General features: G+C 37.8%; 1 pseudogene; it reads right to left on the bottom strand.

Annotated features, from left to right (window-relative positions):
• Positions 1 to 46,856: 46,856 nt before the first annotated feature.
• LOC137236049 (inactive selenide, water dikinase-like protein) lies at positions 46,857 to 47,551 on the bottom strand (annotated as a pseudogene).
• Positions 47,552 to 72,089: the final 24,538 nt, after the last annotated feature.

Raw genomic sequence — 72,089 nt, 5'->3', positions numbered from 1 at the left:
TTCCTGTAAAAATCACTTTGATCGGAGCTATATATAGTATATATCCCATACAACCGATCGTTCAGATAGGGGGGTTTTTTGCCATTATTATACCTTTCATGAAAATGAAATGGTATATTAATTTCGTCATGAAACCCAAAATTGTAAGTCCTTAAAGGAAAATAGATAGACCCACCATCAATTATACCGAAATAATCAGATTGAGGAGCTGAGTTGATTTAGCCTTGTCCGTCTGTCCATCTGTCTGTTTGTATGCAAACTAGTCCTTCAATTTTTGAGATATCTTGATAAAATTTGGTGAGGGGTGTAGTTGGGTGTCCGATTAGACATTTGTCGGAACCGGCCGGATCGGACCACTATAGCATATATCCTCCATACAACGGATTTTTCAGAAAAAGAGGATTTTTGTAATATCTTACTCAATTTAACAATTGAAGCTTCAAACTTCACCATATATTTTCGTATGTTGCACATATTGTTGCCTGAAAAAATTGATGAGATCGGTCGTATATATAGTATATATCCCACAAAACCGATTGTTCAGATAAGAAACTTTTCGTAATTACTGCCCTATTTTAAGAGTTAGAGGCTTCAAATTTCAACGAATGCTTACGTATATGGCATATATTGTTGTCTGAAAAAATTATAGAGATCGGTTGTATATATAGTATATATCTCATACAACCGATTGTTGAGATAAGAAACTTTTCGCAATTTCTACCCCATTTTAACAGCTATAAGCTGATTACTTACGTATATAGTATATATTGTGGTGTCAAAAAATCATACAGATCGGTGAAATATATAATATATATATGATGGTATATATACTATATATATATACTATGTAGAATAGGTCGGCCTTGGTCTACGCAATCATTAAATCACCTACTTTCGAGATTATTGATATGGCGGAAAAACAAAAACTAATTAATTGGCTATGGCAAGGTTATGACAAAGGCGCTATGCTATCCATAAAGTTGGTTGGATCAGCTGTTTTATACCGTTATTGATCGGTAAAGTTTACCTTACTTATTCCGTAATTTTCTTTTTCTTTTTTTTTCAAGTTCTATTAATTAACGAGTGAACTTTAAAGCTATGATTAAAGTTTGATCTCACAACCTAAGGCATTTGCATGCGTCACATTTTAATTGAATAAAATCAAATTTTTTTTAAATCGTAATTATAAACATTTATTTGTAAATAACAATTCCACTCTGCACACCCTGCAATTTATTTCATTTCATTGAATTTATAAAATCTTGAACTTTTTCATTACTTATATTTGTATATACAGCCGGAAAAAAGGTGTCAGAAGGGGTTATCCCAATTGATAGCACAGCACAAAGTTGTTCATTTACAACGCCCGGGGCACCAGAATCACCCGAACACGTAGCAGCTATTCGACTTCTAGCACAAACCATTGATTCTGTTAAAACTTTCCCTGCCTGCCAATAACGTTTCGCACATTTGAGCTTGTCAAATATATGCATGTAAGCAGATTTGAGTACAGGCGAATAGCCCTCATTGTAAAGATCTGTCGAACCCCATCCACTAACTTTGATTGATGCGTTTTTTTCTAATGTGGTACGGCAAAGTGGTATTGCTTTTATTGTATCACGCTCGATAAATGGCTCACACAATTTAATCACTGCGATATCCATCTCAAAATTTTCGAAATTAAACTCATGTGGAACATGTATACTCTGTGCATTCTGAATTTGTCCTCTTGCTGGCAAATCACGTAAGTCGGATACACCAGCTCCAACGGTGTAGTAACGCTCACTTAAATCCTTAAAGCAATGCGCAGCTGAAACCACCGACTGCAAAGTGATTAAAGAGCCAAAGCAAGTATATATGCCGGTATAATTTATGGATACCAAATAGGGGCTATTCAGTATATCACAATCACTGCCATGATACACGCGATATTCCGAATTCGTATTAGCCAAAAAACAGCTATGGGCGAAAAATAGGATCGCGAAAAAACTGCATGAATTCATTTTATTTTAAAACTTTCAGTCGGTTGTTCAGTTTAAGGTGAAGCAAGTTAAATTTTGTGGGCGCTATTTATACAAAATTTTGTTGTGTAAAAAAAGAAAACAACAAAAGCTTTTTCCTCTGAATCTGAGAAATAACAATACTTTTTAATTAAGGTTAAATGAATTGAAGTAAATGCTAATTAGTTTATTCACTCGGCCCATTATAGCTTGAGGAAGTTTTCGGGCATTTAAATTTTTAAATATTGAACAAACAGCTTTTGTTCTATCAACCTAATTAGTGGAAATATCCTTGTAGTTGTTTACTTTTATATACGGAAGCGTCTGCACAATTGATTTGATATACTTGTTTGTTCACGATTATTTGATATGTATACAATAACTGTTTTTTTAATGAATAAATAGAGAAAAGTACAAAGGCACACTTAATTAGTCCTATCTGTTTTCAAACTGCTAATATGTTTTTTTTCTGCCGCCACAAAAGCATAGTTAGGGGCAGTGCACTAAATTTTGAGCAACAACACTGCTCGAAGCTAGGTGGATTGACATAATCAAAAGATCTTGTATTAAGTGTTGATGGCACGTTAATTTATTTCGATTTAAAAATCTGTTAATTTTTAACATATTCGTTAAATTGATTAAGACGACATTGGAATATAGAAATTGAGTTTACATCGCCACAAACAAAAAAAGGCATGCGTGTACTTATTAGAGATATACGCCGCCGCCGCCGACGACTTTAGTCGCTTTTCGCACGCCGCCGCCGAATGTCAAAAATATCGGCGGCGGTAGCGGCGTCCGGCGCGTTACTATATTTTCTACTCGTTTAAGACTGTTTAGGCCATTTATTGTTCATGTCGAAAATTGGTCGGATATGATCGAAATTGATATCAACGGATGCGCATCACTGTCAGTTATAAGAAACTAATTGCGAAATTTAACTATTTCTAACTGTTCAGAATTTTTTTAAAAAAACAGGCGTTTTCGATGTCAGCTTAACACTGATTTTGCATCACCCAATTCACCAAGTTAGAAAAACAAAACACTAAAAGAAAAGTTACATATATACAGCCCAATTCTAAATAAAAATTCTTTGTGAGTTTTTTTTACTTCTCCCTTTCCTCCTATTCTGAACAATGTTCGAAAAAGCGGAAACCGGTTATGGGAGAAAAGTAGATATTATGAATGTGAGAGAGAGGGAGATTTCTCTGCAATTTCATATGGTTTTTTCACTTGTTAAATTAAAGGGAATGCATCAAAATAGTTAAAGGAAATTGGTTCTTTTAAGAAAAATCACTTACTTGTACAAATTTGTGCTAAAATATGTATTTACATTCTACCACAATATTCTCACTGTTAATACAACAACAACAACAACCACAATAGTCTTTATTTTAAGTAGAAAAGTATATCATAAGCAACAGAAGAGCTCTTGGTATATTTGATGCAGCCATCCAGAAATTGCGCAAGAATTTTTAAGAAGGCTTAAATAGATTTTGGCATATGGCGAAAGGCGAACTCAAGTCGACTTGGCCGCCAGAAAATTGCTTTGCTGAATGAAAGCAGGCAACTTCAGCGAATTTGTGTTATCACGCCGTCTTCTTCTTCTTATGCTCCTCTGTTGATGTTGCTGTGGCACCAATTCATTACCCATTTCAGTGAATACCACATGAAATGCAATACTGTGCATTGTTTATATTTTATTTCTTAATTTCAAACAAACTTGCAAATAATTAAACTTTTAAATTTTTTAAACAAAATAAGAAATGCGCAACGAAATTTCAATTCACAAATTCGAAATTCCTATTCCCCAATTAGTCTTCTCCCTAGGAGAAAAGAATTGGAGGAATTTTTCCACGGGAATAAAAAAATCCGCGAGAACAAAATGCCGCGAGAATATTTAGAATTGTTCTGATATGCTCACTTTGCATATTTTTTTGAAAAATCTAATAATTAACAAGTGAGTTCAAATAAAATGACCCAAGGCGAACATGTTTTCAAATTGTCCTCAAGTTGTTAAAAAAAAGCAAATTACCCAAAAAAGGTGCCGATTCAGCGAAATCAGTGATGCAAAATGCTTTAGCAGGTTCTAGGGACATAAAAACTCTTTTGAAATGATTCTTACCTCATACTTAAGTTGAGGATATATGTACTTATGAGAAGGGTTTGGAAAATCACTTGGTCTTACATTAAACATCTGTTGTTTATTTGCGAAACTATACAGCAGCGTCTGAAATGTTAATTTTGATTTTCACACTTCATCCTTCAATACCCAAGTCTCCCGGTTTGACATTTCCTAAAGTTGGCGGCCGTATCCAAATCTAGTCCCTTGGAGTGAATCACATTGTTTATAGCCTACCAAGTTTAAATATAACCTACGTGTTACGGCTCCTTTTACAAATATGAATACGTAGGCACATATATTTACCAGGTCAGGCTTTGTCCTTCGCAAGAACACTCACAGTGGTGAAGCAAAAGCTTTCCCAAGACAGTCGAACTAATGACTGTTTGTGCTACTAACCTAACGTTGTGGACAGTCGAACTACTGAAGCTATGCGGTCATCCATAATGAGCTCTTATATTATAAGGCCGGAAAACAGCAGCTAACATATTTCAACTTAAAATCGGTCGACTTTCATTCTAAAATATCGTTTTGATTTAACGAAGACTATTGAAATCTATGTTGCGAACACAAACGTCTGCAAACTTTGGTCTACATTTCAAAAATTTTATACAGGGTCCTTGTACAATTTTAATTATGTAGATGTGTCGAAGATTATACGATTTTCACCCATGAGTTACGCAATGACATCCACTTAGACTGCTTATGATTTCGAGGGCGGCATCCTTGGCCGAATAGTCGCTCCCTAACGTTTCAAGGTATTTCTCTGCTGCAGCTCGGCATCATAGCGCGTAAAAACATCCGTTAGGAAGTCTTCGGAGCCTACACCTAGAGCTCCTAGAAAAGTGACTTCAACGAAGGTATGAGTTCGAAGTAGCAGTCCTATAGCTTCTGTGCTGGTATATGGTGTGAGGGCCAGGAGAGGTAGTAGCGACCGGTGGTCAGGATTGCTACTGTTCGCATATCGGGAATTGTAGCTCTTAAAAACAGCTGAAAAAACTGGTGGTGCCCTGTGCCACGAGAGTAATGAGTATTAATAGACCATTAATAGCAACCGTGTGTCGCCTTTGTGCGTGACCGCCAAGGAGCCACAAATGATTTAAAGAAATTGTGTTCGCGACGCTTATTAGGAGTCACCAAGTGAAACTACGATTTGCATGAGATATACAGACAAAAGTGTGACCATTTTATGTACTCTGTTTCTTTTCAGTAGATGGAGCAGTACCAATTGCAAAGACCTTGGTTAGGTACGAAGCCTCTTTGGAGTAAGCGAACGAGGGACAATCCCTCAGCAAGGAGCTACTCCTGAAAATTTTTGAACGGTCTGCGAAATCTTGAGGCGAAATCCCCGGATCTTTCCGAAATGGCCAACACGTTGATTTCCTTAAATACATACAAACAAAACTTTTCCTAAATATTATTTTTTTAAATGGAAAAATTAAGCATTTTAAAGTAAGAACACCGGAGTACGCCGGCGCGCCGCCTACGCCGCCGCCGATAGAGTTATCGGCGTAAACCTCTAGTACTTATGTACGCACGTGAGATGTTATGCTTCTTTGTCATCATTAAAACATAGCTTTTAATTGCATGCAAATGATACATGATAAATAAAACTCCAATATAATCCATGACTTTCGTAATATGTTTGAGGTAAATGGTTTTTTATTAGCAAAATAAGAACGCCGATAAAACTATTTTCAATAAGGAAATCTACTATTTGGCATTTTCAAAGAACCCAAGAAAGATGTAAACTCTACATTCTACACTATCTGTGAACCTCTTTTCCAAGTTTTTGGTATGTGTTTTACGCCGACTCCAAACCATATCTGGAAGAAAAATTTATATAAGGAATATTTTCATGACACTTTCTGGGCTGACCGAACCACTGCCGATGAGTGAGCCCCGGTTAAATAAAGTTTTGAAATAGGTTATTATGAATATATAAAGGCATTTAAAGTCAGATGGTGTATTATTATAAGTCCAAACAATTTAATATGTGCAATAAACCTTATAACAATGTTATACAGTGGTACACCAATGATTATAAAACCTCGTTACTATAACAGCTTATGTAAGCCTGTTTTTGGGTGGCCTATATACGAGCCTTATATAAAACATCATAATACAACTAGTAGTTTCTTTTAATAAGGCCTTATGTAAGTAAGCCTTATTATTGGTTGCCCATAATAATAAAGTTGTTATATTCTACCTTATGGCTTATAATAATTCCTTACGTAAGCTTTACTTTATATGAGCTAGAAGCCTTACACACAACGGTATCTTTCAAATAAATTGTATGCTTGTTGACATATGTAAGCACAGAAAAACAAGGAGTTATCCCATCCGTGTCGAAACGATTTGCAACGAGTCGAGCTCGTCGTTTTACGTAGCATATGTGTATCATTGCATAGCTATTTTGTGTACATGTGGACTTAGAACCCCAGTTAAATATTTCTGACATCAAAATTTCAATTTCGCTCGGAAGCGGTTTCGAAGCAGATGAAACAGTCATAGAATCGAGTGCAAACACACGGATATTATTTTCAAGTTGTCTCAGTAAAGTTACTACGCTTCGATTTCTGCCAACATTAGCTGTTCCTTAGCCTCTAAAATTTTTTAAATCTAGCCCAAATTCATTCAATGTTCTTAAAATTTAGTAGACATAAAGCTAAAAAAGCTAAGAGCTAAAAAATTTAAAACAAAAACTGAAAAAAGGCTTAAAGCTAAATCGCAACTTTTCAAACTAAATGGAGGAAAAAAGGTAAAATGCCAACACAAATAATAGTTGATTAACAAAGGAATAAATATAATAAGTTGGCATCTCTACTTTGCTTTGAACATAAGCCTATTTTCGTACTGGCGTCCATTACTCTTTTTTTTGTGATGTGTCAATATCTTTGTTCTCAGTTTGGGAACGGAATAAAAAAGGATATTTGAGAAACAATAACCGAAATTAGAATCGAAACCTGTCTGAGTGTTATAGAGGTGTTAACGGTTTGTTATCGAAAATATCATCGATGAAATACTGGTTTGTTGTCGACGAGTTATGGGCATGTTTTAAATTGCTTTTCGACGAGTGAACGGTTGTTATTGGCATGTTATCGACAAGGTTACAATTTTTTTATCGATTATAAGTGGTATCGATGAGTTTTTTAATCGATGGACTATCGATTTTGTAGCGAGGAGTCAACGGTTTGCTATATAAAAGTTAAAAATTTGTTATCCAAAAGCTATCGATGCGCCTTTAGAAGGTTAATTGTCTGTTATCGATGACAACCATTATGGGTCAGTTATATTTGTTTTTGTCGACGAGCTATGGACGTGTTTTCATTTCTTTTCAGCAAGTTGTTGAATTAAATAAAAATAAATGTAAGGCGCGATAACCTCCGAAGAGAGCTAAGGCCGAGATTCTATTCCAATTTGCGTCGTGCTCCTCTTGATGTTCCCTACAAATAGGCCGGACAGGACCTACATATTTTATGCCGACTCTGAACGGCATCTGCAAGGCAGAGGAGTTTTCACTGGAAACTTTTCATGGCAGAAATACACCCGGAGCGATTCCCAACACTGCCGAGGGGCAACCCCGCTTAGAAAAATTTTCTTCTAATTGAAAAACCTTATTTCTAAAATTTTGATGTTGCTTTGCTCGGGGTGTGAACCCAGGTCATACGGTGTGGTAGGCGGAGTACGCTACCATCAAACCACGGTGGCCATCAAGTTGTTGAATTGGGGTCCTATATTTTTTCTTATCGATTTAATATAGGTGTATTATCGACGAGGTGTAGATGAGCTATCGATTTCTTAACGAGGTGTAATAAATTTGTCATCGATATCAAACGTTCTTAGTGAGTTATCGGGTTTTTATGGACAGGCTATGGATTTTATTGTGACGAATTATCGGTTTCATACATAAAATTGATGGATTTTTTATCGAAAAGCCATCTATGTGTTATAGCCGGCGTTATATACCATTTTTTGTAAAACTATCTATTTGTTATTAATTTTGTATCGTAAACTATAGATTTGCTATAGAAAACAAAAGTTATACATTTGTTTATCGTTATACATTTATTATCGAAATGTAGCAACTAGCTATAGACAAGTCATCGACGGGTTTTTGATTTGGTTCCAACAAGTTATTGCTTTTTTGTTCGAAGTGTTGTCTTGTTATTATCGATAGCAGCTTTTTCGATGACTTATCGATTTTTTATCAAACAGTTATAGATAAAGCTTCAATTAATAGATAACCCCGTTGTAGACCCGAAATAATATTTCTTTGAAAATATATCACAACCTTGGAAAATCTTTTTAACGACAACACCTAAGCAGAGAAAGCTGAATGTAGGGTGCGTGCATGTCAGAGATGCGATAAGCGATAAGAGCGTTGATAAGAGCGAAGCGTAGAAAATTAATGCATGTATTTTAATAGAAGTGTGGATGTCGGAGCAGCGCGCTAACCCATTCTTCGCACGCTATCATCGATAAGAGCGTAGAAATTGTAGGTCAGTAATTTCTTCGCTATTATCGATGATGGACACAGTAGATTTTATAAGTACAGTATTTCTAAAACCTGCAATTTGGGATCAAAAAGATGCAATTCACCACCACAGGTTGATTTTGGATAAATTTGGGCAACAGATATCCAAACAATTAAATACAACAAGTAAGTGCAATAATATGTTTTCATGTTTTTTATTGTAAAATTCTTGTTTAAAATATCAATTTAATAGATTTAATTAATAATTGAATTTGTTAATTTTTCTCCAAAAAAATTATTCGTATGTACCTTATTGTAAGCATCAATCGCTCCTCTTGCAAAATTGGCCTGTTGTGCCAGTTTTGCAAATTATGCTGCAGTCGATCCGAAATTTGAGACAGAATGTTACGGAATGTATCGCTTGTCATTCTCATATATTCGAAAAACTTTTTTGGATCCTGTCTCAAACTACTATAGAGATGGTGAAATTCTCCTAGTTCTAGTCTTGCTTGGTTTATAGGATGCGACGAAAACTGAACGTTTTTCCCTTACAGTATTATGTAGATGATAATATGCAGCAGTATGCATCAGCAACAACATATTTTCTTCCTCTTAATCACTCATTATTATAAATATTATAGCTGTTCACTTTTCAAAACTTAAATTGCAAATGCAACTAACGCTCTTATCGCAGCTCTGTTATATACATCACACAAAACTAAAGCTCGAAGCTATGCCCTTGTCGCTGCTCTGATCGACGCTCTTATCGCTTATCGCATCTCTGACATGCACGAACCCTAATGCAATTCCAGTATAAACAAGTAAAGGTGTCTAAGTTCGGGTGTAACCGAACATAATATACTCAGCGTGAACTTAAGTTGTACATTTCATTTCAAATAAATAACTTTTCTACATAACACGTGGCACCGCCCGTTAAAAAAAACTTGATAAGTGAAATATCATTGATTCAAAACTATTTTTTGCTAAGTTATAACTTATTATTCTAGTCTTCGACCCTTTTAAATTTGTTTTATATCTAAGTTGCCGTAGTCATTAACCGATCTCTCCCATTTTTCTAGAAATATTTCCTGCTTTAGGGAAAATTTGTGTACCTAATTTTATTACGATCCATTAATTTTTCTTCGAGTTATGGCTCCCGAAGCACAGAAAATTGCTTAGTCATAAAAAGGGCGGTGCCACACCCATTTTCAAAAATTTTAGTGTTTTAATGATACAAAGCTCTTTTTAGCTAAGATATAGCTTATTATATCGTATACGACCTTTTTAAAAATCTTTTGTATAAAAGTGGGCGTGGTCCTTAACCGAATTCGTTAATTTTTCTTCTAAGCATTCGTTATAGTAAAGGCAACCTCTCTGCCGAATTTTGTTACGATAGGTTTAACGATTTTTGATTTATGATTAATAATATTTGTAAAATTGATTTTACCACAAGTGGACTGTGCCACGCCCATTTTAAAATTTTTATCAAGAGTCTCAATATCAGTCCACACATAAAATTTCAACATTCTAGGTGAATTATTTACTAATACTAAATAAATACTGTGTTTTCCAAAATATTATATATATAAAAAGTGGGCGATGTTATCATCCGATTTCGCTCATTTTCAATACCAATCTATTCTGGGTCCAGATAAGCTCGTGTACCAATATTTCAATATTTACTCAAGTTATCGTGTTAACGGACAGACGAGCAGATGGACGGACGGACGGACGGACATGACTCAATCAAATTTTTTTTTCGATACTGATGATTTTGATATATGGTAGTCTATATCTATCTCGATTCTTTTATAACTGTACAACCAACCGTTATCCACTCAAAGTCAATATACTCTGTTTGCAAAGGATGCTGAGTATAAAAAGATCATCCGAATTGCTATAATCATTTTTCTCGACAGTTGTCTACATACAAAGTAATGAATGAGTATAAGACAACATATTATTACGGTTAGGGGCAACGCCACTTGAAAATATTTTTTCAAAAGGACAATGCGCTATAGTTTCGTCCTTTCTATCCTTCTAATAATTTTCTAAAGTGACAATATCAAATAGAAGAGATCAGTAAATCAGCAGGAGGCTCTATACAAGAATAGGAATATAATACCCGATTTATGTTTTTGTGTTGGGTGGTACCACTCATGGTTGAATTATATGGTTGGCTCATCTTTACAGGAACAACATATCTATGTTCAGATTGTTCAAATGGAAAGGAATGAAAGCATAAAACTTTGTAGTTCTTATGTATGTAAGAAAACATTTTCAATGTGTTGGTTGCATTATGCGTTTGTCATCTCCTTTTGACAATTCCTACTCCAGTGAAATAAAAAAAATAAAATCAGTTGGTGAGATGAGCCAACCATATAGTTGATCCATGGTACCGCTAAAAAATTTTGTTTCCGAAAACGATGTCAACAAGTTTTTTATTGTTTTGAGGAAGCCGATTCAACCTACGCAATTCCATTTTTTTACTTAACTGGCAGCTTTCTGAAATATTCTGCTTGGTATCATTGAGATAGTCAATCTCTGCATTAGAAGTAGGCAATAGCTTCGATGAAAATGTAATAAGAAAGTCATTAGATATTACGCAAATTAAGCATAATTTAGCGCAATAAACAAAGTTTAAAGTTCATATGGAGCAGACTGCTGTCATGCAATTTTATTTGGCCTCCAAATATTTAATCCTAATATATGGCCGCCAACATGTCATGCACACATTCGTACAAACATTCCATGCCACAAAATATAATTTACGTATTCTTTGCGAACAACACCCTCAAAATGCTTTGAATGTTGCTCAGAATTTCTACTTATGCACATTGAGTCTCTTTGCGATGCATAATTTTGTAATAAGTGGAGCAGAGTAGTAAATCATACGATTTCCGGTCTCCTTCATCGAGCAACAAACTCCTTAGTGGGAATAAAATGGAAATTATAAAAACTATGTTGAGTATGTTTACAGGCGTGCCTGGCTATAAATTTTAGGAAATTTCACCTCAGCATAAAATCATTGGAATAAGCAAGCATATGAAGTTTTAAGTTGGCAAACTGTTATTATGGCATCTAAAATAAACCACAGCGCGTTGGGCGATTATAATATTTCCGCAGCAAGATACGCCTGTCGTAAAAATGGATCCATTTGACCGCCAGGTAAGGATTCTATGAAAATAAAAATATGAAATAGTGCCTCGAAAGCTACTAACGCATATGAGAATAGGAGGGGATATGCCCCTTTGTATACTTTCCACAATAAACAGAAGGGATTATTGGAAAATAAAAAGAATATTTTCGAGACTCTCAGACATGACTAAAGTCGTAAGGGGAAAGTTTGATCGATTGGCACTTATGCAGAGTCGGAAATCGACTTTGCGTTGGCAGAGGGAATGCATTTGAATACAGAAGATATGTTCCAAATGGGCTCAGCTCAGAGAAGACTGCCCCTATCGACGCATTTTGTTTAATGTAAAAGAGCTGTGGGATCCAAATCAGATATTGGATAGTGTAAAAATGCTTAAGACCTGCCTATAAGAAGCAACAAACGCAGTTGTTCCTGCTTCGAATAGAGGAACAGCTGCTATTGCGATGAAGCCAAATTCTCATTTTGAACTTGATAGCTGGAATGGAATGTGGAGACAATATAAAGTCGACCTCTTGTGCCAATTAAGGTAACCCTGCGCCAAGATTTATAAAAATCAACCCAACATAGACATGATTCGAAAAAAAGAGCCCCTTGTATATGGCTTAATCCAAATTAAACCGACCTACAAACAGTTGGGCTACCAAAATTCCTGAAATGCAAAGATTGTCTTCGCGCCAAGACTAATAGTAATTGACCCAACACAGCCATGATCCCAAAGAAGACGGCTGCGGAATGAGTCCTTAGTGTATCCGAATCAAGTCGCCCTACAGAGAGGCTACTTAAGTTCTTACACTGCAAAAGTCATCTATTCCGAAACGTAATCAATTCTGACCCATTCAGTGCTAGTAGATAACTGGCACCAAGATTTCCCACAGACCAATCTTCCATGGTTCGGTAAAAGACGGATTCCTACCCAGCGAATAAATCGATTGAGGTTTAATCGGAATTTTATATTCACTTTACGTTATGAAAACTTCAACCTGGCAAAGTGGTGAAGGCGCTGCTCAGCGTATGAAAATGGACCAGTCCTCCGTTGATACAATCGCAGCAATATTCGGAAACCGGTCTCTTATTGGGAAGGTTGTTCTTGTTTTTAGACTGCGTGAAAGTTCCTTGCCCTCGTAGGTGGGAGATTTTCCTTGTTGTTTAGCTAGGTGAGGGGAGGGGAGGGGGAGGCTACATTTATTCATTAACTGAGTGAGAATTTTCCGTCCTTGCCCAAACAGCTTATATGGAAATAATTGGCCTTAATATTGTGTAACGATGGGTGTAGTCGAGTAAAGGCTTGGCCACAATCAAATCAGAAGGTATATATGTAAATCTCAAAGAACTTGCTTGGCTGTAGCGTTTGAAACTGCTCATGTACAACACTGCCACTGTATTTTTAAAGGAAACGATTACCCCTGAAAAGGCAATCTATAATACATATATTGGCTCAGTAATTGAAAGCAGAAAAAAAACGTAAGAAGTCGTATCACATTTTTCTCATTCTCTCACGCTACTTCTTCCCTCTTCCTTTCTGCTTTTGAGTTTAGTCTTCCATACGACCGACGGTATCAAGTATTAGGTAACAATTAACTGACTTAAGTGAAAGTATTGTAAGCAATTTCCTCATTAGATTGCGGAAACCATCAACTAAATTTGATTGTAACCAAACGGAACTAACATGAAGTATGTCAGAAGGAAGTTTCCCTTGAAAAATGCTTTTTGCTCAAATCCGCCCATACAATTTAGCTTCACACACAGCTACTTTTCTCATTGTAATTGGTATTTCCGCTACGATCATTTTGTACGCGGCTTTGTGTATTATTTGTTCGTTTTGTTGACACACATTTTAAGGATTATATGGTGCGTGATTGGTTTACGAGGAGGGGCAACTAAGTTTCTGGCATTGGTGTATTAGTAAAAAAAAATTCTAATTTGAAAACCAGTCGGTAGATCTTAATGGTGGTGACGGTAGTGCCACATAAGCTTAACAGTAAGAGCGTTGCTGGCCAGATTGGAAAGCCCTTTCAGAGTAGCGGCTTAAAATTAACTATGGGTCGCTTTCATCTTGAAAAATTAGAAAGGGCAGTAAAGCAATATTGTAGTTACTTTTTGCGATAGATGCTTTTTGATGTTCATAACTCATAACTTATTATAGGTACCTGCTATGTTACAAACAGCTTAGTGAAATTTAACTACTACAACTCGTATGAGAAAATATCTAACAACGTCTTTCGTTTTTGACTCGTGGCTTGTGACTTTTGCATAGTAATTAGATTTAAAATATTTTTTTATACTCAGTTGAGCAGAGCTCACATAGTATATTAACTTTGATTGGATAACGGTTGGTTGTACAGGTATAAAGGAATCGAGACTTCCATATATCAAAATCATCAGTATCGAAAAAAATTTGATTGAGCCATATCCGTCTGGCCGTCCGTCTGTCCGTTAACACGATAACTTGAGTAAATTTTGAGGTATCTTTATGAAATTTGGTATGTAAATTCCTGGGCACTCATCTCAGATCGCTGTTTAAAATGAATGGAATCGGACTATAATCATGCCCACTTTTTCGATATCGAAAATGTCGAAAAACCGAAAAAGTGCAATAATTCATTACCAAAGACGGTTAAAGCGATGAAACTTGGACGGTGAGTCGAACATATGACGCAGAATAGAAAATTAGTAAAATTTTGGACAACGGGTGTGGCACCGCCCACTTTTAAAAGAAGGTAATTTAAAAGTTCTGCAAGCAGTAATTTGGCAGTCGTTGAAGATATCATGATGAAATTTGGCAGGAACGTTACTTCTGTTACTATATGTATGCTTAATAAAAATTAGCGAATTCGGAGAACGACCACGACCACTTTTAAAAGAAAAAAATTTTTTAAATCAAATTTTAAAAGAAAAGTTAATATCTTTACAGTATATAAGTAAATTATGTCAACATTCAACTCCAGTAATGATATGGTGCAACAAAATACAAAAATAAAAGAAAATTTCAAAATGGGCGTGGCTCCGCCCTTTTTCATTTAATTTGTCTAGGATACTTTTAATGCCATAAGTCGAACAAAAGTTTACCAATCCTTTGGTAGAGGCTTAGATTCTAGGACGATAACTGATTTCTGTGAAAAAGGGCGAAATCTGTTGAAGCCACGCCCAGTTTTTATACACAGTCGACCGTCTGTCCTTCCGCTCGGCCGTTAACACGATAACTGGAACAAAAATCGATATATCTTTACTGAACTCAGTTCACGTACTTATCTGAACTCACTTTGTATTGGTGTAAAAAATAGCCGAAATCCGATTATGACCATTTTTCGATATCGAAAATTACCAAAAATGAAAAAAATGCCATAATTCTATATCAAATATGAAAAAAGGGATGAAACATGGTAATTGGATTAGTTTATTGACGCAAAATATATCTTTAGAAAAAACTTTGTAAAATGGGTGTGACACCTACCATATTAAGTAGAAGAAAATGAAAAAGTTCTGCAGGGCGAAATCAAAAGCCCTTGGAATCTTGGCAGGAATACTGTTCGTGGTATTAAATATATAAATAAATTATGGATTCCCGATAGATGATGTTCTCGGTCACCCTGGTCCACATTTTGGTCAATATCTCGAAAACGCCTTCACATATATAACTACCACCACTCCCTTTTAAAATCCTCATTGATACCTTTAATTTGATGCCGATAACGTACAAGCACATTCTTGAGTCACCCCTGGTCTACTTTTATGGCGATATCCCAAAACGGCGTCCACCTATAGAGCTATGGCCCACTCCCTTTTAAAATACTCTTTAATACCTTCCATTTGATACACATGTCATACAAACACATTCCATGGTTACCCTAGGTTCATTTTCCTAAATGGTGATTTTCCCTTATTTTGTCTCCAAAGTTCTCAGCTGAGTATGTAATGTTCGGTTACACCCGATCCGCTATAAGCAATGACTACTTCTTATGGAAGAAGGCGCTCTATCACATAACGTATTTCTTTGGGCATCCGTGGAAGAGGAACGAGTAGTACTCCACTGTGCTGGACGAAGGTTCCCTTAGTGATCTAAATCAGCGTCTGTTTTCACGAAGCGGGTATGACTGTTATGGCTTGCTACTTAATGGCATAAATAAGCATTTGAGCGCCAAGGCAGCTTGCATCCAGTTGCGGTTAACTTCGAGATACTTAATGGTATCTTCCTTTTTGGATTGAAAATATTTGCCACCAAAACAAAATTAGAGAAATTCTTCCAATGTTAGGTTAGGTTAGGTTAGGTGTTAGCTGCCCTGATAGGGTAAGCTCACTTGGACAACATAAAGATCCGACGTGATGTCACATACAATAAAATAACGATGACGTAGCTATAGCTATTTGGCGAGTAGTTGCGTAGCAACAATAAAGTTCCGAATGATACCGACATAAGCCTTGGATAAATCTTCGGGAAATCCAATCAATCATAAAGTGGTTTGATGATTCCACCTCATTATCCTCCATACAGCTACAGCAGGATGAATTTTCCAGTATATTGAGATGTACCGCATGGATATCCATGGGGCAGTGTCCAATCAAAAACACAGTGATTTCAGGCCTTATAGGGTTTGGTGGCGACGTGTACCGCAGAAGATTTAATGATGAGCTATATAAGCTATAGGGCCAGATTATGTATGACGCCGTGATACTTTGCTTCGCAGTCACTCACATTCACAGTCATATTATATAATACCAAAAATTTCATTCGCTGAAATGAATGAATGCACGTGGATGATAGGGATTTTGGTTCACACCAGAAAAAGTTATTCTTTGCATAATTTGCTAAAGCATATTATGCGAATGAAAGATGATGTTGCGACCAAGAAGATTTTCATATTGGAACCCGCCTACGGAAACCAAAAAGATGACCCCCTCTACGCCTTAAGAACCATGAATTAAATTTGCTTGATGTTACCAGTTGGCGCCAGTTAGCTAAACGAAGAAGCGACTGGTGCGACTTTCCGGACGGCCAAAACCACGTAAGCGGTTAAGCGTCTATTAAGTAACTAAGGTATATTCGGATTCTGTATACAATGTCATAACTGATAGACACTATGGACACATTAACTCTATATCAGGTCTTTATTGACGAGGCAGTTCTTGCATAATAGAGTATGTTTACTGATTGTGGTCGCTCTCTACTCTTACTCAGAGTCCCTCTCCCACTTCTACACCTGCCCGAACTCGCACTTCCACTTACGACAATCGATACTTAGGTTATTTTTCTATTAATGTTATCGATTCACCTTCGCCTTCGTTCAGGACGGACCATACATCTGTGATTGGTTCCCGGTCATAAAGGGAAATAAGGTAACGAAAAGACCGATAAGTTGGCAAGGAGAATGCTGCGCTCGACGTCTTAATACGTTTGGGAAAAAGCAAGACGCAGAAGTTGCAAATAATTATCAATCCAGAAAGACGTGGATAGAAGCTTGAGACTGCGAAATTTCTAAGGACATATGCAAATCCTACATTATCAGACTTTCAAAGCTGCTCATATCTCTAAAAGGAAAAAAGAGAGAAAACGTAAGGCTCACGATGGGCATACTAAATGGGCATTGGAATAAGGCGTCACATATGTAGTTATTAATTACGCCTCGTCAGTAACAAAATGTGTGAGAAGTGCAAAAAGAACGTGCTGTGTTCATGTACTGCGCTCGCGAAGTCTAGGCTGCAGTTACTAAGGGCGCCAGAGTTACAATATCTGGAGGCAGTAGTTAAGCTGAATCCTAGAAATCTTTTTGTATTTGCCAAGAAGAAGAAGATTTTTTAAACGGTTTTACTTATCTTGACTCTGTGTAACGGCCGGCTCGTCGGCCGACACGAATTTTGTAATTAAAATTTAAGTAACTTCCCGATAAGCTACAAGCTTCAAATTTGGAATATAGTTCAGAACCCGATCTCAATGCAATAATAAGAAAAAAAACTCCGATAAGTGGCGCATGGATCGAAATATTTCAAAAAATCGTATTTGTAGATTCATTTGGCTAGTATTTGGAACAAATATTACATACATAAATAGAAAGCGACACATTGAAAACATCGCCGCCAGATGGCGCAAGGATCGGTATATTAAAAAAATCGTATTTGTGGTCCGATTTTGCTCACATTTGGAACACATATTACAGACATGAATAGAAAGCGACATAGGAAAAAAATCGCTGCCAGGTGGCGCAATGATCGAAATATTCAAAAAAATCTTATTTGGGGTCCGATTTTGCTCATATTTAGAAAACATATATGACATACAAAATAGAAACCACTTTAGTAAAAAATTCACGCTAGGTGCTGCAAGAATTGAGATATTCAAATTAAATAAATAAAATAAAATTTTAAGTTAAACGGTTTTATTGAAAGCAATACTTACATTAAGTAATAGTAATATTAAAAGATAGAAAATAATTATGTAGTTCCTAGATACTAGTCATCACACTCCTCGTGAATCTAGGGCGTTGATTAGACAATTAAATAAAAGCATTGGGCGCGTGAAATTTCTATTGGTAGGGTTATGCTATGCCTCACATTTTTATGTCCGTGATGATGACTTCAGATTGAAGTCGAAATATCGACCAAAATTTAAATTTATGAATATAAAACCAATTAAAGTTTTATTCATTAACCGCGGTCTTTAAGCTGAACTAATCCAATTAATTATTACTTAATGTAAGTATTGTTTTCAATAAAACCGTTTAACTTAAAAAAAATTTTTAATTATTTTATTATAACATAAGTTCTGGTGGTTTCTCGTTTGGCTCTCAAACAAATTGCGGTAGTACTGTGGACACATGCGGTCTATAAGACGTCTCTGTTGACTGGCAAATTCAGGACTAAAGCTTGTATAGAGAATTTTGTCAACGTAGGTTTTACCTTAATAATCCTAGAAAGTACATGCATATAATGGTTTAATTTATCGTTCGTACGTCATTAACAATTTTTATTTGCTTCAAATTATGATTAATAAAAAAACTGTGGTTGTGAAATTATTAAAGTCCACCTGTTTGGTTTATGTCTGGCACTGTGGGTGTTATTTTCACTTTAACACTTCATTTCCTTGCTCCAAGCACACTTGAATAAACAATGGAAAATCAAAAAGGTTTCAAGCATTCTACTCGTACATGGTACATTACGCAAACAAACAGCAATTAGTTAGAATCATTGAATACTTAAACGCCGAAAAAGTCCTAGACAACGCGCCATCGCAATTAAGCCGTCAATATTCTACTTAGCGATCGATGATAAAAAGCAGCATAACAGCGAAGAAAAAACACCGCAAGTATAGAGCAAAGCAACAAGCAGCAAATTAGTGACCAAAAAGTTGTTTTATCTAATGATTCATTAATAGCGAAGCATATTTTAAGGCGGTTTGCCTTTCTTTTACTAATATAAACAAAAAGGAAATGCGCATACGCCAGGTTGATTTCATTCAATCAATGTCATGCCGTTGGCTTTTCAATTAAGGAGGGTGAAGCTAAAAAACACCGTATCACCAAGGTGTATATGAGACGCTGTAATTCAACTTTAATTGTGTTAACCCTCTATGCGCCTATGCATGTTTGTGTATTTAGTTTCAAAGTGGTTGGGAGAATTAATTATTGTACAATAAAATGATTTGGTTGAAATTGAATACTGAATAAATTATTGAAACTAAGTGATGTTAAGCTGGAGGCGTGTAAAAGGCTTTGATTGAGTTCAAACAACGTAAATTCATTAGTAACCACTTGGCTAATTGAGCATTAATAGCAATGGAAATTGATAGCGTTTATATTACAAAGTTTGATTAAGTTAGATTTGCTTGTATGTATATATCTACTTGTATGTAAGCAAATTGTTCTAAACCAACAAATGGGTACGATTTGAGATAACGGCCCTGTTTCGGTTACTTCGCGTCACGTACCCAAACCGAATTTTGGCTTCAAAGTAAAACAAATTTATTTTATATCTAAGAGCAACACCAAATAATAAACAAATACTTTTCTTGGCTTAATGCATTAAAGGATTTTAAAGCAAGCCTTGTCAATCTCTTCGAAAACGTCCTATGTCAGAATTCACATTGTTATAAAATCAATATCTTGCTATTAGCAACCTAATAAAAGCCCGGACAGCGGCCGCTCTTCTAACAATTTCCCCCTTCATATATATGATCTTGAAATTAAAGACAGAGTTGGGCTTGCACGAAGGGTAATGCTGATTGCAACTAGACGCAGCCGTTGTATGGTTTCGAGCCTTTTAAAATTGAATGCGCTATCTTAAGCATTTCACTAGACCGGCACTCCATAACATTGCCCAAATGAGCATGTAATACAGCTATTGTACCCCCCCCCCCCCCCCCTGCACAAAGTCCTAACGTGCACTATTAAACCCCGGCAGCAATACAATGCGACAGGGGCTTTACTGGCGCATTTTTTTTAAAGCTTCCACGACAGCTTGCTATCAAGTATAATGCGAAAGTATTTAACGCTATCAAATAGTGACAGTCACAGTCCGCTAATGAAGGGCGTACTGAGTAATAAAGGATTGCACCTTCTTGTCAATAAAACTAGCTAAAATTTATTTGGGTTTATAGCTATGCCGCAGGATTCAGACTAAAAAGTCACCGTATCGAGAAATTTCTGTAGAATTTTCTACAGGGTATCTGAGAGCTCCATCTGAAATGGCCAGCAATGTACAGCTGCCCCCAGGAGGAGGGAGAGACAGAGTACCCTCCGCGGCGTACCCCTTTTCACTGTTGTTGTTGTTGTAGCGGTAAGGACACTCCCCGAAGGTCTTTGGTAGTGTTATCGATGTTGATGGTCCTTTGCCGGATGCAGATTCGGTACGTTCCCGTAACAAGCACCATAAAGTCACCAGCCCGACCATCTCGGGAACGATTTGGTATGACCACATGAAACATTCCAAGTCGACCCGCACTGCGAGGCCCCCCCCCCCCCCCCCCTCCTCCCAAATCCATGAGGAACTTGGGGTCGCCAGAGCATAGGCTGTTAAAGAAACAGGAATCGCCACGGGTGGGCGAGGTTGACAACTGGGTTGGAGAGCTATACATTGCGCTGGCAACTCCTTGAAAGGGTTGCGCTACACAACCCATTGAATCAATTCAGTTTTTTTTGTCGCCTCTTAATACTACCTGCCGCGGGTATATTCTAAGCCTCCTAACCCGCTGGAGGACCCCTTTTCACTCTGCCACTGAACCTCCACGTTCTGTTATGACAGTCCTGCCAATCAGAAGAGTGTCGATAAATAGGAATAAAACCTATTCTATTAACAGCTTTTTCGATGTTAAGACACACAACCGGCACAAATTTTTTTCGCTCGAATGACATTTTTATTAATCTGGCGACATAATAAAAGGCTGTCTCAGTGGGCGTGCCTTATAATAGGCATTTTGCGATGCTTGTGCAACCCATGTAATGCTTAAGAAAGTTGATAGCTGATGCTAACTCGTTTCCTTACAGAGGGATGGCTGGTTACCCACACGAACTCCTGTGCAACTGGGAAATCAAGAAAGTGAGTGTCAATGGGAAACTTTCAGGATTTCTCACCACTCATTGACCAGCTGCCACATATCTCCCTGAAGCACACCAGGGAAGCAGCATTTCTCAAGAAGATGTTCCTGAGCGTCGTGAACTTATTGCACCCTTCCACGTTTTCGTAGAAGCTTCTCAGGGTTGTCTCTCTGGGCTCTCTCTAGTTCCGACTCGTAGCTTTTTACTCCAAACTTGTAAAGTTCCCAGTATGAGGGAAGTTAAGTCCGACTGGCCTTGTTGAATAGCCGTCCACTGGAAATTTTAAGGTCATCTGACACCGCCCTCTACCACGAAGTGGAAAAATAAACCATAGGCACTATTACAAGCTGTAGTAAACTTATCAGCCACAGGTTTAATGGCGGTCTCAGATAACTCCGAAACTCTTAAGAAGGCCACCGGCAGTAATTTCTCTCGCTTATACTCCTTATAATGGTCTCTCCTTACACGCTTGGGATTCCATAACGGTATTTTACTGGAACGCTGTTCATTTTAAGCGAATTGTATGCTTCTGTATTCGGAGAAGGGATACTTTTAAAGTACTATCAATCCTGATATCATGAGAAGCAAAGTAAGGCTGAGGTTTGAAACCTCCTTTCTAACTGCAATAATGAAATTTCTGTAATCAATCACTCCTCATTCTAATATATAAACCCTCGTTTAGAATAAAAACAAAAATATTTCTCATATTTTGCTCTGGAATCCTATCCCTCTTTTTCGCAGGCTGGACTGGGCTGCATCTTCAGCTCGCAGCTTCACATTATAACTGACTACATATGTTACAGACAAATTATTCCTCCCTTTTTAATAAGATAATTTTACTGACGTTCTTAGAATTTGGCTGCAAGGACTATCATTTTATCGCTTCTGCTATTCCGCCTTTTATTATCCTCTTTTGACTCAAACTTAATTTATTTTTAAGTGATGCGGGGTAAAAAGTAAGTAAAAATTGTTTCAAATGAAAATTGTGTGTTTAAGTCGTGGCATAATTCTTAACGAATACAATTAAATTTTACTCATGATAATTAATCTTCTGTGTTCACTCACTTTCGCTTTCACCTTTTTTATCTTTAAATTTTTTTATTTTGCTAAGTAACATGTTGCGAATGTCATGGGAAATAATTACAGTTAATTGGTGAGGAAAATAATGCCAACAAATAAAAGGAAAAAAAGAAAATCATATTAAATAATAATTAAGTACATTTGAATGTTTTGCGCACACAATTATATAAACGTAAGATATTCCCAGCAAACGAATTCGAAATCATGAATATCTGTTGTGAAGTTGCCTTGTTTGCTGAACACTCTTGGCATGAAGTACAAATTTTTCATCATATCCGAATCATAAGAGATCCCTATTTCATCATATTTATGAGGCTCATATTTTTCACACTCATATCGGATTGTCAAATTACGACCCATTTTAGACTGTTTCAGGGGTTTGAGTAATTAAATGGCATTTTTGAAAATTTTAGTAACACATAAACCTAATAGACTCTGTATAATATCTATGTATATAAAGCATTTCCATATACACGGCCGGCTCCAAGATAAACGGTAGAGTTGGAGGTGAAGTATACTCAAGGGACCTTGACCTCTAGCTCTCCTTCAGACTACCCGACCGCTGCAGTGTATTCCAGGCAGAAGTTTCAGGCATCATGGAAGCCGCAGCTAGGATAGGGACACACACTCCTACTCGTTCAATTCTGAACTAAAACTGAACTGTCACCGATCTCTTCAAGAGATGACCGAACAGAACCGTTTACACCTCACATGGGTCCCTGGACATACGGACATCGAGGGAAACTGCATTGCAGATGAACTCGCTAGTCTGGGTATAACCAGACAGATTCTTCCTGACCAAGAACGCCTAGTTATGCCCATGTCCACATGCAAGCTAATGCTAAAAGAACACATCCACCGCCAAGCGCATGAAAGATGGCTACAAACACTGGGGTGTCTAACATCGAAGGAAACCTGGCCAAGACAGGATCCTAAAAGATCACGTCTACTGTACAACCTAAATAGGGATACAATTTCCACACTTGTTGGGCACTAACTGGTCATTGCCTTATAGGTAGGCATGCAGAAAGGTTAGGACTACCTTATCGTCGATGCTGCAGGAGTAGTAAAGAGGATGAGGAGGAGGAAACGTCAATGACCTGCTAGCTTTTATCAGGTCCTCAAAACGTTTCGAGGAGGAAAGGAAATTGTGTATTTTGGTGGCATCACAACGGGCCTAATATTACTAGAATAAGCGTGCCCTCGGGCAGCCACCTCAACCTCACCTAACCTAATCTATTTATGTATAGTAAAACTTTAATAATGATATAAGCGGTCGTTCTTAGACCCGCTGAACCCAAATAAAAAGTTTTTAGAATTTTGTGTATTTGTCTGCATATTGTGCAACTTTCATCGATGTTATTGTTATTGTAGCAGAATTTCGCCCCATCGAATAGGTGTGATTACCTACAAATTATCATCAAAATCCTCTACCGAAAGTCCAAAAAAGCCTATTTATTATTTATGTCGGTCCCTGGTCCACTAGCTAGTCATGGAAGTACCCCTATTCCAAATTTCAAGCAAATCGCACTATACACTATTTCTATTTAGAATAGATCGGCCCCTGGTCCACTTCCGGGAACGAAAAGCTTCTCAAATATTATCCTGGTCAAAGATGTACTCCTGCACCGAATTTTAAACGAATCGTAGCATAAATTAGACTTTTCGGAATAGGTTTGTTCCTTGCCCACCTTCTGGAACAAATTGTGAGTCTAAAGCATTCTCAAATATTTTTAACACACACAAAAAATTTCATAAAAATCGGTTCAGTCATTTAGGAGGAGTTCAGTCATAAACACACATACATTAGAAATACATACATATATATATATGCATATTAAGATATATGTACATACGCTGGTTATAAGAGAATCCATTTGGAAAACCAGAAATAGTTGAAGATTGATTTGTTGAATTAAATGGATATACGCTATTATATAATAGTATGTGTGCATATGCGTTTGTGTGGTGTTTTTTTTTTTTTATAAAACTTTAAATTGTTTGTATGAAAGCATTGATAGCTCAGTTGAATTTCAAACTTTCAAAGCAAATAGTTTACCAAAAATCTATGAAGCAATTTGCAATAATTGCTATTGAAAAAGTTTTATTATAAAAGCTACTGTAGGATTAGTGGGCATAGTCGTATGTGCATATGTGTATATACATACACACAGGGCCGTAGAGAGAAAATCCGCGCCCGGGACTAAACAATTTACGGGCTCTCTATAAAAAAGCCACTAATACGTTTGATTAATCTGAATTAATGAGGACTTTTTCATGAATCATTATTGATGGATTACATCAAAAAAAATGTTTTTCACATCAACTAAATGATTTTTGGACTAAGAGCTGAAAATAAAATTAACACAGAATATTTACTATTTATACTATTTTATTGTAATGTAGAAGTAAAATTCTCGTTTAACCGCCACATATTATTTCAAATAATCTTTTCTAATTATTTGGTAATATTTTAATACATTTCTGATAAATTTAAAGATGATTATAAATTTTAATTTTTTAATATCGAAAGTTCGGATATCAGAGAGTGGCTTTACTTGCTTTTTCGCTGCAAAATTTTTATAATAATATCAAAATTTAACTGTCTTGCCAAAACGGATTCAACACAAAGCGTGGCAAGTCCTGAAACTCGCTATTGAGATGAACACGATCTATGAAAGTTTTTGATTCTTGAAAGGACGCCGAAGGAACGTTCTGTACTACTGTAGCTAGTACGGGACAGGTATAACACAAATGTTGGGGAAAATTGTATACAGATTTTGAACATATGTAGATGGCATTTAGCAATTCCAATTGTGACAGACCTTTATCAAAATTTGCTTCGTAAATGTATTTCAAGTGAATTATTTCGCATTCTAAGCTTTGAGAAATGTCCAAGTTGTATTTTTCGACGAATTTTGCTGCTCTCGCCCGAACCGTATTTTCATCCATGTCTTCAAATTGCTACAAAAAGAAAAACGTCTCGTTCAAATTTCTCTTAGCTGCAAATCGTTCAGTAATGCCAGTGATTACCGAATTGACGATCACGAAGAATGTATTGTTTTTAATATCAGACTCTAATCATCCGTAATCATCTCATATAAATTATCTTCAGAACGTCTTTTGGGTTTTCTCTTTCGAATGTCCGGAAACTTTGGCGAGATGTTCAACTGAATAGCAACTGTTTTGCATTCGCTTTAAATTGTTTCCATTGGTTACTGATCAACTTCAAATCAGCTAATAAGGCATCTAGATGTCGGACCTCAACATCTATGGTGGCGTCTCTAGCTTGGAGGACCACTTTTTTTTCATTAATGGTAGTCAGTATTTTGGACCAAATTAAGGACAACAAGATATATTCGAACTTGTTGATGTACTTGAGATAATGCCAGTAACATCGCCGTATGCTTGCGCAGTCAAATATGGCTTTTGGCTGAAAGACTATGAAGAGAGCTCGGTACATTTTATTTTTTTTTTTTTTTTTTTTTTTTTATTTGAGGATGTCCCATCATTGTGGAGTGTTGCTGAAGATAGTAAAACATTTTTGTACAACTGCGAAGAAAGTTATTGCAGCCGACAACATTCTGCAGCATCAACACCACATAAATTGAGACTGTGGGTTGCACAAGGCGAGTAATCAGCATTTGAGTTTTTGTCGAGAATGTGACGTATTGCTCCATTGGAAGCTTCTTTCATATTGGCGCCGTTATCGAACCCTTGTGCCCAACAATTTTTAATGGGATTTCATGTTTACCTAGAATATGGCAAATTAGATCAGCGATTTTCTGGCTAGTTTTTTTGGTTACAATTCACGGTTATTGAATTGTAGAATGTGTGGTTTCGAATTGAAATGGAGTTAGCTTAAAATGAATGTATTCAACGTGACCAGCATCAGGCATAGCATCAACGATAAAACAAATTACTTGGCTTTCTTGCCTTGATTTAATATAGTTTCCCTCACGTGCTTTGCACAAATTTCTATAAACTCGTTCTGCTGTTGTGAAATCCTAACTTTCTCCAAATGATGAAGTATCGGATCATAATGGCTTATGAGATCTTAGATGCCCAAAAAATGTCCATTGTTTCGTTCACCAAGATATATACTTTCGCCTTTGAAAGCTAGGCCTCTTTCACCCAAAAATAAAATATCCAAAATTCTATAAAAAATTTCTTTCCACTTTTGAGTTTCAGTGATTAGCTGTTCATTGATAAGTGTATCAACTGTAGCCTCATTTGAATTAGATTTTGTAAAGATCGCCATTGAATATAACATTTAATGTGACCTTGAGTATTTTCGTGTGATGGCAGTTTATCCTATAGCTTCTTCCATACCTGTAATTTCGAATATCCGCCAGGACAACAAATTTTAGGTAGATTTAAAGTATTGGTGCTTAATATGCGAAATGGTAGGTAATAAAAAGCATTGCTACTGGCACTCCAGACTAACCAGCCATGCTCCAATTTCCCTCCATTTGGCAACGAGGTAGGAAATGCCTCGTCATAAAAATCACGTGGAAAAATAAGAGGACACTTTTAATGACCTCGAAAAATTATTTCGTTGACTTCTTCAAATCGCAAAAACTCATTATTCACGGTACCGATATCGAAGTCGTTTAAATAATCTGGACTTTGATACAGAGCTGGTGGTATTGTTGGAAGACTTTTTGAAGATGATCTTTCATCAGTGTCACCACGAAAACTTTACGATTTCGGATTCATGTAAACACACGTTTTTGTTTGATGTTTTTATTGTCTCCTCACTGTTCAAAGGCTTTTGAAATTCGGCTTAAAATTTGCACATGGAACAACTAAAAACTCTCCTGAATTAAGAAAAAATGTTTTAGTAGCTCTAAATCGCTGGCCCCCTGAGAAACCCCGAGCCCGAGAGAAAACCCCACCCCCACCCCCTCTCGACGGGCCTGCCTACATACATATAAAGTGTGTAAGTGTAATAGATACATTTGTACGAATACATTGACAAAACTATTTGCAACTGAATAGGCGTTGTCTGCTTCGAAAACAATCAATAAATATCTGTGTTATAAATAATTTTATTTATTAGTCAAAACTTACGATATGTATGTATCTATATATATAAAGACTATATGTACAGGTCGCCTTGCGCAATCGGCTGTGCGGTTCTCTTCTGACTCGATCCTGCGTTAAGCCAGTGTCTTCCCGGAGTAATTTGAGGGTAATTTTAGGATCATTTCGGAATGATTTTAGGGACTAGCCAGGGGCTGTATTAAGTAAGTGTGAGTTTTGCAATGTACACTTTTCTTTCACACAAAGTATATGAAGAAAAACTGTATGTACATTTTAAAAGTAAGTATTACTGAATGCACACCCAGGGGTTCTCCTAAGTTCATTTGGTGATCATTTCGTATTGATTTTGCGTACTTTCTCAGGATCCTCCCGTGTCAATTTGGAGCTTATTGCGGTATGATTTTGGGAAATCCCTCGGAATCTTTCCGAAGGTGTTTGGCTGTCATTTCGGGATGATTTGGGACTCCCTCGGTATGTACCCGGGGCCATTTTGGGAGCAATTTGACGATGATTTGGGGGACTCCGAAGGAATCCCGATAGCAGCTATAACAAAACTGAACAATCGCCCTTGCACCTCTGTTGATGCACTTAGTGCTTTAGTGGGAATACCTGCCCCTTCCATGCTCTAAAAGTGAAAGACCAAAACTTCAAAATATCTCTGAAAGTTTTGCTAAAAACTCATTGGATATCTTGTAATGCAACTACTTCATGCATTGCCCCTACGATCAGAATCTCACGGAATTTCAAAGCGTCCATTGTGGGTAGAGCTCTGCGAGAAATATTGAGTCTCAATGCTGAGCCTGACTCCGGGGTCTGGTTCACAGATTTATCAAAATTTGATGACAAAAAACGGGAGCCGGCATCTATACCAATATTTTTCAGGCAGAAATCCATGCAAAAGAAGTTTGCGGTAGAGAACGTCTACGAAGAGAAGTAACCTCGAGAAGCATCCTTATTATGTTATTGATGAATGCACTGGAATCCTAAATGATGTGAAAGTCAAAAACAAGTTTTGTTAGGTTTGGTTCCCGAGCATCAGGGACACGGAGTCAATGTACATACAGACTGTCTAGCCGAGTAGGGTGCTTTAGCAGCATTCTGTAAACTCATAAAGACACACAATAGGAAAAGTATAATTAACTAGGAAACAAAGCAGTTCAGACGGACCCGGCTTGATTGCCCAGGGAAAAGGCAGCCCAATTAAGTATATTTCCAACATCGAGAGTATCATCCAAATTATTAATCTAAACATAGAAAACCTACGAACCCTCACAGAGTTTTTTACGGGTCACTGAAATCTACGACATCACCTAAGTAAGTCACATCTCTCCGATATACAAATTCGTCGCTTTTATGAGCTGGAGGATGAAACGGTGATTCTCATTCTCCCCTCTAGCTGGCGTGACTATTAATCCTTCGTTATATGGAGAAAAAAGCCTGAAGAGATACTTATAAACATGAAAGACCGCCACATAAAGTAATAGGCTAGAACGTCAATCACAATAGATCTAAATAAAAATCGCAGTTCATGTCCGTATATGTTTTTCCCCTTAACCAATAACGTAGATTTTTGAAGTTATACTTCTTTTGGCGCATTAAGAAAAAATTATGAGAGTGAAATTTCAGGATACACGCGTTTCACTCTAGCACGGAAGTAACAGGTTTCAAATGACGTTCGTATGTTTGCTCGCTGTGAACTGTACGAGCAAACTTTTAGATGGAAGGGTGAAAAAAGCGAGCATTCGCTGTACATGTGTTTTGACTCCGAAAGCACTCCGCCAATTTTATTCAAATTTAGAGGAAAGCTTCACAGCAACACGCAGATTGTTGCTGTGAAATGGTCCAGGGACCAATCTATTCGAACAAATTCTATTCACGGATCTGAAATTTGGTATATAAGCAGGCCTTGGAATAGATTAATTTTTCCTATACTTTTCAATGATGCCAAAAAAGTATAACTTCTGACGCGCGTACATATGTACACGAACCCTTTTTAAATTTTTGAAGGAATTTTTTGTTATTAATTTATTTATTTTTGTTTTCTTTTTTTTTTTGCTTTTTTCGCTTTTAATTTTTTTTAGCTTAATAAATAAGTAAGTTTTTTGTTTTAGCCCTTGAGAAAATGATTTATTCCTTTTTATGTATTTTCATCATTTTTATCGCTTAAGAAAGTATTTTATTTTATTTTATTAAAATTTTTTTCTTTAAAAAAATAATAAATTTTTATTTGTTTTTTCATTTTCTTTGCTCAGGACACTTAGCACCGACGTAGTATGAAAATGATTTACAGTTTTTATTGTTACAGACAATTTTTTTGATTTGTGCAATGGCAGATTTGGAATTTTCAGGAACTTTTTATCGGAGTTCGGATATGCCCATATATTGTCCGGCCTGGTTTGTTTCTTGGAGGGTTTCTGAAAAAGGTCGGGATTATGCCTTCGCGAAACTCAGATAGTCGGAATTATAAGGTGCTCCCTAAAAATATATGTGATTTCGCGCTCATTTCTAATACATATATATTGTGTATAAATCGTGAAATGTTGTTGTTGTTGTCTTAGTGATAAGGACACTCCCCGAAGGCCTTGGGGAGTACTATCGATGTTGATGGTCCTTTTCCGGATGCAGATCCGGTTCGTTTTTGTAACAAACACCATTAAATTACTAGCCTGACCATCTCGGGAACGATTTGGTATGACCACATGAAACAATTGAGGCTGTTATAGGAACATGATTCGCCACGGTAAGGATAGCTTGACAATTGGGTTGGAGAAGCTAGATATATCGCTGGCAACCCCTTGAAGGGGTAGCGCTACACAACCCCTTGCATAAATTTAGTATTTAATCGCCTCTTACGACTACCTGCCGAGGGTATATTCTAAGCCCCCTAACCGCTGAGGGGATAAATCATACAATGGAACCGTTCCGTGCTACATGTGTTTCCTTATCTACGCAAACGCATACATACAGCCATAATTGCTACAATACTTGCACAATCTCTTATTCGTTGGTGTGACAACATTGTTCTGTAACAAAAAGGGCGTTGGCGGCAATGACACAAATATGACATCTGAAACCGTGTCAGTAAGTGTCAGTAACAACTTTTCTATGTATGCCACTTTCTAACACCATATCAAATTGTGCCAAAATGAGTCATAATAAAAGCGCCTAGAACCTAACGAGCGGAGATGTTTCTGACAAAAGATGGTCTTCTCATTTCAATGTTTCCGCAAAAACTTGGCATTGAGAAACTACAATAGCGCTGGTGGTTAACATGCACAATGTTGGCAAAAAGCAAAAAAATTACAAAAACAGTTTGAGTAGTAGTAAATAGAGTTTGTATGTCAGCAAAGTGGTTAAAGAAATTCACGATCAGACTGCAGTTACAGGCAAGGAACAATTGTACATACATATTTGATTATGGAGGACGATATTTGTGCGCGATAAATAAGAGAGAACAAAAATTATTTATGAACTTTCGTGTATGGTTGAATATGACAAGCATAGCGGTTGTTTCAGTTTCGGAAGAGTTGGTAGCTATGATCTCTTCACCAGCTGAGGTTTAATTGACCTAAACAGCAAGTTGCAAAGCTGCTTGTAGGGTTACAATGGAACTTTGTTATTGGCAGCCTAGAAAATTCGCCAGTCCATAATTTTTTGGTAAAATTCCAAAAAAACTGTTAAGCATGTGTAAGACTTAGCCACATTCCACAAATAAACAACCAAGTCAATTATGTATAGTTTGCACGCAAAGGGAGGAAGGTCTTAGCCGAATTACTTCAGGCTTATTAGCTTTTATTATGTCCTTAATTGCTTAATCTCTCATCCAAATCTTAGAGCGTCTTTTTTACATGCACATCAGAATTAATTTGAGCATTTACAATTTCTCTATGCATACATCAATCCGGGAATGCAGCTCCCCGCATTATCACCATAAAGATACAGAAAGGGATTTTTTTCTGGGAGCTAACTCCGGGCATCTTTCTCAACATGGAAAACTACGCAATAATACCATACACATCGAAAAGTAGGCAGGTAGTACTATCCCGACGTCGCGAGAACCTTTTTTTTACCTGTTGTCTAGTCTTCCTCTACCTACCTCCCTACTTAGTGCAGGTCTCCCACTTTGAAACATTATTTTGGCCGGAGCGTTTTCGTTCATTCGCATAACTGAACTAGCAATATCTTCACATCTATGTAAAGCTCGTTTAGCCTATCATTAAATATCCTCACATACTCGCCATCGGCATGACGGATTGGACCAATAGTCCTCCGTAGAACTTTTCCTTCGAGCATTCCAACAGCCTTCTCATCTTCTAACGACAGATTCCATGATTTCCAACAATACATCAAAACAGGTATGATGTGCGAATTGTTTGTCTCGAGAGGACTCAACTTATCGATTGCCCACTCAAATTAAAGTAGCACCTTTTGGCAAGAGTAATTCTCAATTTGTTTTCTAAGCCTTAAGAATGCCTTGTCTTGGAAGCAATCTTAAGTCCCTTAACCAGCTTCGTCTCTTGTCGCTCTCTCATTTCTCTTGTCGTACCTCTTTCGTTTGGTGTGTAACGTTGACATTTATACGCATGGATATGCAAGACTATCAACCTTAACTCTAAAATTCAATGCAGAATGCCAAACGATTCAAGGTTTTTTGTTCATAACGCTTTACGTTGTTTTAAATTCGTTTGCCGTCTGTTTGAAAGTGTCATTTTGATTATCACAAATGTTCTTCGAAATGGTCAATATATTGCCCCATTCTGGTTGCATACAAATAATAAATGAAGTTGTTATTATCCAAAGTTTGTACATATATACTTGCATACATACAACTGGGTTTTATATTCTCACCCGTATAGAATTTTTCTATTTTCCTACTTTGCTTAGGTCTCTCAAATGCTTCTGTTTTCTGCATCTACTCAACCAACAGCAGTAAAGCGCAATAAATGCATGAACATGAAATGAACTCAAATTGTCTGCCCGGTTATAACAATACTCACACGAATATGGTCAACATTTGAGCTGAATATTATGCTTTTAGTCTTGGTTTTGTTGTGTATTGCATTAGGATTTGTTTAAACTCTCACTTCGCTTAAAACGAGTTCGCAAAATGTTTCAACAATACTGTCCGAAAGAAGTATTGAGGCTTTACGACGTGGAAAGCGGTTCAGGTGAGCTACATTAGTAGACGCTTGGAAAAATTTAACAGACGGACTCCCATGGTATCTTTATATGTACCTCTGCCTCTCCCTTTTTCCCTGAACGTTGTCGCAGTGCACTGCCCTCAGGTGCCAATGAAACCAGTCTAGTCCTGTTAATGCCCCCACGGCCCGTGGGTCCACTGTTAGGCATTACGTCACGGGGAAGTAAAGGCTCTGCATACGGCAACAACAGTCCAACAGTCTATGTATCTGCACATTAGGGATAGTAAATTCTTTGTGCAAGGTTCGTCCCCAAAAGCTCCGTGTACAGGGATTCTTTCCTTTACGTATTCTGCGTTTTGCATTCCCGTGGGATAGGGCGGGCAAACAGGATCCTCCTCCATTCTATGCTTCTATCAATACTTCTTTAAACAGCTATTCCGCTACATTTCGAACTAACATGAAGATCCAGCAGTTGGTAACAGGTAGTCGCCCAATTTCAATGTGATATTTCGAGACCTATAAGTACTGGCTTATCATATAGCATTAATTCGGCAGGCTGCCTATATATCTTTTTGGAGGGTCGTTTTACATCCGTGCCACACTGGGGCTACTCATATCATTATCGAGCTAGTTGTGTTGGACAATAGACGACTGGTAGCATCATCTAAGCCGTCACTGTTGAGCATTATTCACATTGGGTATCCACCAATTTTAGAAACTTTCTCTACCTCTGCCTTGAAGTACTGCTTAAATGTGAGTTTTGTGTAAATGTTTACTCCTAAATATTCCAAGTAAAACTTTGAATTTATTTGATAATTTCCGGTAGGTAGGACTAACTCACCCAGAATCCACTTTTATCTTATCAAAACCACTTCTGTCTTATTGCTAGTCACATACAGTCCCATTTTTTTTTTTTTTGTTTATACAGTCCCATATTCTCCATCAATTTCTTGAATCTTCCTACGGCATCACTACTTTATGACTGTTCAGATCCAGTTTCTTGGTCGTTGCTACGACGATAATATTATCTACATAGTCGAAAGTTTGCGTACCTCAGGTAGTGTCGATTTGTAGCACAGCTAAATTGGCAACTGTTTCTTTTGCATCTATCGTGGATCTTGATTTTCGCAATTCGAACTGATTATGTGATAAGTCACCTTTAATTTTTAGGGTCTCTTGAAAGCGGTGTATGACGACGTGCTACAAATCGACCATCCCGGAGGCACGGAAACTGTCGGCTATGCAGATTATATCGTCGTAGTAGCAATGGCCAGGAAACCTGATCTGCTTCAAGCATTATGTAATGACGCCGTGGGAAGAATAAAGGAATGGCTTACGAACATGGGGCTGGAGATGGCTGGCAATAAGACAGAAGTGGTTTTGGTGAGCTCAAAGCGGACTGTGGATGAGTTAGTCCTAACCATAGGAGATTATCAAATAAAATCAAAGCCTTCCATGAATAAACGTAACCAGACTATAATATTATAAGCAGCACCAGTATGGCACGGACCCAAAAAGGTCCACCAAAAAATAGACTGGCAGCCTACAGCATCACTGCTATACGAATAGCATGTGCTTATCGGATGGTACCCGACGACGCGATCCATGTTTTATCCAGGAAAATCCCTGTAGATCTACTCACATGTTAAATGCAGATCTGTATGGCATTGGATTCAGCCGACCATTTGAAGATGCTAAGAAAAGCGCAAAGTTAGAAAGAAAAGCGAAAGACTCACTGTACACAGAGCTTTTGGAGAGAAGCCTTCCATCAGGTGGCCTTTATAGTTATGTGAAACTGATGCATGATGAAAGGGAGCGCAGAGAAATGCGCATACGAAGCAGTGGCGACTGAATCGGTGGTCCCACGGGGTGTGGACATATGAACAGGAATTGCTTGGTTTCATTAGGTCAGGTGGTGCGCTACCCCAACGTCCAACAAAAAAAAAGGCGCTCATTAATAATATGCTCGAGAATCTTTACCAGCGATTCCATTATATAATGTGGTCTGCATGAGGATGACTGGTCCGACATTTTACCGGCAAAAGAACCAGTTTTGACGTTTTTATGTGCGAGGGAACACGCCTTCTTTGTTACAGGCACCGTGAAAGCTGACTTTCTAGCTCTTATAGCTGATTTGAGAGCTATACCTATGTGGCACTCTATCGCGACCTGGGATTTAGGTTAGGTTGAACTGGTCGCTCCATGAGGACCTCACATAGACTGAATGAGTCCGTAGTGTTACCAGAAGTTTATTCTAACGACCAAACTGAAAACCCCTATCAAAATCCAGGACCTATTTTATAAAATAACTCCGTACTCTCGGCAAATACTAGAAGCTTTCTAGGACTTAAGCCACTTGCTGCTTCTAGATCTGACAGCTGCACGACTCCTAATAGCTGGAGTCTTAGCCCGGCAAGCGCAGGACACGAGCACAAACCGTGCTCGATCGTTTGCTCCTTTAACCCGCACTTCATACATCTGCTATATTTTTACCACCCTCTTGGAAAGAATTGAAGCCGTATTAAACTCTCGTCCTATCTCACCTTTGTTCCAAGATCCCACCGAGTTTACCGCGCTTACCCCCGGCCACTTTCTCAGAGGTGGCCCCCTCCTCGCTATCTCTGAAGTGGATCACGCCGAGTTATCTCTTATAAACCGATGGGACAGGGTAAAAAGTTTACATCATCAATTCAGCAAACGGTGGAAGGAAGACTACCTAAAGGATCTCCAGAAGAGGCAGAAGTGGAAAAATCCACAACCCGAACCCAAGGTCGGTGAGTGTGTTTGCATTCACGACGACTCACTCCCCCCGGCAGAGTGGCGTCTAGGACGCATTGAGAAAATATATCCCGGGCCAGATGGTCATATAGGCGTTGTCCACGTTCGCACTCAAACCGGCACCCTCAAACGCCCACTCGTAAAATTATGTTTCCTCCCTCAAAGCGCAACACAGATAGGGCAAATCCGGCATCGTCTATAGTCTACTAGCAGTGGCGAGGTTCGGGACTCGCCGGCGTGGTTCGGAACGACGATCTCCGATCTCAATGACCTCCGGCATGCCGGTTGAGCGCGATCCATAGCGATCTGGAAGTACAGTTATAAATGCATTTTAGGTGAGAGAAATGTTAAAGCGGGGAATTTCAGTTGGCACTGGGCCTGCAAGTTGTGATACTGTTGCCAAGAGAATGCGGTAGGAGTGGAAGAGGTGGTTCAGTGGTAGCTTGGTGAGCTTGCCGGATTTGCCCTATCTGTGTTTCGCTTTGAGGGAGGGACATAATTTTACTAGTTTGCGTTTGAGGGTGCCGGTTTGAGTGCGAACGTCGACAACGCGTATATGACCATCTGGCCCGGGATATATTTTCTCAATGCGTCCTAGACGCCACTCTGCCGGGGGGATTGAGTCGTCGTGAATGCAAACACACTCACCGACCTTGAGTTCGGGTTGTGGATTTTTCCACTTCTGCCTCTTCTGGAGATCCTTTAGGTAGTCTTCCTTCCACCGTTTTCTGAATTGATGATGTAAACTTTTTACCCTGTCCCATCGGTTTATAAGAGATAACTCCGCGTGATCCACTTCAGGGATAGCGAGGAGGGGGCCACCTCTGAGAAAGTGGCCGGGGGTCAGCGCGGTAAACTCGGTGGGATCTTTGGACAAAGGTGAGATAGGACGAGAGTTTAATACGGCTTCAATTCTTACCAAGAGGGTGGTAAATTCTTCAAATGTGAACTTGTGGGCTCCTGCAGCCTTCTTGAAGTGCAGTTTGAAACTCTTCACTGCAGACTCCCACAAGCCGTCCATGTGGGGAGCTCCGGGCGGAATTAATTTCCAATTGATGCCCTGGGGGGATTATTTTGCGATTACTTCTTGAGAGGCAGTTTTCATGAAGCCAACGAACTCCTTTTCGGTCGCTCTTTTAGCTCCAATAAACGTTTTGCCGTTGTCACTCATCATTGTGGCAGGATATCCACGACGTCCGACGAAGCGAGCAAATGCTGCGAGAAAGGCATTTGTTGTTAAGTCCGAGCACAGCTCAAGGTGGATAGCTTTTGTCACGAAACAGACAAAAACGGCCACGTAGCCTTTCAGTACGGTGTGAGACCTTAGCAAGGAGGCTTTTATTTGAAAAGGACCCGCAAAGTCGACACCGGTAGTGGTAAAAGGCGGAGCGTATGTGCATCGTTCCGCGGGCAAGGCCGCCATGATTTGCGATCGCATTTGCTGCTTGTGGAGGGTACAGGTTTTGCACTGATGTATGCATCGCTTTATGAGGGGTTTGAGTCGTGGAATATAGAGATCCTGTCTGAGGCATTGCTGCCTTAGACGTATTTCGGCGTGGAGGAGAAGTTCGTGGAGGTACTGTATATAGAGGACAGCGAATCTAGATTTTTCTGGAATAATAACGGGATGTTTTTCATTGTAAGTCAACGTCGAATGAACTAATCTACCATGAACCCTGAGGAGCCCGTTTCCATCGAGGTATGGGTTGAGGGTTAGTAGAGAGCTTCTTTTATCAATTGGTTTAGCATTTTCCAAGCATGCTCTTTCGCGAGAAAAATATCGGGTTTGCGTTAACGTCACAAGTTTATTTTTCATTTTACGGAGATCTTCATGAGACAGATAGGGAGTGTACGCAGGTTTAATGTCTCGAATTCGGTCCTTGAGATTATTAATGAACCTGAAGGCATATGCCATGACCCTGAGGGCGCGAGGAAAAGAGAAAAATCGATCCAATACATCGGGGTCATCTTCAGCTGAGTATAGTGCTTCGACTCGGCGCATTTCAGGCGGGTTGATGCTGCCGGTAGATGGGTTTGGCCAAGCTTCGGGGGGCTGGGTCAGCCACGCAGGGCCATTCCACCACAGCGAAGAATTTGCCAAGTCCATGGGTTTGCATCCTCTTGTGCCCATATCTGCTGGATTGTCGCGACTGCCTACATGATTCCAGGAGGCGCTTCCGACGAGATCCATAATTTCAGCTGTTCGATTGGATACGAAAGTTTTCCAAGCGTGGGGAGGCTTTTCGAGCCATGCTAACACAATTTCCGAGTCAGACCACATGTAAAGATTTTTAAGAGAGAGCTCGAAATGGGATTGTACGACGGCGATTAGTCGGCCAAGGAGTAGAGCTGCACATAGTTCTAGTCTTGGAAGACTGGTAGTGCGAAGAGGGGCAACCTTGCCTTTAGCGACCAGAAGGTGAGACGACGTGGTGGAACCGTGCGTTATTCGCAGATATATAGTGGCGCAATATGCCTTTTCTGACGCATCAAAGAAACCATGCAGTTCAACCTGCTGGTTCGGCATATAGTCAAACCATCGAGGTATCTTTATATCTGAGATGTTGGGTAAATTTTTTGCGAACTGCGTCCATTTAATGAAGAGTAGGGGCTTCACTGTTTCGCCCAGCCAGTTCCGTCTATCCATAGCTCTTGGAGTAAAATCTTGGCCTGAATCATAATCGGCGTAAGCCACCCTGTGGTGTCAAAAAGTTTTGCGACCGAGGAGAGAATTTGTCGTTTTGTACTAGCGGACGAGAGGGGTATTGAGTCCACTGTATACGAAAACGTGTCGGTCAGAGCGTTCCACTCTATGCCGAGAGTTTTGGTGTTGCTTGCTTTCTCGAATTCCAAATTATTGGTATCTAGCAAGTCCTCTTCTTTGATGTTTTTTATTATACTGGGGTGATTGGCCGTTATTTTCCTTAATGGAAATCCTGCTGACGCTAACACTTGGATGACTTGGGAGATAGATGTTTCAGCAGAGAGAATTTCATGGCTGCCAGAGAGAATGTCATCTACATATGTTTCTTTCGTCAAAACAGGGACGGCTTTGGGGAAAGTTTCTTCTACATCTTTGGCCAGTTGGTGAAGAGTACGTATGGCGAGGTAGGGGGCACAGTTCACAACAAATGTGACTGTTTTCAGGCGATAGTCTTTTATCGGGTCGCTCGGAGATGAGCGAAAGACAATCCTCTGATAATCTCTGTCGACTTCATGCATTATGATTCGACGATACATTTTTTCTACGTCTCCGTTAAAAACAAATTGGTAGGTACGCCACTTGAGAATCAGAAGCATCAGATCGGGCTGGAGAGTAGGGCTGGTATAAAGAACGTCGTTAAGCGCATGTCCAAATGCCGACTTTTTTGAGGCGTTAAACACGACCCGCACCTTCGATGTCTTTTTCTCGGGTTTGACAACTGCGTGATGAGGAAGATAAAAGGAGAGGCATTTTCCTCCGTCAAATTTTTCATAGGAGCCGGTTTCCTCCATATGATCGAGGGTGAGGTATTCTTCTAGAACACTATCATATTGAGTCTTTAAATCCCCTTTCTTGTGGAAACTTCTCTCCATTCCAAGAAACTGGCTTAGAGCTGAAGACCGAGAGTGGGATAATGAGATTGACTCTGGGAAGCTGGGTTTAAACGGCAGCCTTACGATATAACGACCGTTATCATCGCGTGAGGTTGTGGCTGCGTAGAAATTCTCGCAAAACTCGTCTTCTGGGGTTATTTGGGGTTTGGTGGGAACTTCCTCCAATTCCCAGAATTTTCGCAATAGAGAGTTAAGATCTTCGTTCGTCACTTCTGACACTTGCATGCAGAAAGAGTTGACCATCACAGGGGCTCTACCGCTCAGAATCCATCCAAAAATGGTTTTCTGCGCTAGAAGATTGGAGAAAAGTTTCTCAACGCCATTTTGGATGATTTGCGGTATTACATCACTGCTTAGGACGAGATCTATTTGCGAGGGGGAGTGACAGTTCGAGTCTGCGAGGTTGAGGTGTGCCCATTTTGCTTGAAGCTCGCTAGTGAGCATAAGCGATGGGAGCATTTTTGTTAGCCGGGGTAATACTATTGCCTCTGCACTTATTCTAGTTTTAAAATCGGGGGATACCAAAGTCAGAGAGCAAAATTTGTTTGAGGTCTGAACTACCTTGCCGCCCATCCCTGATATTTCAAATCTAGGGGGATTGAATGGGAGTTTGAGTCTATCTTGGGCTCTGGTTGAGATAAAGGTTCGTTCAGATCCCTGATCCACAAGAGCTCTTAGTTTAAAAATTTCTCCTTTATGCTTTACGGGAACGATAGCATAGCGGTGGGTAAAATTATTTCACCATCGTTTTCGGAATAAAACGATTGGACTTGGCTTTTCTGCGAGCATGAAGGGCTTTCATCCAGGGCATTGGCTTGAACGGGAGTATTACCGGGTGAGACTGTGGAATTCGTGGTCGTGGCTTATGAGGCTGTCTTTTTCAATCGTGGGGGTTGTCTTTTCGGCACTTGAGATGTGTCTTCGTGAAGAACTGAGTTGTGCCGATCTAGACATTGATTGCAAGTTTGAGTACTGGAACAGTCTTTCAATATGTGTGACTGAGAGTGGCAATTGAAACACATATTGTTTTCTCTCACAAACCTTCTGCGATCAGAGGTCGACAGCTTCTTAAATTTGAAGCAACCTATAAGGGGGTGAGATGAGGTTTTACACATAGCGCACTTGTACATTGTCCGCTGCTCTGTCATATGAGACTGGGTGTGGGAGGTCGATTTATTTTGAAACGCATGTGACTGTTGGGATTTAAATGGCGGCCTAGCTTGTGGGGTGGCTTTAAATTTATTTGGTCGCCATTGATCGACTCGCTCTACGACTTCATATCGAGTTGTGAGGAACTGGTCCATTTGGGACCAGTTAGGAAGTTCTCTTCTTGAAGTCAGAGACTGCTCCCATAACGTGACTGTATTTTCAGGGAGTTTAGAGGTCACGAGATAAATAAGTATAGGGTACCAGTTATCTGTGGACAACTGTTGCCTGGCGAGAATCTGAAGACAATTATTTACTGAGGATTGCAATTTTTGGATGTCTTCACTGTTTTCCGTAGTGATCGTTTTTAAATTCATCAGGGCCCGTATTTGGTTATCTACGAGAACTCGTCTGTTCTCGTATCGGGACTTTAGGGCTTCCCACGCTAAGGCAAAGTTGTCATCAGTCAAGGGAAATTCGTTGACTATTTGAGCTGCCTTTCCATGGGTTTTGTATCTGAGGTGATACAATTTTTGCGCTTGGGAGAGTTTTAGGTGGTTAATATATACGGCTGTGAACATGTCACGAAATGAGGGCCATTCTTCATAACCACCATAAAATATTTCGGTATCGCAGGGAGGGATTTTTAGCGAAATACCGGAGTTGTCGGATGGACCTGGTGTGACGGTAGGGGGAGCGGGGGCATTTGCTTGTTTAAGCAACTGAAGCTGGTCTTCGATCTGGGCTTTTGTGTCTTCGTACGCTATGAGACAGGACCTGTATATGCTATTAGCAGATGTTGGAAAATCTTCGGGCAGGTCCTGATCTGGGGTTTCAACAATCTTATCGAAGACGGTTTGGACTCTACTCCAGAATTTTTCTATGTTTGAGTTTTTTATTTTGAGTGAGGACTCCGTGTTATCTTGGAGCGTCGTCGACCTAAACCGAGCACAATATTCCATAAAATTGTCCGTTTCGGATGTTAATTTTTTGGGGGCAGACGAGATTTTAAATCTTTTAACTCCTTGAGTTTTGGAGCCACCTTTTTTGGTTTCATCGTCACTCATTTTTGAGCTTTGTTTTATGACGCTTACATTTGAGATTTAACAAAAATTTAACTTCAGAGAGAAAAAACTTTTTTTTTGTTTGAATAGAGAGTATTTGCTTTTAACTATGTGAGGGAGTTATGTTTAAATATTCACGTTAAATAGCAAGAGAGAATAATTTCCAAAACTAAAAAAAAGCTTTTAAGTTAAATTTTATTGAGGGGGTGACCAATCGAGTTTGACCACTGTGCGGCGTTTGCACTGTATTTAATGCGTATATATGGGGGAGAATTAAATATACGTGGGAAAAATACAAATATATATATATATATATACAGCAATAACCCCATATTGCAAAACTCAATACGGTATATGTGCAAAGCATAAGAAGAAAAACTTGATTAGAGCTACAGTGGGCACGACTGATAAAACTACCCCTCAAACCACGCCGGCGAGTCCCGAACCTCGCCACTGCTAGTGGACTATAGACGATGCCGGATTTGCACACGTCAGCACGCCCTCCGAAATTGTGCTATATTTAAGAAAATGACGCCGCCACAACGATGGATACTCGCGAGGGCGCATAAATTCTGTTTGAATTGTTTGGCGCTATCGCATGCAACATATGAATGCAGTTCGTATGATCGCTGTCGAACTTGCGGATTAAGGCACCACTCTCTGCTGCATCGGCGGGATGCAACCCGGAGCATCCCACGTCATACCCAGGCACCCCGGCCTGGTCGCCAAGTAGTACCACCTCAGGTACCCTCTACCCCCACCGTGCGATCCCGTTCTCGCCCAGCTATCTCTCGGTCTCGCCCAGCTACCGAAGCATAACCGCCAGCATCTACCGCCGCTCGAAGCACCGTTCGGTGCACCGCTCAAGAGCTGCAAACTGCCACTTTCAGGGGAAAGGTGTCTGACCTCCTCGTACGAGATGCGCTACGGACTCTTCAAGAGCTGCAAGAGGTTCTAGCCGCTGAACGCGCTTAGGGCGGGGACGATGGTTGAGCGACTATTGCAGTCATCAACAGCCAACTCCATCAACATCGTATTTTTATAACCAATTAAAAGAACTTGAATTTTACCTGAATTTTTTATATTGAATTTGAACATGTACCTTATTTATAATTACCGTAACTAAGTTACATATATATAAATATGTACATTGAACCTTTTTATGCATTACTATTTGATGTATAGTTATTATCTTTACGACTCATGAATTACGTTAAATCCATGAATTATATCTATAGTTATATATATTAGAGTATAAGAGTTCACGTTTCGCCCCTCTGGCAACCCAACGATGAGTTGACAGTTGACATGTACGTACATATGTACATATATATATATGTTTGTTGACATTTCTTTTATCTTACACTCGAAATTTTTACTTACCCCGGTTGTGACAATAAAATTTGTAGAACCTCAAAATTTTTAACAAAATAGTTCATTATTCAAAGTTTAACACCGTGCTCTTGTTAAACTCGAAAGTTCATAACTGTTGGCTTCAACCCAATCACATAAAATAGATTGATTTATGTGAAAAAGCATACCCTCGAAATATTTCGTGCAAAATACTAATTAGCCCATCCACAACCACACTGCCGCTGTATCACCATCATCAAGGCGCCGCCATATAACCACCGCCACCATCATCAAGACGCCACCGCCATCACCAGCAGCCTAACATCGCCAGCTCAACCAAAGCCACAGCCACACAGCCATACACCAAAAGGAAGGTAACTTTTATATTGCGAGCCCCCTAACCACTGACTTAGCCTAATTTAAAGGCATGTAACGCCAGAAATACCCGTCAGAATACCCGTCATGAGTCTACACTCCTCCCTTTTTAATGATACAGTGGTGGATTTATTATCAGCTCTTTAACTTTTGGGATTTCCATACCTTTGAGGCCCTCGCTATTATATGTCCAGTAATCGTGTGTCGGAAACAGAGTTTCCATTTTTCTTTTCAACAGTATCGTGCATGTAGATTACTCTGGTTTCTATCCTTTAATTTTAGCTATCACAGCTCTACACGCCCATCCCGAAGGATCAGGATCAGCACTATCCTTTAGTTTCTTGAAGCACACTCCTTGCCTTTTTTATAGTATTTTTAAGCGCTGTTCTTTGAGCTAAATAGCGATCATATCGTGGTGCGTAGCTCATCATATCATGGTGATGAGATCTCTGGGCCCTCATTCGTGCTTTGTAGCATTTTCTAAGTTTTTCGCTACTTCTTCGTTCCGACTTATCTTTGCGCAATTTCTAGGCATGACAACGCCACACGCCATAGCTAGAAAGTTATCCTTTTAGGGAAGTTCAACAAGGTCAAAAGTAATAGCTTCGTCGTCATTCGATCTCTATCTATACCTCTGCCTCAACCCCAACTTCTTCCTCTACCACAATTTCTACGTCGACCTCATCCAAGTACATGCTTCGTTTAATATTTTGGTAATGCATACCCTACTTCATTGCAATTACAGCTGTTATTTATTATCTGTTCAATACACTCAAAAGTACTTTGTCTATTAAAGCTAACAGTAGCATAAGAAAGCAAATGTACAAGAATAGAGCAACAGGCAAGATATTTATTACGAAAAGACTAGTGAAAACAAATTGTTATTGTTGTGTATGTTTATTGCTTGTTAGTACTGTCCTTTGGAGCATAATCAGCTTATTCCCCGAGCACAACGACATGAAGCAATAACAAATTAGAAACTGAATCAGCATAAACATCATCAGCATCACCATCACTTCAATTATCAATAATTCCTATGAAGCATCTAAAGCCAGATTTGGCAATTCAACCAAACTTGCAAATAACTGAAAAGCATTTTTTATTTTATTCACGAGTGTTCCATGCTGAGAAGCATTTCGAAGTTTTAAACGAATTGCTCTATTATAAATCACACTTTACTTAGATCGAATAATTATTATTTTAATAAACATTAAATCCTATAATGCAATGTAAATAAAGTAAATATATATATACTAGTAGACCCGGCCAACGTTGTTCTGCCCTAAATTTAGCCTATCTGCATACATTTTAATAAGCTTTTTCCGTCTAACTCTGCCCACCCCCAAACCCTATTCACTTTTCCTGATCCTTTTATTCACTCCTGCCCCCGTCTTTTCGCTTCATCTATTTCCATATTCGTCTCATTCTATTTCTTTCTCAGTCTCCATCTCCTTCTCTCTTTTCTCTTCTCTCACGTTCTTCTCATTCTTCTTCATCCCCTATTGCCTGTCCCAGAGGGTGGTATGTATTTTGTTCCAGTCCCAGTCTCAGTCCCAGTCCTAGTCCTAATCCCAGTCCCAGTTCGTTTCTGGTCTACTTCCCGGAAAAAAGGATCGCAAATACTTATATAGGCAAATATATATACCAAATTTCAGGCAAATCGAATAGGACGTATGTAAATAGGTATGTGAGTATTATTAATTCATGTCTTTATTTCTGCTTCGCATGCATATTTATCAGTTTTGCCAGGTTGATGTGACTAAATCGAATATCACAATGAAAATTATTTTAGAGCTCTCAGTAACAGCTTTCATTTCATATCCATATTACCCACATATTTTGGGGGTATCCGGGTCCACGTTTTGCCCTATATCTTGAGACCCTAGTCACCAAGCGGTATAATATATTACTCTGTAGTAAAGCACTCATCCATTTGATATCCATATTATATAAACACATCCTAGGGATACCCGGGTCCTCCTTTGAACAAAATCGACCAATGCATCTCTTCAAACACCGGCGACCAACTAACACACATTTCAGCCTTTCCTTTATATATATAGATTTTTATTTTGTAGCGCCCTACGCCAGATCCTGTGTCTGGAATTGGTATCACAACATATGAAGGTATTGTATACCTGGTTTTTGTCTATGAAAAGTTTGAGTACGGGAGATGGGATATCCCTCCTAGGACGATCGACTTGACGACTGTTAATTCTTTAATTAGAAAATAAAAATTCATTAAAACGTGTTTTACATTATCCCCTTTGTGGAACATATTGTATGAGCTGCTGTTAAGCCCCATAATCTTTTGTTTTTTTAAAAACAAATATTAGTTTGATTAAATAATAATCGTCCTCGGTCCCTGTTTATAATGTCACACAAATTATACAAAATCTAACATAAACTTTTACAATATACAACGAACAAAATTTTGTATTAAAAGGGTTAAACAAGAGAGTCTTTGGTTATACCATATTGAACTTTAATGAATTTCAATCCGACATTAGATGCCCAGGTATGAATATACCGTACTATATTGCGTACTAATAACTTATCATTAAAGCAATCATCCACTAAATGGCCTTTATTTATAAAGCAGTTATATTAATTATAAAAGAATTAGGGACTACGACCTATGTATGCCAAGCTGTTATGAATGTCGCCAATCATATTTAAAGAGGAAACGCAAAATTTTTAGTCTATATATATATAAAGAAGTGTACATTTTGATTGTCACTCCATAACCCGAGAACGGATAGAAATATTTCCATTGAATATTTAGGAAAGATACAGGAAGGAAAGATGATGGTTAGTTGATTTTGAAATCCCAAATCGGTTTAGCCATGATAATATAAAAATGAATGTTTGTATGTATGTCATCGATGAAATCAAAAACTACTGGACCGATTATTATGAAAATTGGTATATATATTTTTTTTTCCACGGGGAAGGTTTGTATAATGAGTACTTTGATACCGGGTGACTAGAGTCTCGAGATATAGGCCAAAACATGGACCCATGTTACTCCGGGAAGTGTTTATACAATATGGGTATCAAATGGAAGCTGTTTATGAGTACATTGACGTTGAGTATTTTTCGTACCCCTGGGTGACTAGGGTTTCGAGATATAGGCCAAAGCGTGGATCAGGGTAACACTAGGATGCGTTTTTACACTATGGGTATCAAATTGAAGCTGTTGATGTGTGCTTTACTACAGATAATTTTTTATACCGCTGGGTGTCTTGGGTCTCGATATATAGGCCGAAACGTGGACCCGGATACCCCGAGACAATGTTTATACAATATGGGTATCAAATGAAAAATGTTGATGAGTGCTTTACTGCAGGGTAGTTTTCATACCTATTGGTGACTAGGGTCTCGAGATATAGGTCAAAACATGAACCCGTATACCCCTAGAATGTGTGTGTATTTTGGATATCAAATGAAAGCTGTTGCTGAGAGCTTTTAAATAATTTTCATTGCGATATTCGATTTAGTCGCATCAACCTGGCAAACCTGATAAATATGCATGCGGAGCCGAAACAAAGACATGAACTAATAATACCCACATACCTATTTATATACGTCCTATTCGATTTGCCTGAAATTTGGTATATAAATTTTCCCATATTAGTATTTGCGATGCTTTTTTCCGGGAAGTAGACCAGAGACGGACTGGGACTGAGACTGAGACTCGGAATGGTACTGGAATAAAATACATACCACCCTCTGGGACTGGCAATAAGATATGAAGAAGAATGAGAAAAACTTGAGAGAAGAGAAAGGAGAGAAGGAGACTGAGAAAGTGATAGAATGAGACAAAGATGGAGATATTTGAAGCGAAAAATACGGAGGGAGGAGTGAATACAAATATTGGGAAACAGTGTAGAAGGGCGAGGGCACAGTTAGACGGAAAAAGCTTATTAAAATGTATGCAGATATACCAAATTTAAATAAATTAATCCTTTGCGTGCACCCCAATAACTCGTGGTATATCTATGATGCGTGCAGTTTCCACTTGGTACCAAGTGGCTTGGTCAATACCAGAACATCTCCGACAACTGCATTATCGGGAACAATGTACTCATTAGGCTGGCAAATTGTTGATGCGACCCCACCGATGATACACCAAAGATTTACTATACTTTGTCCACCTGTTAGAGTATCACCAGCTTCAAGTGGAGAGTCTTTGAATAAGTGGAACCACAACATCGCGCTCCTTTTCAGTAATTTTGGTACTTGCTGCAAGCAGCCCAACATGTTATCGCAATCAATAACACCCATAGCATACAAGTCGCCCAATACATTGGCACAAGCAATTTTTCCCATCATATAGGGATCGCTAACCATGGGGTAAAAGAAATCAGTAGTTTGTACCAAACAAAGACCACCATGACGCAATGAACTGAACAATCCAAAGAAATACCAATGCTTGGTATGGCCATGTTCAAAAATTGAGCATCTTGATCCGAAGCACTTGAATAATCTTGTTGTAAACCAGCTAAAAATTTTCCAAGGACTTCTTGTGGCACCTTACAACCACGACACTTGAGGTTAGCAAATCTAATCAATCGAAAAGATGGTTCCAAATCGTGAGCAGTTGAATCGAATGGTCGACGAAGCTCGGCTCCACCGTCACCTCTTTGCAATTCAAGGTGAGAAGAATTTAATGCATCCACTTGATAGCTCATGATATTTACTTGTTTTTCAAGCAGAAATAACTTTAATTAAATAAATTAAAACGCATACACTTTAACTACGAGCAAGATACCCGATTTGATTGAATGGTTAACAATTGGCTAAGAAAGATTCATAATGTATGAGATGCTCATTTTGGAAGAGTAAACATTTTATATGTTTCATTTGACACAACGGCGTCGAGATCATTTTGTAGTAGTATGCATACGGTCAGTTAAGAGCTACAATTGCTACTGGTTGTAAAGGGTTACCTAAATGCAATGTAGGTACTGCATTGCCCCATTAGCTTCTGCCTCCCAATCGCCTCCTCCTCGAAATGGATATTGCATATAAATCCATCCGGATTTAAATCAACCCCCAAATTGGCGACACATTTCTCTATAATGTCCGGATTTTTCGGTATTTTGAAAAACGAACAGATTTTCCGTCCCCAACCCGAAATAATGCACTTTTTGTCCCCGGCATTTTAATTTTTATTTAATTAAATAATAAAGCTTTCGCGTTCGCGTTTCTGAAAAAATCACTTTGAATTAACTGGATTCTAAGTAACTGGACATTTAGTTGGAATTTTCGCAATTCTGGCGCACTTTTCACCTGTCACAAAAATCTAATTAGAAAATGTTTATGTAGCTCGTAGGACTAATTACAATGCAATATTACAAAGATGAAATGTGGCCATATAAATCGTTTCCGAGATGGTAGGGCTAGCGCCTTAATGGTGCTGTGTTACCGGAGCGTACCGGATCTGTATCCGGCAAAGGACCATCACATCGATAACACTCCCCTAAGCCTTCGGGGAGCAGCCTTATCGCTGCAAGAACAACAACAACAAAGATGAAAACAAAGTATTGCACACTTATACGAATATTTGTATGGATACCTTTTCAGAACATACAAATTAAGGCATAATATATACAATGCTTTTGTTTATTCGAAGGAAGGAAGTAACACCAGTAACACGACACAACAATAGAAAACAATACACATTTTGTTATCACTTCACTACATTGCATTGATTGCGATTCAAGTTGTATTTTATTTAATTTTTCACTGCAATTATAAATATATGAAACTAATTTCATTTGTCTTCTTCTTTTCGGCCTTGATGTTATGAAAACGAAAACAAAATAAAATAGAAAAACTGCAATGTTACGAACGATAACAAAGCAAAATCGATAAATGCACAGAAAAAAACAAATAAGTGGTTTAAGAAATAGAAAACAAAAGGGATGGTGAATTCTTCGTACAGCCGTCCCACAATTTCCACAAAGCTTTAGAACTCTACAATGTACCATCTTATATTTATAGAGTCTTTGGTTAAACCCTCAGTTAGACGACGTACCCGTTATATGTCTAAATCGGCGGTCACAGCAAATCTTCCTCTAAAAACCCGGCTATACGCTTAGAAATATTTTTAGTTATAGCGTAGTGTACGTTGATACCGTTTCATGCCATTGGGTACATCTTGTTAGGTACTTAGACACCTCCTTCTGAAACAATATAGAACGAATTTCGAACTGTATTTATCCCAAGATTATACATTTTTTGTGTAAAAAAAGACTGTTCTCACCTCTCTTAATAACTAATGTTTAATACATTTGTTTCTGTTCTCTTTAAGTATTACGCTTAGGTGATGATATTTCTTCTGTAGCTGAGCACTCTCAGTTCTCGACGCTTGACAAATCGCTGCCGATCAAAAACTCGGCAAAAACAAAAAAGGTTATTATAGATATATATAAATCGATCGCGTGAACAGGATTAGCCTGGTTCCATTGGGCCACTCTCTATTACATCAAAAACGTTACTTTCCATGAATGTATGTAAAATGTTAGAAAAAACTTGACATACTTTTGATTACTGCATGCAAATTCAAATTTTCCTCTGAAAACTTTACAAAAATTTGTGATTGAATTATTCAATTATGTCAGTTTTTTTTAATTTTTTATATAAATAAGTATGTGGTTATCGCAAGATTTCGCCCATGTTAAATACCTATTTATTCTGAGCTCGTGTACCGAATTTCGTAAAGATATCTCTATTTTTGATCAATTTATCCGAGTGACTCAATCGAAACCTTCTTCGACTGTTGAAATGTGTATGTACGGAAGCACATATCTTCGTATATCGATACCTTAGACTATTTCAACCCACGTTTATCCCATTTAAATCATAATACTCAACGCATAAGCAAAGTTTTCTAAGTATTTTAGAGAGAGAAGCTAACAAACTTCCAGGTAATTTATATTAGGAATAACTGTCACAGCGGCAACAAATGTTTTTCGACAAAGTAATGGAATGAATGACAATCTTAATTACAAAAAGACTAGTAACGTGTATATGTGAGACAAATGTGTAAACGGATACATACGTGTTGATACTTATGTATAATTTTCCACCATGTTCATTAGGATATTGGATGTTTCATAATTTGAATATATTCTTATCCAAAAATCATATACCACTCCCTTGTAAAGCACTGAATTTCTTTAATTCAATACTGAAATCGGAACCGTATCCCGTACATGAATTGGACTCGTAGGAGGAACCGGAACCAAAACTGGAACCGAAACTCAATCCAGAGGCGCAATACGAATTAATACCTGGAATAAATCTTAAACCAAACCTGAAACTGGAGCTTAAACCGTAAACAAAACGTGAACCAAAACTGGACGTACAACTAAAGCAGAAAGCGAATGTAAACCGGAACTGGGTCACAAAGCAAGCACATTTTAGATTTTCTTTGAACCGAAACCGAAACCTGAATTGCATTTGAAGCCGAAAAAAGGTTCAGACCCAAATCTAAGCTAGAACAAACCGAGTTGAAACCAAAACCGTAGCTGCAAAATCCAATAGAAATGAATGGAACTGGCAGCCGCAACTCGAAAAGAACCGACCCCATCCCTACCCCCAGCGAGTTAGGGGGCTTAGAATATAGTCGCGGTAGGTATTCCTGTCCTAAGAGGCGACTAAAATACCAAATTGATTCAAGGGTTGCTAGAGCAATATATGGCTTCTCCAACCCAATTTTCAACCTCAGCTATCCGTGGCGAAGCTTGTTTCATTAACAACTGAGGCTCTGGCGACCCCATGGAACTAGGGGGTGGGGAGGGCGGTATGGCCAAGATGGTTAAATGTAAAGCGTTCCCGAGATGGTGGGGCTAGTACCTTAATGGTGCTTTGTTACAGGAACGTACCGGATCTATATCCGGCGAAGGACCATCAACATCGATAACACTCCCCAATACCTTTTGTAGTCTAATATCGTAAAACTTCGCCACGGCGTATATTCGAGCTTTGATGCTGCAACAGGAACACCGTCTTCCGACACCACATATGGGATCCATATCTAGGCCTTTTATATCGCGGTGTTCAGCATTCTATTCCAAGGCCCAAAATTTCCTTTAGAAGTTTGAAATCACTCCTATCTATGGGTCGCAATATTGTTCTACTTCACCAGCTAAACTTAATTGGGCCGAATTTAAGGATGGAGTCGGTGTTCTCGCTTCATCCTGCATCTACAACAGCATAGCATTAAGCAAATCCTATTCTGCAAAGGACCCGAAACACAGCATATGCTTCTCTGAATAGGCGGTATTCACGACGTTGACTTAAAGTACCTTTCATATTTTCTTAATTTCAATGTTACGACTTACTTGCAAGTTTTGGCCTCCCCTTGTCCCTCATCTTTTGAGATGTATAATTCGTCGCTCCTAAAGCTAGCCTGTGTCGTGGTTGGGAACTCGGCCCCCACCCCTTACGTCTTTTGAAGATTGACTTGATGATTTTAGTCGATATCTGGCTTTTCTTTCCGTTCCATATATCTTCCTCTTCGGAGGGTTCTTCTCAGTGAATAGCCAAAGGCATGCTTCCACCATCTCACTGACTCATACCAAGCGCGTGCACTGCACTCTGCGACGGGTGTCGTTTTCTCTGTGTCTTGCCGCTAAGGAGTAAAAAAAATAAACTAAAAATAGTGTATAGCCTAATGTACATATAAAATAAATACGCTCAATATTTCTACAATTAAAACTATGCAACTTAAGAGCATTATTTTTCACATTTAGCAAATAAGTCATACATTTGCTGCTGTCATTGTCAATGCCAAAGACTGAATGCATCTCTGGTTGACTGGACTGGTTGACTGCTTACCTGAGGCGCCATTTTAATGGCAATGGCTTTCGTCATTTGATTGCTTACTCCACTTGCCACATACATACCTACATACATATATACAAAGGATGTTGCAATCACAATAGCGGGCTTTTCTATTCATTTTGATTCGTTTTCATTTGTGATTTCTTTGTAAAAAAAAAATTAAAAGAAATACACTTGCAAAGCCCAACACATGGTCTTAGAATAGCTTGCTCCTAGCCAAAAAAAGAGGCACAAAGCTTTTTGTTTTTCCAAACCATGTACTAAAAGCTAATTCTACAAATACGAACACATATACACGAAAATCTTATTTGAGCTTACGTATAATCTTTTTAGCCTCTTTAAAGCCTCCGAATTGTTGTTAATTGCACAATACATCACACTTTGAATTCTCGAGTCTCGACTTTGTCCTTTTACCTAAAAATCTCTTAAGAAAAAAAAAGTAATTTACATTTACATAAGAGTTAAGAATTACCATGAATAAATTTTAGACAAGTATGCAGACTGAGGTACGACGTTGGCTTAGTTCACGTATCAGCAGTGCATTTTATGTGCATAAGTTATAAAATACAGTTACTTACAACAAAAGGGAACCAACTGGTGTCTCTCTATGGCCTGTATTGGCTCATATAAGTAAAGCATTACCTCCCAATAAAATGTCATTAGAAAACTCCACACCACATCTTTGAATAATTTAAAATTAATAGGGTTGAATAGGATGATATAAGGTCAACGGCATTGGCGTCAATTGACTTTATGAGTTCAAATTTTACTTAGTGGCCATTTAGGAAATTTCCGTTGGACCTTATAAAAGTTTGAAGTAAAATCCCATAGCCAGATTATGAATGCAGCCTCAATAAAAAGAAAAACGCTCCGTATGACCTAGAAGGTTTAATGTGGTCATATTTAATCGTTCCTGACATGGTCGAGCTAGTACCTTAAAGGTGCTTGTTACCAGAACGTACCGGAACTATATCCCGCAAAGGACCTACAACATCGATAAGACTCCCAAAAACCTTCGGGGAGTGTCTTTATCGTTAATACAACAACAAGAACAACAACAATAGTGAAATTCCATTAATAATCTTACAAAAATCTAAAATCGAGTAATCGACTGCTCGAATTATTCGAAAATTTACAAAGGCACTACACAATCACTAAAAGTTTTAGTGGTATTTAATGAGAAAAGAAACGGAGTTACATCATTTTTAAGAAGCCATATCTGCATGCAGAGAATTTAAAAACAAATTGTTATTTGCTAACTCATGTAATATATTAAATTTGTGCTTTTTGAATTAAATTAACGAATTATGCAAGTACTGACTACTTTCAATTGAAGAGTCAAGCGATTACTATTTTGTTGCCCACCATGTCGTATGATGAACATTATGTAAGTACCCCCGCAAGAAAAAAAACTATCAGTTACTAAAAATTAACTAGTTAATATTTGATTATTTTACGGAAGTGTTGAAAACATCTTATTTTTGGTTAACTACAAAAAAGTCAGCTATTAACGAAATTAAATTCATGCTGCAATTGTCACAGAAGTAAACATCGGACTCTACTTTTTGAATGCAACGCCGTATAACAGTAGTCAGTTCTTTTCAAAGAAATGTAAGGTTAAGTAAGGTTGAAGGGGCCGGCCCAATTTGGGACCTTGTACCTCTTAGTAAACCAGACCATATTCGTCTTCTCATCGTAGGCGGTGAACCCAACATTAGATGCCCAGCTAAGTATGTATATCCCGAAGCGCCCGATCTATCAAAAAGCTAATTGTTGGAACAATTTAACACTGGTGACAACTGCATCGTCATCTGCGTACACCGTAAGTTTGACGGGTTCCTCATCGAACCGCCTGAGCAGTGTGGTTTGATGACCAGCGTCCACAGCAGCGGTAATAATACTGCGCCCTGCGGCGTGCTCTTGTCCGCTGATTTCGTGGCCTAGTACAACCCCATTGTGAAGTAATCTTTCTGAAATTTAATACGCAGTTGATCCATCTCGTTATGGATGGATTTTATTCAACGTAGTTAAAACCATCCAAGATCGCTCCTTATATTCCAGGACTTTCTCTTTGTTTATAACCACCCTATGCAAAGCGTTGTCTACCGAATTCCCATTGGTGTGTGGCGGAGAACAGTGTTTCAACCATATTGAAATTTATTTACACATCTATCAGCCTTTCACAGGTTTTAAGCAATTTGAAAAGTGCGAAAATCCCGTTCGGGGCCTAAGACACAATTTCGAATTTTTATTCTTAATAAATATGTATGCCTTTTCGAAGTTGCTGAACAAGATGCTGCGCACCTTTTACTCTCCCTCAGATGTAAGAAGTCACTTGGAAGATAAGAACAATTTTTTATTTATGTATACGCCAGCTGGTTCTACTTAGCTATGCACAGGTGCACTCCAGTAATCTGCTAACCTTATATTCATAGTCTCTTTAGCTTTAGAGGAGAAGCTTTAGAACGAAAGCTTGAAAGTTATATACAAAAGCCATTAAGAGGAGAAAACAAAAAGTGTGCTTATTTTAAAGTGCTGTATTGCTTTTTATATGGAAAGTATGAAATAAATGAAAATAGGATTGTTTTCGCTATGATTTGACATTGAAGATTTTAATGCCTGTAGAGAATAAGGACTCATAAAAGTTTAAAAATGGCCGATATTAAAGGCTGACTCAATGATCACCTGACTTGCTAATAAGGCTCATATATTCGATATAATGACTGTTTCTGGAAATGAACAATAAAATTAAAGCAGTGCCGACATTTTAAGATAATTACTAAAGCAAAAAAAGTCAGTCAAAGCACTAAATGCAATAAACAACAAAATCAGAAAAGAAAATATACGAATTCAAAACAAGCGTAAATTGCTGTTCAAAGGGCGTTAGAGAAAAGCTTGTGTCTGCAAATACTTACGTAGATATGAAATACTTTAGCCGTACCACATAAACTGTCGAAAAAGTTTAAAAAAAACTTAAAGAAAACTCAAAGGAAAGCGCTTTTAATTCCATGTCGACTTTTTGCATACGCAGGTACATTCATATGTACACAAATATAATTAAGGGGCTTTCCATGCAATATGCCTAAAAAGAAAAAAACGTTAAGTCAAGTGTCTATAAGTTACAACAGATGAATTGTTAAGTAAACGCTTCCCAAAGAAACTTCGGTTATTGCTTTTGACATAATTAATATGCAAATGTATTGGAATATTTGTCTAAAAAGTATTCTTTAATTGCCCAATTTTTTCAGCAGCTTTATGAAGAAACCAAAAATAAAAAACTTGCGCCAAGGTCCTTTTCAAAAAGTAACAAAAAAATTCAATATTTTCAAAATGTATTTCCTCCGGTTGGTTGAATAAACAATTTTAGAAAACCACAGAAACATTTTTCCTAAAGCGGAAAGAAACGTCCCAATTTCTTCGAAGTTACAAAATCCATCGCTGAGATGAGTTGGCATGGAAAGGCCAATATGTATATACATATGTACATACATACCCAGGAAATAGTGGTGTAAGCTATAGTTTTAAGATTCCAGGTTTGAATTTGACCTCAAGGCCGTTCGGGTTTTTACGATAATTATAGTTTTTTATATTTTTTTTAATTTTTTTTTTATTAAAAAAAAAAACAATACATACACATAGTCACATACTGGATTAAAATGTACCCTAAACTTTAGGTTAGAGCTCTGGTTTCATAACGGCGAAATTCGCACTAAATTACATGCAGTGGCTTTTGGGTGATGCCCGGTCAAACATACAGCAAACAAAAATTTTAAAAACTGTTGATTTGGACTCAGATGCTCTAATATTAAACTCTGGCATCAATTGTTCTTGTATATTCTCAATGTACAGAGATATATTTTTTGTTTGATGGTGTTGAAAAATACCCACCGTTCCATACCAAGCTTGTGTTAGTGGACTAAAAAACCATCCACCTCTTGGTACCGTCGCCCATTCCGGGACTGCTTCCGCATTATTCTGGTAGAGTTTCATATTTCACTGGCTTAATTGTCTTCTATTGTTCCTTGTTCCTGCGTTCAGGTCCCCCTGTTAGCTCTGAGTGCTGTTTCAAAGATGTTGCTGATTTGTTTTTACTCGTTTGGGCTGGCCAACATTTTTATGTAACATTATCATTTTTTTTTTTTTTTTTTTTTTTGTATTTTTGCGATCAGTTCGATTGTGTTCTTGCATTTTTTGAGTAGGCTAGTCCGATCTAAGATTTACGGGTACAAATAAAGATTTATTTTACGTTTCGCCCGACGTTTCGCTGAATATTTCAGCCTCTTCAGGGGCTACACTAATTTTATTTTCAACATTATCAGATTTTTTTTATAGGTATTTTTTTTTTTTTAATTAATTGTGTGCTGTGAGATTTTGGGTAATTTATGTAATTGTCTGCCTCACCAAAGCTTCTAGTGCTTAATGCAGTCCAGCTCCCTCTCCTTAAATTTTCTAGTGGTTTTGTCTAAACTATTTTCTCCCTGTTTTTGTGACTAACTACTTTTCTCAGTTCATGATGCGTCTGCTTTCTTGCTTCCCATTTGTAGCTTCTTTCTTCTGCCAGTGCAAATAGGTTGGTGGGGATTTTCCCGGTGATCACTTTTGTGACTGACCTAATATTATGCGATAAGCGGAGACTTATCTTAGAGCTGCGGTTCACTGCAGAGGCATTAAAAGATTACAGCAATTCTTTTTTTTTAAGTAAGGAAATACATTGCATGTACCTTTTGCTCTATTTGTCCTTCGATGTTTGCCATCCCTTTGGTAAGAAGCGGTACCTGCGTTAGTCGGAAGTCTAACCTACTGCCTAATTAGTTTACTGCTTTATTTGGACTAATTTTTTAGAGAAGGTTTCGAGCCAACTTATAGCGGAATGTGCTTTTTTGTGAGAAGGGGCAGCTGTATTTTTTTACTTTCACCGCTTGAATCTTTAGTGTGTGTCATGCCCAACTGAGCTCGCTGTTTGTTTCATTTTCTGTTTTGGGCTGTAAGTCAATGTTAAAAATTTCATCACAGCTGACGTTCCATAGATCGTGACCAAGAATTGATCTTTGTGGTGCTTCTTTCATGACTCTCATGAACCGCTGGGCATATTAGTGTTGGTATATGAGAATGCAATCTCTTATTGTTGCGTGCTTTGGGTAGCATGCGATTTGATAGTGAGGCAAACTATCCTGCTGAAAGTGCTTCTTATTTCAAAGTTTGCAAGAAGCCAACTCGCCTGTATTTCTTTCTACCTTTATATTCTACTTCCACGCTATCAACGGAATCGTCGAACGCGCATAAAATGCATTTCCAAACTAGAAACCGTTCTGCCTGTGCGATAGTCCTTCTGCTTGTTCTATCGCGGTTGCAATACTTGCTTAATTTTCAGCCTTCTTGTTGTAAATTGTAAATCTTTTTTGGTAAATAGTGGAGGCCCTTCAGGCGTAGTGATTTGGTCTTCTATATCTTCCGTTTTTTTTTTTTTTTTTATCAAATGAAATAAGCTTTATATAAAGCCGAGATTCCTTTTTGCTGGGTACTTTTGTATGTATGTATGCACAAGAATGGCAATAAAAAGCTAAAAATTTGTTTTCAACATCCAAAAGTTGTCGTTAACAGAACAAGACAGCGAAACGCAGTAAAGTTTAAATAAAGAATGATCCATGTAACTGTAGGCAATGCTGTGTTGTTAGCATTGTTGTTGGAATGGTGCAAATTGTTTGCTTTTCTACAATGCGTGCAACTAAAATGGTGCTATTACTGACAGTAGCAATAACACCAATTCCAAGCATTATCAGCCATATGCTGCAATATATCTTGCTCGCTGTACAATTGAAGTGCGAACTAGTTCGATTTTTTTTTTTTCAAATATTTGTGCTTTTATTTTGTAAATCTACAGCTAAATTTCAAAAAAGTTTTGGTTAGAAAAACCATTTTGTGTTGAACATAATGAATGGAATTTCTTTGCAAAGTAAAGTTGTTGTATTTGTTAACTTTCTAAATTGAGAATTAAAGCGTTCATTAAAATTTTAATTGAAAATTTAGCAGATGCTACGCCCTTTGTGTTTTATAAGACAAACAATTTTTTGGTTGCTTTTGGCAGGTTTTATACACATACGCCTTCTTCAGTGCCACTGAATTCATATTGGTAAAATATAAAGAAAAGTTAACTAATAGGAACGATTTTTTCTGAAGCCACAATATGTTTCCTGCTCGTTTAAAAAAAATTCAATTGGAAAACCAAAACAAACTATGCACATGACGCAATAAAACCAGACAGGTAAAGTCGGTAATACAATAACAAAAATTTGGCGGCCCTCGTAATCCGGTCATGAATTTTAAAGTAGTAGGCAGGGAAAATGTTTAGTACTATTTTGCTACTTTTTTATCAACTATCTTTGGCCCGGTTTTTCAGTAGTTGGTTAAGCTACGCTTAAACTAAATTTGCTTAAACTCTGGTTTACCCAACATACATCGACAAATATTTGTCCAGCGAAATATATCTAGTTCTGGAGATCATATACAACATCATTGTTTAATTGTTCTTATATCAGATAGTTTTCCCTAGTAGATATCCAACTTCATTCTCCAATCACTATCCAACCTTTTAGAAATTTTGCAAAACGTATAGTTCTCGAATCTCCAACGTCGACACTTTAATTAAGACGACATTCTTAAATTATTTCCCGACCTTTGAGAAATTTACAGTTCTCAAATGAATATTCAACACATTTCTCTAGTTGATATCCTATATTGGATATCGAGTTGAGGTGGAGTTTAAACCAAAATTTCCAAAGGGGTACCACCAAAACCAACAGCTGTTTATTGTGAGAAATAAACACATTTTTGGTAGCAGTAATGAAGCGTAATTAATCAAAAATAAAGTATATCATCATATATATTATCTCTAATTGCGGCCACCGTGGTGTGATGGTAGCGTGCTCCGCCTATCACACCGTATGCCCTGGGTTCAACTCCCGGGCAAAGCAACATCAAAATTTTAGAAATAAGGTTTTTCAATTAGAAGAAAATTTTTCGAAGCGGGGTCGCCCCTCGGCAGTGTTTGGCAAGCGCTCCGGGTGTATTTCTGCCATGAAAAGCTCTCAGTGAAAACTCATCTGCCTTGCAGATGCCGTTCGGAGTCGGCATAAAACATGTAGGTCCCCTCCGGCCAATTTGTAGGGAAAATCAAGAGGAGCACGACGCAAATTGGAAGAGAAGCTCGGCCTTAGATCTCTTCGGAGGTTATCGCGCCTTACATTTATTTTTTTTATTTTAATTGCTGTTTTTATGTATGGTTTCCTTTTTTGCTCTTATTTGAAATCCAAATCTATAAATAAAGTTTTCCTTGTAAAGATGAAGATATGGGCTATTAGGGAGCTTTAGGCAATTTTGGTAGTAATGCTTTTCTTTAGCTATATTATATTAAAATAATTTGTTAAAAATAAACGATTGTGAGCACACAAAGAAATGTATTTGTACTAGGGCACTATTGTGAATATTTGCACTGCATTACCGACAGTTGCTATTACACGCTAGATGGCAGCGCAAGCTGCAAGTTTTAATTGATTCACGGCAGTTGCTATTATACGCTAGATGGCAGCGCAAGCTGTAAGTTTGTGGCAACATACTCACTTTTCTGCAAGACGGCAACCCATTGTGGGCTAATGACAGATATTTAAAATCAACCAACGACGTTGAAGAATTAGTAGAAGAAGAGCGTTAAGGTAAGGTAAGGTAAGGTAAGGTTTAAGAGTATTATATATTAAATGTTACGTTTGATCAAGAAACATATTATCTAACGTGACTACAGTAGTATCGATATGATCAAGTACACTACATTGGTGACCCCAAACTCAAAATGAGCACGCTAACGCAAAACTCGAGCAACGAAAACACGGCAACCACATCTTCAAGTGTTTCAGGATTTGGTTCGGCATTCAGCGAAAGTCTCGGTAGTATTATTTCAGCCACTCGTGCAGTTAAATTACCCCCATTCTGCAATACGGTTTATACAAGTCGAGACCGTATTCGAAATAGCACAAATTCGCAGCAACATATCACACTACCGGTATGTTTTGGTGCACTTGGACAATACTACCCTACTATTTGTGGCCGACATTATTAAGGATCCACCAGCTGATGGTAAATTCCAGGCATTGAATACACGACTGCTTGACGTATTCGAAGAAAGCAGCGAAAGCAAATTACGACGTCTGCTATATAACACTGAGTTAACTGATGGGAAGCCATCACACTATTTACTGCGTTTAAAAAGTTTAGCAGCTGGTATGGTGACCGAGAACATTATGCATACAATTTTTCTGGAACAAATGCCACAGAACGTCCGTCGGATTTTGGCCGTCAGTGCCACTAACGATCTTGATAGCCTCGCCTTACAAGCAGACAAAATTTATGAGATGGAAAATAGCATTATGTCAGTGACTACCAAAGTGGGGCCCCCAACAGCGGACCGGGCAGTAGCATACAACGAAGCACAAAATTTGTTTGCACATAACATCGAAGAATTAACTGCACAGGTACAGGCAAAAAGATGACAAAGCGAGAGAGATGGGAAAGAACTTGTTCTATTATCACACACGATTCGGTGCTCAAGCAAAGAAGTGCCGAAAACCCTGTAATTTCCGCAAAAGCAATTTAAATTAACAAGGCCGTCGATCATCCTCGTAGGCACAGCTGACGGCCCGTTCAATTCGCGTCTACAAATAACCGATTTAAAAATCGTCTCAAATTCTTGATCGACACCCGCGCCGATATTTCGGTGCTACCCAGGGGAGTTCTCAATAATATTCCAAAGAATTTAAAGAAAACTGATTTCACTCTCTTTGCAGCAAATGGCTCGTGTGAAAAAAAGATGGAAATTAGCGCGCTTGTGGTGACTCTCGACGACTAAACAGAGTCACAGTGCCCGACAGGTATCCCATTCCGCATCTCCGAGACTTCACATACTTAATGCATGGCTGCAGTGTGTTCACGACACTGAATCTCAAGCGAACATACTACCAGATTCCAGTAGCACCTCAAGACCGACCGAAAACAGCGGTAATAATACCCTTCATCCTCTTCGAATTCAACGTAATGACATTCGGCTTATGTAACGCTGCACAATCATTTCAAAGGTTAATGGATTCCGTATTTCGAGACTTGCAGTTTTGTCATATTTACATCGACGATATCTTGATAGCATCTAAGTCCATGGAGGAACACAAAAAACACCTAAGGATGGTGTTCGACCGTCTCAGACAGCACGGCCTTTCAATTAATGTCAACAAATGTTCGTTCACATAACAATGGGTGGTCTACCTCGGACATACAATCTACAGAGCAGGACTTAAGCCAACAACGCAGCGCATAGAAGCAATGCGAAACTACCCGAAACCACAAACAATTGCTGAGCTTCGACGTTTTTTAGGCTCATGGAACTTTTATAGGCTAAATATTCCACGAGCTTCGGAAATTCAGGCTCAGGGATGGAATGAAACAACATCAAAAGCCTTTGATGACTGTAAAATGGCATTGGTAGATGCCATCCAGCTGGCATATCCAGCAATGGAGGCTGATTTAACTCTTCGCTGCGATGCATCTGATCAGGCAATAGGGGCGGCTTATGGTGCTTATTTGCATATTTGCGTTATTGCATGAAATGGAATAAGTGTCGCTTTTTACATTTTGCATTATTCAATGGAATTGACGTTTCTAGAATTATAATTTGACGTTCGGCATTTCTCAAGGGAAAACCAAACGAAAAAAAGAAGTCATTTGTTTTGTTTTTTTTTTTCATAAAAACTGTGAAAAAAAAAATAAATGAACTAGATTTAAGTAAATTGGGTATATGCTGTCCTTCAGTTTGGTGAGTTATGTCCAACTAAATTTATTAAGTGTGATTTTGTTGTGTCAAAGAAACAACATTGTAATAGAATTGCGTTGCTTTTCTCCAGAAACAATCACAAATACAGTTAAAATAATCTTGGAAATTGCTGACCGACTGCATTCTGACGAAAATTCATTTTTGGCTGGGATTTTGGCAACAAGAATTCAAGAGTATCGAGTTCATCGCATTTTTACGACGAAGCGCTATTGCATTATTTCGGTCAATATTTTAGATTTCTCGAAATCAAAACCCGACATTCCACAAATTTCAACTGATTCTTTTCAAATGGTCGCTTCCTTTCTGAAAATTTACAATATCTCTTCATTACACAACTGTCCCAACAAACAACGGTTCGGCTCAACGTGTTCAATCTTCTTTCACGACGAGAAATCACTTATTGGGAAAACGAATTTACAGAACAGTTGACTGTTGCCATTCAACTTGCAAATTTGCGACTACCACATCTGATAGCCATAAAATTTACATATAAAATGTTTCTTCGAAATACGGATCAAGTCAACATTAGAAACATTCGCCCTCCTGTTTTCGAATCAATATCGCTACAACTATTTGGTAACCTAACTCATGGATCCCTCGAGTTCAACGAATATATTCACCAGCGTCCCGAAAATTGTTGTTGCTACACACTGATTAACTTTTTTACTCTGATGCCTTAAGAATAAAAACATTTAAAAAAAAAGTAACGAAGAAATGTATTTATGATGTGTTGTACTGATTCATCTGCATCTGATCGAGTTCGCTTAGACAAGAGTATGAACAATGAACATGGCTGCCATTTTGGCAATAGAGATTTTTCAGATACAATGGAAAGAGATACACCACAACACAACATATCCGTCACATCGTACTTTCGGTGTATATTGACATTAGGTCTTTTTGTTATGAACTATGGAGAATCAACACGTGTGTTCCATTTTTATGTAGTTTTCTATTCATAATTGGGTATTTATTCATTTTCAATTGAATTCACATCAATATTTATAATAAATTGGGAATTCCTTCTGTACATTTTGTCTAACAGAATGTTACTTCAAAGAAGAGCGCAAAGTATTGATGACCTGTCGCAACAAAATGAAATACGATGTGAACGATATGCACGAAATAGATCTGCAGAACCACAGCGGCAAAGAAATCCAGCATGACCAAGACAAATACGATGTCGTGTTCTAGAAAATATGTATCGTGCTGCTTTTAATTACGATCCACAAATTGATTACAGTATGCATGGATATATCGGATTAATGAGTGCGATATGTCCACAATGTGAAGCAGCTAAGTTTCTGGGTGAAACGGCTGGTTGTGCTATTGGCAAAGTGAAATTGCCGGCATTTGAAACTCCACCTGATTCATTGCACTCGTTGATTTTTGGAGGATCACCAATGTCGAAGCATTTTATGAATCATACAAGAATACAATTTATCATTTCAAATGACTTCTTTTGGTGCTACAAAAATTATAAGAGACAATTTTATGCCGACATTTAAGGTGATTACATAATGTGGAATATCTAATTGTTCTATAGATCTAAGTTACAGTTTCTTAAAGTTTTCTAAGTTAAAAACATTGTTTTAAGGATTCTGATCCAACATCATTTTACATTGCATACATATTACAGACTCATGGTCAGATTTATCATCGAGCGGGTGCATTGTTACCATTTCCTGACGCTAACCATAAATTTTTGCAAATATATTTTATCGAAGATGAAAATCGTGAGTGGGATGAACGTTGCACAATTGGCTCACATACAAAACGAGCGATTATTTGCGATCTCCAACGATTTTTTCATCAGAACAATGAATTGGTGAAATTGTTCAAAACCACTCTCGATCGTATGCCATCTGATAATCACAAAATCATAATCAGAGCGGATAAAACGCCTTTTGGTGAGCATGCCAGAACGTTTAATGTACCGACGTTTGATGAAGTGGCAATTGTTGGCGATCAGTTTCAATCCCGCGATATTGTAATTCATCGTAGAAATTAACAATTATAGCGTGTTTCGGAGCTCTGTCGCAGTTACGACGCATTACAATATCCAATTCTACATTGGAAAGGTGATGATGGTTATCAAATTAATATACCATTGATAGATCCAAGAACCCGTAAATAATATACTAATTATATTAATCAGATATTAAATAAAAACTAAAATTTAAAATCGAATGAAAATATTTTCTACAGGTCGAGATGTTCAAAAGAAGATTAGTGCGATGAATTATTATTCTTATCGATTGATGATTCGTGCATAAGAACAAAATTACATTCTACGATGTCGTAAATTATTTCACCAATACATTGTAGACATGTATGCAAAAATTGAAACTGAACGTCTCAATTTAATCCGATTCAATAAAGCCAAATTGCGATCTGAAGAGTACATACATTTGCAAGATGCAATAGCGAATGATGCAAATGTGAATGATATCGGACGTCTGACGATATTACCAGCTGCTTATATTTGCAGTCCACGCCACATGCACGAATATGCACAAGATGCTATGTCATATGTTCGAAAATACGGCCAACCAGATCTTTTCATCACTTTTACGTGTAATCCGATGTGGAACGATGTAAAAAATAATTTGTTCGACGGTCAGTCACCAACAGATTGACACGATGTTACAGCACGTGTATTCCGGCAAAAATTGAAGGCACTGATGGATTTAATTGTGAAATTAAACGTTTTTGGAAAGGTACAATGCTGGATGTACTCGATTGAATGGCAAAAAGAGGTTTGCAACACGCACACATATTGATATGGCTGGTACGTAAAATAACACCGGACGAGATTGATAGCGTCATATCAGCCGAAATACCAGATCAAACCATCGATCCAGAATTATTTGAAGTGGTAACAAAAAACATGATTCACGGTCCATGCGGTGAAATAAATATGAATTCACCATGTATGATCGATGGGAAATGTTCAAAGCGGTATCCGAGAGCATTAATTTCCGATACCATTGTCTCGACGTCGATCATTTGAAAATAATGGTAAAACGGCGATAATAAGAGTGCGCAATCAAAACATCGAAGTTGACAATCGTTGGGTCATGCCATATTCACCGATACTGTCTAAAGTTTTTCAGGCACACATAAATGTTGAGCACTGTAACTCAGTAAAGTCTATCAAATACATTTGTAAATACGTGAATAAAAGAAGTGATATGGTCGTTTTTAGAGTAGGTGGTGAAAATAGAAATGATGAAATCACTCAATATCGATATGTAAGCAGTAATGAAGCAGTTTGGTGTATTTTTTCGTTTCCTTTGCACGAAAGACATCCTGTTATTGTCCATTTGGCAGTTCATCTGGAGAAAGGTCAACGAGTTTATTTCACTATTGAGAATGTAAAGCAGAGAGCAGGACAACCACCAACAACTACTTTAACTGCTTTTTTCAATTGTGTGAAATCGATACATTTGCCAGAAATTTGATATATATTGATATACCGCTATATTACACCTGGAATGCATCATCGAAAAAATATCAACGGCGTAAACAAGGAACACCAGTTGATTGCCATCCAGGTATTTTCCAAACAGATGCCTTGGGCAGGATGTATACGGTACATCCCAACAATGCTGAATGTTTTTATTTGCGAGTGTTGTTGGTAAATGTTCGAGGACCCAAATCATTTCAGGATTTAAGAACAGTTGAATGTAATTTTTGTCAGACATATCGCGAAGCATGTCAGCTCTTGAATTTGTTAGAAGATGACACTCATTGGGACGCAACACTTCATGATGCATCGATCTCATCTCATCCACAGCAAATACGAATGCTATTTCGATTATAATATCCAACAGCACCAAATTGAACAGTCAACAAAAAGATATATATAACAAAATCATGCAAGCTGTTTCTGATAACACTGGTGGATTATATTTTTTGGATGCACCTGGCGGCATCAGAAAAACATTTGTGATTTCATTGATTTTAGCAACAATTCGATCGCAACAGAAAATTGCTTTGGCACTCGCTTCTTCCGGAATTGCTGCAACTTTATTGGATGGAGGACGAACAGCTCATTCAGCTTTAAAATTGCCATTGAATATATAGGTGGTTGAAACTCCAACCTGTAAATTATCCAAAAATTCAGCGACGGCAAAAGTTTTGCAACAAGCAGCGGTTATTCTGTGGAATGAGTGTACAATGTCAAACAAAAAATCATTGGAAGCACTAAATCGAACGATGCAAAATTTACGTGGAAACCGAAGGCTTTTTCGTGGTGCATTAATTTTATTGTCAGGTGACTTTCGACCAACATTTCCCGTTATTCCACGATCAACACCGGCAGATGAGATCAATGCATGTTTGAAGTTTTCCCTTTTGTGGCGGTACGTGAAAAAATTAACATTACACATAAACATGCGTGTTGAGTTGCACAATGATCAGTCTGCAGAGCAGTTCTCGAAGCAATTGTTAGAGATCAGAAAGGGCAAAATTCCAATCGACAAAACAAATGATTTGATTACATTGCCAAACAATTTTTGTACAATTAACCAATCAAAAGAAGAATTAATTGCACAAGTGTTTCCATATATTGTTCAAAACTACATGAATCACGATTGGTTGAGAGAATGCGCAATACTGGCACTAAAAAATGTACATGTCATTGAAATCAATCATCACATTCTGAAAAAATTGCAGGTGTGGTGACAACATACAAGTCAGTGGATAGCGCAATGAATCAAGATGACGCAGTGAATTATCCAGTTGAATTTTTGAATTCATTGGAACCGTCTGGTATGCCACCGCATTGTTTAAATTTGAAGGTCGGCTCATCAGTTATTTTATTACGGAATTTAAATGCACCAAAATTGTGTAATGCAACAAGACTGAATGTAAAAAAGTTGATGACGAATTTAATTTAAGCAACAATACTGACCGGCAAAGCGAAAGGTGAAATTATGTTTATACCGCGAATCCCACTGATACCTACAGCTATGCCTTTTGAATTCAAGAATTTGCAATTTCCAGTGCGCCCGTCATTTGCTATAACAGTCAACAAGACGCAAGGACAAACGCTTCGAGTATGCGGATTGAATTTCAAGGAACGGTGCTTTTCGCACGGACAGCTATACGTTGCCTGTTCCTGAGTAGGCATTCCAAATTGTTTTTTTATTCATATCCCAGATGGAAAACCGAAAAATATAGTGTATCCAAATGTTTTGGATTAAGAATTGAAATAAAGATTAAAAAAATATTTCTATTGGTGTAGCGATGCACACCGGGGCCCCGCTAATATATTATTCTAACAATTGCTTCGAGAACTGCTCTGCAGGCTGATCATTGTGCAACTGAACACGCATGTTTATGTGTAAAGTTAATTTTTTCCCGTATCGCCACAAAAGGGAAGACTTCAAACATACTTTGATCTCATTTGCCGGTGTTGATCGTGAAATAATGGGCAATATTTGTCGAAATACACCTGAAAATAAAATTAAAGCACCACCAAAAAGCCTTCGGTTTTCACGTAAATCCTCAATCGTTCGATTTAATGATTCCAATGATTTTTTGTTTGCCATTGTACACTCATTCCACAGAATGACCGCTGCTTGTTGCAAAACTTTTGCCATCGCTGAATTTTTGGATATGTTACAGATTGCAGTTTCAACCACCTGTATGTTCAATGGCGATTTTAAAGCTGAATTAGCTGTTCGTCCTCCATCCAATAAAGATGCAGCAATTCCAGGTGGTCACCGTGGTGTGATGGTAGCGCGCTCCGCCTACCACACCGTATGCCCTGGGTTCACAACCCGGGCAAAGCAACATCAAAATTTTAGAAATAAGGTTTCTCAATTAGAAGAAAATTTTTCTACGCGGGGTCGCCCCTCGGTAATGTTTGGCAAGCGCTCCGGGTGTATCTCTGTCATCAAAAGCTCTCAGTGAAAACTCATCTGCCTTGCAGATGCCGTTCGCTATTTTCTGTTGCGATCGAATAGTTGCTAAAATCTATGAAATTACAAATGTTTTTCCGGTGCCGCCAGGTGCATCCAAAAAATATAATCCACCAGTGTTATCAGAAACAGCTTGCATGATTTTGTCTTATATATCTTTTGTTGACGGACGATGAGAGAACTATTTCGCAAAAATTACGAATTTTTTTTATATAACTTGGGGGTTATTGCAGAGTTATTTTCAGTATAGTTCCAAACTGTTTCGGGATAGTTTCAGAACAATTTTCGGGATGTTTCAAGTTTATTTCAATATATTTTTCGAATTATTTCAAGATTTTTTGGAGATCAGTTTGAGACTATTTCGGAATGGCTTCAGAATTATGTATTTTCGGGATGCCTTAAGAACTGTATGGAGATATTTTTGGAATCATTACAAGATTTTTCGTTTACGAACCTCGTTGAAATTTATTTAAAACTTTCTTTTTAATAGGTCGTGATCATCTTTCAGTTATTTGGATAATTTCAGGACTGCTTAGAAATAATTTTCGGATTATTTCGGAATTTTATTGGGATAACTTCAGGAACTTTGCGGTATCAATTTGAGACCATTCCAGAAAAGTTTCGGGATGATTATATTACTATTTTGGTATAATTTAAGATTTGGCTCAAAATCTAATTGGGATGATTTAAATACAAAAATTCAAAAAATGTTCGTGATGATATTAGAACTATATCGAAATATTCCCCAAAGTGTTTCGGAATATTATTGGCATCAATTCAAAATTTTTCGTGTTGAATACGGAGCTTTTATCATTTAGAAATAGATTTCGGTATAATTACAGGTCTAATTCGGAATAATTTCCGAATTGTTTCGGAATCTTGTTGAAGTGAGTTTAACACTTTTGCGGAAACAACTCGGAATTATTTTCGTATTAATTATAGGACGATTTCAGGACGATTTCCGGATCTTTTGGGACTTCTCCCCTATAATGGATAATTTCGGATTATTTTTGGAATGATCTAAGAACAATTTCGGGTAGTTATTACACTATTTCGGGACCATTCCAGAACCATATCAGAATTATTTACGGAATAATTGCAGCACCATTTCGGTTTTGTTTTTTTTTCGATATCAATCTGGGACTATTCCAGGCTAATTTCCAAATTATTGTCAGGATGATGAGAGAACTATTTCGGGATAGTTTCAGAAAAATTTTCGGAATGTTTTAAGTTTATTACAATATATTTTTCGAATTATTTCAAGGTTTTTTGGAGATCAGTTTGCGACTATTTCGGAATGACCACAGAATTATGTGTTGTCGGGATGACTTAAAAACTCTTTCGAAATATTTTTGGAATCATTGCACGATTTTTTGGGGTACAATTCGGTACTTCTACGGGGTAATTGCAGAATTACTTCCGCTATTGGAATAATATATATTTCGCTGTAAATTGAGGGGATGTGTGGAATAATGGTTATTATACCGTTACACCGATTTTCCATAAATCAACTAAATAAAAAGAGCACGATTACATACACATACCATATTAATCTTAGAAAATAATAGTGATATTTAACAAAGATATTAGCTTCATTTATGGAAAAACGGTATAATTCCCTAATAAAATTTTGTAGTAGTGAAGCACCGAAATGGTATGAAAATATATTCAATGTCGCAGACCAGAAAGACCTGAAAAATAAAAGAATTGAAGTGGTTTCAAAAACGACTAAGCAGACAGAGAACTCCATTGTTAAAAATAGAAAAAGTTTAAAAATGATAAAAGTAGTAAAAAAAAAGATTGCTAAAAATAACAAAAAGTTATAAGCACATCTAAATAATAGAATAAAGTGATTTAACAATGGTTATTAATGTATCTACTATTTTGTTTAATAAAGTATCTCAATCAAAATATTTGATATTCGATCTATGGAATAACGGTATAACTCAAAAAAAAAAAGAAATCATCCATTTTCTAATAAAATTATGTATATATAAAATTTGTAACTTTTTCTTATCAAAGAATCATACTATCTAAAATCCTACCAAGTAGGATTATTATAAATTTATTTTTACCTGCATTGTTAAGTTTTTTTAATTTTTCTCAAAAGATTGATTCTTGTGTTATACCGTTATTCCACACATCCCCTCAATTATGTATTTTACCAGTATACTTCAAGTTCTTTTCGTAAACGGTTGCAGCTATTCTAGCATCACTTTGTAAGTATTTCAGGAACAATTTCGAACCGAAGTTGACATAAGTTTTGGATTTTGGGGACATTTTTGAAGTAATTTCAAGACTGTGTCGGAACTTTTCCAAAAAAGTTCCACATTATTTTCGTGATCATGTATAATTTATTTCGGGACTCATCTAGGGTAGTGTTCCGGACCATTTTGTCATTCTTTCGAGGTTATTTTCAGGATCATTTAGATGTAGTTTTGGAGTCTTCAAGATACTATATCTCTAAACTCAACGTATGTACTCTAGCCATTTTTTAATAGTGGGCAAATATTCACTAATATTAATTTCCTTTTGGGTCAATTGTTACCATTTTTCGGAAGGCTAAATATACAAAGATACTTACCCAAAACGCTCAGATAAGCTTCGCCCATAACAGTACCCGCTTCACTGGATCGTACACACTTATAAAGACCAGCATTCGTTTCGCGTACTTTCGAAACTAATAAATCACCTGATTCAAGAATTTGTATGTGACTCGATATTTCAACAAGTTGTGTTTCTGTAGTTATAATTGTTGTTGCATGCATAATATTTAGAGTATAAACGTAATATACATCCATATTCGTATGACGAATGTTTGTTGGCGACGACGTAGAATCGAGGCATACAATTTTCGCTAAACAAAAACAAATGATGCACATCCAGTTGAGTAAATTTGACACAAATTTTGTTGTTATTGTTGCCGCAATTGTTGTTAGCATAGTTGAAATGGCATCAACATGGCCGCAAGCAATATCTATTCACATATCAAAAACCAATTAAATAGTAGCCAGAGGAGTCGCAAGCACATCCAGAGCCATGTGTAAAATCACAATTTTACCAGCGCATTAAATATTTGAAGTGCAAAGAAGATTTGTTGCATAGTAGAAGTGTAGTAGGTAGGTGGTGGGAAGTGCATTTGTTGCATTTTGTTTTAATAGTTGTTTTTGTTGTTGTTGATACCATTTTGGTCATACATGACAAGCATAAGTGAGCACGCCAACACCCCATAATCGGCGAAGCAGCATGAACGAGCAGAAATACACCAACGCCCCCACACACACACATATGTAAATATATAACCACAGTCATGGCCAACAGGACAGCGGGTAGTGGCACAAATAATTAACATTTTGATGCGTAATACATAGTGTTGTTGTTATTTTGGGTTTTAATTTTTATTTTTTTTTTGTGCAATCGTAAAATTAATGCGTTGGTTTTTCGGTAAAAGGATTTGAATAGCAAATTTAGAGCATTTTGAAACACGTATTGCCACATATTTTTGTTGTATTTATAATTGTTGTTGTTCGCAAAATTATTGGCGTTGTTGGCATTGGTTTTAAATGGTCATTTGGTTGTTCAGTGTTTTTTTTTTGTTGGTTGTTTGTTTAGCAGTTAGTTGCGGACATACACAAAATTAGAAAAGGAAGTACAAAAACAAAAAAAACAATTCATAAGCATTAGTAGACACAAAATTTTAAGCGTGCTAATTTAAATACATAATATTTTATTAGCCTAATTATGTTATTAAATAATTATAGTTATTTTTAGTCGTGAAAACAGATGTGTTTTAAATTGTTCAGGCTAAATGCTTAATTCATTTTTATAGTTAAGTAATGGCAGTCATATTTATTTTACTTAGCATACAATTATTAATGTTATGTAGCATAAACAAATTTTTGCAAATTTTCGAGCTAATAAATTAGCGAAAAAATATTTAGGTATCATTAGGTTAGGTTGAACTAGCTGGTCAATAAAGACCTCACACAGACTTAATGTGTCCATAGTGTTACTAGAATTTGTTTGACAACCAAACGGAATACCCCCAATCAGGTGCCAGGACATATTTTATGTAATAACTCCGTCCTCTTGACAAATACTGCCAGTTTTCTAGGACCCAGCTCAATTGCTACACCTCGAGATCTCGCAACTATGCAGTCTCTAATAGCTGGAGCGTTGACCTGGCGAGCGTAGGTCGCGAACACAGAACGTGATCAACCGTTTCTTCCTGCAGCTCACACTTCCTGCACTTACTAATTTATAAGCATGTGACGCCAGAAGGCAGTGCCCAGTTAGTATACCCATTGTTCTCTCTTCAGAGATATGAGCCACTTTGTGAGTCTAATATCGCAGGCTTTGCACATGAGCTTAAAAATTTTGCAGCCCCGCGCTTTTTTCCACGCCATTCCTGCTTGATGGCTCATATGAAGCTCCTGTTTTTTTGATTTCTCTCAAATGGATTAGGAAGTCTATCGTCGACTCAGTGAGTGTTGCACGCTCCTTTGCCAACTCATCGGCCTTTTCGTTACCTTCTATACCTTTTCCGCGAACCCAATAAAGATGTACTATCTGGCT

The sequence above is a fragment of the Eurosta solidaginis genome, unplaced genomic scaffold, assembly GCF_040869045.1.
Source record: "Eurosta solidaginis isolate ZX-2024a unplaced genomic scaffold, ASM4086904v1 ctg00001052.1, whole genome shotgun sequence".
NCBI classification, from domain to species: Eukaryota; Metazoa; Arthropoda; class Insecta; order Diptera; family Tephritidae; genus Eurosta; species Eurosta solidaginis.
The sequence above is the reverse complement of the archived record's forward strand: the minus strand, read 5'-3'. Positions and strand labels throughout refer to the sequence as shown.